The following is a 71589-nucleotide window of genomic DNA, read 5'->3' as shown; positions in this document are numbered from 1 at the left end:
GTTCGCGGGGCGGATCGAGGGACGTGAGGACGTTCCACTACATCAACCGCGTTCACTAACGCTTCTGCTGTACGATCTACAAGGGTACGTAGATCACACATCCCCTCTCGTAGATGGACATCACCATGATAGGTCTTCGCGCGCGTAGGAAATTTTTTGTTTCCCATGCGACGTTCCCCAACATACTGGGGACATCGGGGTTATCTCACCACTACTAGTATTGAAGCAATTACGAACATCCTTCGTTCTGAGATACTAAGAAATCTGAATGATAACGATGTGCTCAAGAATCCCCTGGAGCTCAACTCCCCTGAAACTCAAAGCAGATAGGAGGCACCAAGACAGAACTCCGTCACATCGACATCATATAGATTCCAAAAATATCCGCGTGATCCTAAAAAAAATTGAGTGAGAAGAGGAGTAGAATAAATTATTACGTCAAGATTCCTCACCAGAGCATAGAAGAGGAGAAAAAGAATCCTACTCTCCGATATATAACTAGACTCAAAGCAGTTTTTCACTAGACTCGACTCGGCCAAGTTCGATCAATCAAGGGGGCTCCTAGGTCGGTACTGCTCTAATACCAACTTGTCACGCCCAAGATGCGACCCTATCCTCAATTTGGCACGAAGGCCTCGTCAGGGATAGAAGCGCATCTCGTCGTGTCGCAAGAATGGATATCGATACAAGTACATGTACTGAAAAGAAGACATATATATATAGAATTGGCTTACACTCGCCACAAGCTACATCAGAGTCATAGCAGTACAGTACATAATCATCATGAAGAAGAGCAGGGTCCGACTACGAACGAAAACAAACGAGAAAAAAAGAACGACGTCCATCCTTGCTATCCCAGGCTGCCGGCCTGGGAACCATCCTAGATTGATGAAGAAGAAGAAGAAGCAACTCCAAATGAACAATCAACGCGCTCGCGTCAAGTAACCTTTACCTGTACATGCAAGTGGTGTTGTAGTAATCTGTGAGCCACAGGGGACTCACCAATCTCATTTCCAAAGGTATCAAGACTAGCAAAGCTTAATGGGTGAGGTATGGTTAAGTGGTGAGGTTGCAGCAGCGGCTAAGCATATATTTGGTGGCTATCCTTACGAGTACAAGAAATAAGAGGGGGGAAGATCTACGCATAGCGGACGTGACTACTGATGATCAAATGAATGATCCTGAACACCTACCTACGTCAGACATAACCCCACCGTGTCCTCGATCGGAGAAGTAACTCACGAAAGAGACAGTCACGGTTACGCACACAGTTGGCATATTTTAATTAAGTTACTTCAAGTTATCTAGAACCGGTGTTAAACAAAGTTTCCACGTTGCCACATAACCGCGGACCAGGCTTTCCGAAAAGATTTAACCCTGCAGGGGTGCTCCAACTAGTCCATCACAAATTACCAGAAGCCGCATAGAAATCCTCAATCACGAAGCCCGCGATCTCGTCGGATTCCCTAGTGGAAAACCTCAACTCTGAGATTACCCAAAGCATCACCGAAATCCCGATGCACAAGATATCTCGTCAAAGGTAAAACTAATCCAGCAAGGCCGCCCGGCATGTCGACGATCCCGAGAGGAGCCGCGTATCTCGTTCTCAGTACACGACGGATAAGCAAAGCGTACGGTGGCCTCATAGAAATCTCCCGAGTTGCCCCGGGTTGGCCCCGCAAATGGCTCTAGTTTTGGACCAGCACCAACAGCACTGGCCCCCCTGTATTATGTAGAATTACTCCTCGGGTAGCGCTAACTCCCTATGCATTTCAAATTAACAGAATTATTATGTTGGGCAAATAGTACCAATGTTGGGCCTTGCCAGACCAGCTTTAATCTAAAACGAATTATCAAGGGGGTCCCCATAACAACCCCGATCGTGTTAGGAGCGCTCAATTATGGAACGTAACACCGGTAGCCGAAACTAAGGGGGCAAAGGTGGAACAAAACACCAGGCTAGAAAGGCCGAGCCTTCCACCTTTTACCAAGTATATAGGTGCATTAAATTAAATAGCATTTAATATGGTGATATAACAGGAACCCATGTTATCACATGGAAGCAACTGCACCTGCAACTAGCAACGCTAACACAGGGTTAAGCAAGCGGTAACATAGCCAATCAATGGTTTGCTAGGTTGAACAGGTTGAAGGTTTTCATGGCATTGTTGAGAGGCTGATATTTAACATGTGGTAGGCAACGAGACATGATCGATAGAAACGGTAATGCTAGCATGGCAATGATAGTAATGGTATCTGGGGAAATGGTCATCTTGCCTGAGATCCCGCTTGGAAGAAGAATGACTCCGTGAAGCAGACGAACCGATGTAGTCGAACGGGTCCTCACAATCCGACACGCTTGCGGAACTCTAACGAGACGAAGCAAACCGGAAACAAGAATCAACACACGATATTCACCACACGATGCACAACACAAATGATGCATGAGCAGTTGAATACATGCAAGACACGGCATGAAAATTCACGTCAAACAAACTCTACACATTAAGTGAAGTTCAATATGCAACGAGTTGCATATTGACGAAACTCCACACGTAATTATTTAGTTCTATCCCGATTAGATACACGGCATTGTTAAATGTGATTAAACATGGCAAGAGGTGAAGCGCAATTGAACTATCTATCTAGGCATTTTAAGTGAGGTCGGAAATGTCATATAGCACCTCTGAAACGACCTCGCATGTTAATTTACAGTTCTGTCCATATCTGAACTAACACAGTTAATTAGTTGTTAAACAGCAAAACAAATAGGTTCACGTGATTCTGCGCGTCAAGACAAGCAATCTACACATAGAGAACATCTCCAACAGAGCTACGGATCAAAAGTTACAAGCACCGCAAGATATGATGGCATGAATGCAATATGTGTGCAACGACGGCTACGAGCACTTCAAAACATACAAACAGCAAGAGAAAATGAAACTACACGAGATTCTAAGCAAGTTTCAGGTAGGACAAACGATCAAAACGGAGCTACGGTTCAAAAACTACGAGCAAAACAAGAAAACACTACAATCTGCCAGAATCAGCCACATAGCATTTTCTACACCCCACAACTACGAGCTACACAACTCCGATAAACTCAAGCAAGGCATGACACGAAAGAGGGCAAGAAGCACTACCACAAACAACTAACAACAACTAGCATGGCAGCAAGGAACACTAGGAAAAGAAGTCACAAAATGGCTTCCCACACACTATTTCAGACTTAGTGAAAATAGCAGTTTTTTGAAGCTGCAGTTTTCGATCTGAAGCATATTGACAGCAGCAAAACCATAAGCTACAGGTCCCCAAATGGCATGAAAATTCACATCATGCTAGAGAAACACAAGGACTACAACTTACTCCATTGGACCAACCTCAAAAGAGCTACAGATCACAAGATACAAGCAAGACAAGACAGCAACAAAAATAACAGATTCCAGATTAGAAATATTTCAGCACCTCCAAATCAGCACTATTTCTAGCAACTTGAGAGCAAGCAAACCACACCTAAACATGCATTTCTATTGCAACTAAAAATACCAGGGGCTAGAGAAAACATCCAAGATCAACTCTCTAGTTGACAACTCCTTCAAACAAAGCACGGAATAAATCCTACGAATTAAACAAAAGGGCATCACGGCAAAATATCCCATGGATTTTTCTACCCCGAAAACATATAAAACATGTGGGGTTGCGCAACAAAAATATTGCCACACGTAAATGCGAGAAGATAACCTATACACGGGAAAATAAACTAGCGGCAATCCCTACACGCAAAAATACCAATGACCGCTCTAAAATACATGGAATAATGGTTCTTAAAACATGGGCATTTATACTACGGCATCCGAGCAATTCGAACACGCGCGGTAAATAAATGCGGGCACTATCCTATTAGAACAGCACGTTAATCTATGCATACGACACGTCAAACAACGTCAAATAAATATGCAAGTTGTGAAAGCACGTTCTATGCGCAAAACTACACGAAATCCATATACAATACGCCTCGTTCCGACTTAAGGTTTAAAAGATACGGTCGATCTAATATGTCTATTTTCTGGAATTTATATTAATTCCGAAATTACTAAATTACTAACGGGCCTAATCAGTGGCGCAACATAGCTATCGGGTGCTTGGGCGAGGAATAGGGAACAGGGGCAAGGGAGGCTCACCTTGGGCCAAAGGCCTCTTGGGTCGGCTCGATCTGGGAGGAGGGAATCGGCCCACGCACGGGGTTGGTGGCCTGCCTAGGGCGTCTCGTCCTCCTCGTGCCCCTCCAGGGCAGAGGCGAGGCGGCGGCGGCGGCTGGCAGAGGGCCTCGGTCCGGCCTGGACCGAGATGGCGGCGGTGGGGGCCGGCGGATCCGGGCGGCACCACCCAAATTCCGGTGTGGCGAGCTTTGCAATGGTACCACGACTTGGGGCGCTCGAATCCATGGTGCTCCTGCCAGTGCCATGAACGAGAGAGGGAGGTGAGACGAGGGAGATGGGGGAAAGGGCAGAGAGGAATGGGCGAGGGACGACCTGGCCGGCAGCGGGAGGCGCTCCGGCGAGAGGTGGGGCGCCGGCGAGCGGCAGGAGAAGCTGCTGCCTCGGGCAGGGGCTCCATGGGGAGGGACCTCGGGTCCTGGCGGCGGCTGCGGGGCGATTTGGGCTCGGTCGGGCCTAGGCGGGCCCCAATCTGGGCTGCTGTGGGCTGCGGGAGGTGGGAGACATGCACGACACGGTGGCGGCGGCTGGTTGGGGGAGCACGGAAATCGAGGCAGCTAGGGTTTGCTGTCTAAATAATAGGAGGATCTATATATAAACAAATGGGAGGCTAGGGTTATCCGAATCCGGCCCCGTTTTCGCCCACGCGATCGAAATCGTACGAACTCGAACGCGGGGTCGGCTAAGTGAACGTGTAGAGTAGGCTAGCAGGGGAAGAGAGGGAAACGGTGCGGTGCGGCAACGCGATTTTAAAACACCGAAAAACGTCCGACGATAGACCGAATTCGGTGCCGCTACGGTCGACCGTTCGGGTACCAGACGGTCTCCGATCGCGACGAAATTCGACAGGCGGCCTACCTATAACTAATCACGACCGCATGCCAAGTTTCACCTCGATCAGAGAAAGTTTTACGCACACTTTTTAAAACATGGATTCGACGGTGCCGCGGGCGCGTGCGTGTGCGGTCGGGCTCAGAACGGACAACGACGAGAAACGGCATCTAACATCGGATGCAAGTTTTGAAAACTGACGGCACGGAGATGCCGATGCAATGCAGATGATGCGCATGATGCGATGATGATGCAACAAATTAAAATAACCACACGACGAAAACGGAATAAAGGGGGAATCTTCTGGGGCGTCGGTCTCGGACTGTCACAAGGTCATAGAAGGATATGGAAGTGAATTGGCAGTCCACGACTTGCCATTAAAAAGGACGTGACAAGTTCACTGGGCACCTGTCATGCGGTTTCGGGGGTGGACGATGAAGTGCCGCATGCGCTTTCATCTGAACAAAAATTCGTCTCAAATTTACGTCAAATTTAGGTTGAGGTGGATACGGGACAAACAGTTTTTTGTCTTGCCATGCCATTTGTCCATTTTGACCTAAACACACATGGACGGACCAAATGGGGTCACGCGTTGGAGTTGGCCTTAAACGGGTTTGATTACTTGATTTTGTCAACATGAATTGATACTACCCAACAAGGTGAACGCGTCGACAAAAAAAACCTATGGCACATAATTATTTGGACCCTTATAAATGCCACACGTGTGACATAAATCAATTCCGCTCACATGTGTGGGCTAAAAGTGGTCGGGCTAAACGCCCTTCTAGCGACCCATTATGACACGTCAACATTTTTATTTCTCAAAAATGCATGTCAACTAGGACAGAAACACATGATGTCAGCGGGAATCTTTTAATTCTTAAAATCTTAAAATGTTTTATCTCTTAAATGAAAATTCAGATTTAAAAAACATTTTCACCATTAAATCCGCCGTCACGAGATCGTTGAAACTAGATCTCATATCGACATGTTTCTACGACTTTTTTGAGTTAAAAACTTGCCATGTCTATTGCGCATAAATTGCCATTATGATTATATTAAAGTTGCCATGATATATTTCAACTACGTTTTCTTTTATGTTTAAAGTAAATTTTAACATGTTATAAAAAAGAATTAAGAAACTAAACTTGCCATGATGAATTACTAAATTTTGCCATGATCCATGAATTAAATTTGTCATGGTTCATAAATAACAATAGATATGTCTCCGGTTACTTTAAAAATGCTTGATCAATGGCTAAAATTTGCCATGAACAATAAACTAGAATTGCCATGGTGAATTACTTAAATTTTTCATGATATGCACTCAAATTTGCCATGGTTCATAAAAAATATTTTCCATGTTCAACATAGTAGAATTGATATTACCAAATACTAAAATTGCCATGATCTATAAACTCAATTTGCCATGATGAATTACTAAAAATTGTCATGATCCATGAATTGAATTTGTCATGGTTAATTACTAAAATTTACCATGGTCAAATAATAAAAAATACCATAAAAAGTAATTGAAATATTGATAGCTTTAAACCTAAAATAAAAAAACAAGATGAAACATGTCGTGGCAACTTTATTTTAAACATTATAGTAATTTCAGTGTAAACATTATGACAACTTTTGATCCAAAAGAAATATCATCGAAACATATTAATATGAGATCTTGTTTTGAAGATCTCGTCGAAACGAATTTAATGATCAAAACGGTTTTTTAGTTAAATTTTTTATTTAAAAGATAAAACATTTTTAAGTTAAAAAAACTCATGTTGATGTCATACTCCCTCCATTTCGATTTATAGGGCTTAAATCTGAAATATCATCAACCAAGGTGAATTGTGAATGGATGACAATAGTTCTAACTAATCAATAAAATGTTTTTCACATATTCAATTTCCGAGGGCAATAAATGTAGCATCCTTTCTTCCATTGAACTTGTATGATGCATATAAAAAAGATACATGCATAGCCACTATTTTTTTTCTTCTTTATAAATTAAATATGCGTGAAACTCAAAACACTTTAACTCAACTAGACTCAAAATGAACCTAATATAATAAAAATCTAAAATTTTGAAGATGGGTCCGAGAAACCAAAAAGGAGGGAGTATATTAGATCTGGCAAGATAGATGATTTACCAAGACATGTGAACCATGTTACTCCTTCCGTCACGGTTTAGAAGGCGTGCATGAAAATTCTCTAGAATGTAGATGGTTATTGGCTGTGAAATGAATTAAAAAATAGTATTCACACTACGCATGCATACAAAAATTAATACAACGGAATACTAATTAGATGTTAGGAGTAAATGCAATGCGTCTTAAACCTTGTCTATTATAAAAATACATGTAAATTTAACCGTGTCTTTTAAACCGTGACGGACGTACTATTAGTTTGTGTCGCAACTCATTTAACCAAGCGAAGGAACAAAGAACCAGGACGTTCCACCTGTAGACTGTAGCGGAACAACTATTCACGCCAATTGTATTCTAGCACAATAAATGCCGGTATATTCCAGAGGGCTCCGCCACAACCATCATTAATTTCCAAAAGCAAAAAAACGGAGAAAAAGAGCTGGAGATGAGATGCGACCCGCCAAAGCCAAAGAGCGCAGCGGAGAATCACGGGCGCGGGGCCGAGAAAAGCGACGCCTCTTGCGTTCCAACGGCAAAGACAAACCAGCACGGCAGCACCGGCACTGCACTGCACTGCACAGTGCACACTGTCAGCGTGGAGCACACATCGGTGCGACAGCGAGGCGGCCATCCATCCCACCACTTCCCCCTCATCCTCCCCGCGGCTCAACCAAAACCTCAAACCCCAGCCAGCCGGTCGGCCTCCACAGAAAAGAAAGCAAAAAAGCAGCAGGGAGAGAGAGGAAAGGATGGAGGCCCTCGTCTCCACCGCCGCCGCCTACGCACCCTTATCCTCGGCCCGCGTCCACCGCCGGCCGCCCACCCGCTCCGTGGCCTTCAGCGCCCCGGCACGACGAGGCTGGCGCTGCCGCTCCGCCACGCCGACCAGGCCCGACCCGGTGCCGTCCGAGGAGCCGGCGTCGGGGTCCGCCGCCACCACCACCACCACCGTCGTCACGGACAAGCCCGACGCGCCAGCCGGGGAGGAGAAGGGCGGGGAGCCCTCCGGTGGAAGCGGCGGGTTTGTGGAGGTGACGGTGGAAGATGCGCCGGTGTCGCCGCCGGGGGAGCCTGAGGAGGGCGGCGGCGGCGTGGACGACGTACTGAGCAAGGTAGTGCCGCGCTGAAAGCTCACTCTTCTCTGCTCGTTCGCTGCTCTGCTTTCTACTACTAGCTTCCGAGGAGATCCTATCTGTTCAGAGAACACAAGACCAGGGAGTTATACCAGACCTTTAGGTGACCAAGATACACTGACTTACGCAGAATTCATATCTGTTAACCAGATCCTATCTGTTAACGATTGCAATTGGATGCCCGCCTTGAATGCCTTGAATACAACGGCAATTGCCTTAGATTGTCTAAAACTGAAACACTGTTCTCTTTTTTGCATCAAGCTGAATTAGTGTTAGTGCGCCTACTGATGCAGAAAAATAAATGATGCTTTTTTAGCAGGATAAATATTTACACGTTTTTTATGAGATGGATCATATGCCATACTTGAGTCGGAATGTCAATAGCAGTGACATGAAAGAGCCAATAGAGTATAACATAAAAAAAATGGCAAACCAACCAGTGAAGAATCCAATTTTCCTGACTCTTATGACAGCATCGCTGTTCAAGCTTATGGTAGATCTCAGTGTGGCTGTTGAAGTGAAATCAAGAACAGCAACAGTGTGACATGGCTGTGCAAAAAATGGTTCTGCCAACCAACTTGCAAATGCAAATGTGAGGATTGCTAGGCTGGGCGGTTAGGATCTACTGCAGGATATGCCAAGATCTAGAGCTCCATTTACACAAACGGCCATGAAGTTGCACTGTGTTAATCAGATGCCACACAAAATAACTTAATTATGTTGCTCAAATGAAGCCAGACTATGTATCAAACCCTAGAAAAGAGTATATGCATCACATTAACCTCAAATTTCTACTTTCCAGATTTTGAACTTATAAGGATATTATGTACCTCTGTTTGTTCCTGAATACATTTTGCAGTCTTGGACCAGTTGATTGCTATCTGTTGCTCACAGAGTCACACTCACTTTGGGCTTGCTCATTTCAGCTGGACATCGAAGTGACACCCACTTATGTCCTCCTCGGAGGTGGTGCTTTGATTGTTCTGTTGATTCTATCTAAAATCATATCTGCGATTGATTCTGTTCCCCTGGTATGTGGTTATGCCGTCACTGAATAGATCCGTGCGCACTTAAAAACCTACTGCTCCACGTATGATAAACCACACGAATCACTTGTTGCAGCTTCCGAATGTGCTGGAAATCATAGGAACTGGCTACTCAGTCTGGTTCGTCACACGGTATCTCCTCTTCAAGGTATGGTTTCCAACTATCATTACAGAGCAAGCATCATGCCTGGCGTGTGCGCTTAATGACCGGCCTTCACTATATGCAGGAAAGCAGAGACGAACTGTTTGCGAAATTTGAAGATCTGAAAGATATGATCATTTGAGCAGGGGAAGAAGGATGTTTTAGCATACGTTTAGGCTTTACAGCCAGCTTGTTATTTTAGGCCTTCCTTCTTTTTTCAACTGTTGCTGAAAGAAAGAAACAAGTTGTGTTGTAAGCTGTTTCCTCTCATCAACTGTAATGAGACATCTGAGTTTTACTAGTAGCGTGCTTGCTCAAGTCTTTCTGATTGTTCTTACTCGACCCAGTGTTCATAATCCTGACTACAAGCGCTAAATTTTGAAATTAAAATGCCAAAAGGTTTGATCGACTATCTAATTCACCACAGCAATTCCGTTTCTTCTAATTATATTGGCAAGATCAGAGTCATCTACAGTGTTAACCCTCCAAATCTGTTGGCAAAATTCCGATGTAAAAAATGAGGTATATTTCCACAAAGTTGACCAAATCATGCAAACAGCCTCTAGATTTCTGGAGGTGAATGGCCTACACAAGGTGCCTATATGTATGTGTGTTTAAAACGAGACCAAACACCTTACAAATTTCACCTGCTCCGTTGCTTAGCCATCTCCAAGTTGGTGCTTACATAGTTTATCAAACGGATTCACTCTTAACATGTGCTTATGCACAACAGTAGAAGTTAAATGTTAACCACTTCGTCAGCCATTGGTGCCTAATCAAGCACTCAAGCTTCAAAATGTAAGCACCAATGTCATCCTATAAGGTAAGAAAAAACTGGTCTATTTTGCTGAGCACCTCGCCAAGCACGAGATATTTAATAAGCTGCTTTGCGACCAATTGTCACTCCAATAAGACAAGCTAAAAGGAAAATACTGATGCTGAGGCCATAACCGTATTTATTGTGCCCTTGTGAAGGAAGATGAAGTTCTGGGTGAGTAAACAGTAAGCATTTTCTGACATCCAACGACACACAATGCTATGCGTAAAATGACAAGGCATTCATTAACACAGATGCTTTCATTTCATAGGATGGGGACAGTGTTTCAGGGGCAATGTGCAACATAGGGCATCTATGCCTCTTGCAACCTACAACAGACAATCAACAAATATAAATCATGTCTGTTGTAGGATGAAACTCTAAGGCCCCATCAGATGGTAGTACCGTGCTAAACTTTGTGAACTAGATGGGATTTTACAACTACACACATCATCCAAGACCGCACATAGACGCAGACCCTGGTACCCCTGAGAAAGCTCACCACACCGAGTACCTTACACCAAGGCCATTGCAAGTAAGTATTAAACCCTTGTGCCGGTTCAGATAATCCTGAAAGTAAAAAACAAATGCCATGAGAAGATATTGCGTGTGATCAGGTAGGTGTGTGGGAGGTGGGGAGGGGCACTGACCGCTGCATTCTGATCCTGAACGTACAGAACACCTTTCTTATCATACTCCTGCCGTTTTGCTGGATTGCTGAGAACTGACAAAAACAAAAGATGTCATGAATGAAAGCACCTGACGTATCATCAATTAATCATTGTTTGTCTCGGTTTCTAGATAGAAGGCTAAAGCAGATGAATCATGAAAGAACGTTCTTTAGACAAAAAAAAATGGGTTAATAAGAAACGTGTTTTGACAGTCGGTTCAAAACTGCAAAAAACTACATTACCCACTGCTCAACAAACGATGGCCAGCTATTCCTACTAATGCATGTGACCTAGACGTTCAAGGTGAGGTGTGCAACAAGTCTGGCTCAAATGTGATGAATAAATCATGCTTCCGCTAGTTTCTTAGTATGATTTAAGTGCATAGTTTCATGGCCTGTTTGCACGAGGCAATGAGTGACTTATCCCAAATGGATATACATGAGCTCCAAGAGGTTTGCTAACAAAACACCTTTCACCGATTTAACACAGGATGATGTGCCCCAAGCAAGTGTAAACACATTTATCGCAATTTGAAACCATGCTTGGAATCTTCTAACTCACGAAAGGTATTATTCTTAGTCTTGTGGTAGTCATGTTTTAAAACTCCGCCAGGTACCGCAAAATTCAGGGTAGTTCAGCAGCGTCTAAATTATACAGGGACCAGATGAACTGCCCATGTAGTCTAATGCAATGTTAAGGATTACTCTTAGATGAACTATTGCACATTAGTGCACTCTATCACATTTGCTATGTTCATAACAAATCTGGAATATTAGAAGCAAGCAAAGAGAAAAACTGAAGTGATTAGATGATATGCTGCTAGCACATCATGACAAAATGTTTAAAAACAAGATAAAAATATTATGTAGATTCTCAGAGTTAAACATGAGGATGCTGAATAACTTATCAACTAACAAAGCTCACCTTGGTACGCCTCATTAATGTCCTGAAATCTGGAGGTTGCCTTTTCTTCATCTTGTTTCTTGTCAGGGTGCCATTTCTACAGTAGAATATTGTAAACTGGTAACTAATACGAAAGCGTCAACGCAAAATACAAAGGTAATAAAATTTACTAATAGAAACCTACCAGCAGTTGCATGAGCAAAATAAATATGCAGTGTTTCTAGGTTACAGTTCCTTATTGAGATTGTGACTACCGGCATAGATACAGTTTCAGGTAACGATTTCAATCGCAGAATTCAGACTGCGCTTTAAGACGGGGAAAACAGGCAGATCAGTGTGCTGGGGAAAACACTGACCAGCGCGAGACGGATGTAGCTCGACCTGATTGTCTCCTCCGACGCGTCATAATCAACTTCCAGTATCTTGTAGTAATCCTGCACGCGCAAATTTCGCCGTAAGAAACTTTACCCAGCAGGAAAAAGGAAAGGGGCTCAATTGCCAGCAACAGCATTTCCATGAACACGATCCGCCCCCCTAATAAATCGTAAAATCCAACAACCCAAACGCGGGGATGGCCGGGGGTTTGCCTGGCCTGCCCTGGGGGGGGGGGGGGAGCAAGCCGGCGGACGAATCGAAGGGGGAGAGGCGGTCCTTCACCTTGGGCTTGGCGAAGAAGGAGAAGAAGTCGAAATCGACGGGGACCTCGTCGCCCGTCCGCGCCGCCTCGTCGCCGTCATCCCACTCCCACAACATTCCCTCGCCCGGCCTCTCCCCTCGCGGGGATTCCCTTCGCCGCGGCTGCTCGCGGGTGTGGATTCCCGGGCTCCTTCCTTCCTTCCTGCCGGGATGGCCGTGGCGGTCTGGCGGTCGTTGGATTTCGTGGGCTCGCCGCAGCCAGGGAAGGGAAGGTTCTAGATTTTCTTTTTTCTTTTCGTTGTCTCCTTGTGATTTTCGTTGGGAGAGACTGGAGCAGAATTTGACACGCCCGACGTGGCTCACCAGGAGTTAGTTGGGCCTTCGAGGGCCTACCATGGCATGTGGATACCAGTCATCACCCATGTGGATTGAGCCCATGTTCAAGGTAATCTGGTCGTTTTCACATCTCTACTAATAAAAGCACGAGAGGGAAGATTCAAATTACAATCTCAGCGTTCAATTACTTAATCAAGGGTCTAAATATGTTGTTAACGAAATAGACGTTTTCATTAGCGCTAATCAATCCCTCGCTAACGAAACCCCATCGCGAAACCTGACCCTCCTGACACCACCCCTCCCCTTCCACGTTATCGATTGGGAACCGCTCCCACGCACCCGTCGCTCGCTCCCACGCCCCCGCCGCTCGCCCTGTCCCCGTGGGCCGCCCTCGCGTCGCGCAGCCGCCGCTCGCCCCGTCCCCGACGATGTCGCCCCTCGCCGTCACCCGCATCGCCCGCTCGCCCCGCTCGGGCCGCTCTCGCGTCGCGCAGCCGCCGCTCGCCCTGTCCCCGTCGTTTTTAGCCTTCACGGAGCCGACAGGGAGCGACAGGGAGCATACAGGGTGGTAGCAGCGCCGCCAGGTTGGAGGTGCCAATAGGGAGGTGGCTCACGGGGAGCTTCAATCTAACAAGCCACTTCGTGCTCTTCCTGCAATATTTCCAGTAGTACATAAAGAATCTCAACTCGGTTCATGTTTAATTGGAGGTTGCAAATTGGGAAAGTACACACATCTAGTGAATGCAAAATTATTATGTACTGACCTAGCTTCTCATATGAATTCATATATTTTCTTTCTGTTCCCAGGTTGTGTTTATACGTGAAAAGTAGAGGGTTAATTTATGACCTTCATAGTGGTGCCTGTTTCAGATCCATAACGTCCTAAAAGCAGCATCAACCTGGATTGGATGTGCATCTCTCTAATTTACGAGGTATGATTGTCCGTTTCATAGATTTATTCACTCCACCCTTACATATCATAACCTACTCTGGACAACTGCGGTCGAGAAGCAGCTGCAAACTGCCACACCGTCCTAGCTTTACATGCATGTTGGTTATGCAAATCCCCATCTGCTTCCTCTGTTAAGAGTCACTGTTTTGGCGCCCTGAAGTATATAATACCTGACATTCCACCCCTCTTGAAATCACACTTGTCCCCAATTGTGTTCATCCTAAGAGAGTTTTATATGCAAAGGTTGACTTTAAGGAGGCATAAATGAGATGATCCAAATCATAGAGGACCATCACCTATCAAGTTGTTTGAGCTTCTGAATCTTCCTTTGTTTAACTAGAGCATAGAATTCACTGGATTGCATTGCTATGGAGAATAAGGATGTCAATGGTGGATCTTCTAGGTAAAATTGCTTGTACACCCATAGATGTGATACAGGTTGCTGCAACGTTGAAAATGCATGCTTTGTTTCCCAGAATAGTCCACACCGTGTAAGGTTGAAACATGTATTGTACGGACCTTTGACAGCAACATTAATGATCTCAAGCTCTTGTCTACAAACTGCAATGAGCTTAGATTCTTGTTGTGCTGGTTCAATAGAAGTGGAAGTTTTATTGGCCCGACAATTTGACATGAACTGAAATTTGTACTCCACAACTTCACCATTTAAATCCTGAAGAAATAATGAAAATTTGCAGCACAATTTATGGTAGGAATATCCTTTATCCGACTGCACCCATGGGTGTTTTGACAAATTCCCGGGTCCCATTGTAAGGATGGTTTCATCCAGTATAAGAATATGCATGGACCCCATTGCACTTGCGGATAAATAATTATACTAAAGCTCCATTCCAAAATTTTCTCAAGGAAAACTTGCTCTTGTCCAAGTAACTCAAATGCAACAATTCTCTCAGCTAACAAATTTGATGGTTGTGGTGCTTGACTTACAGCAGCGATCATTATCAAAATGACAGTTATTGTCTGCATTAGATTTGATCCGTAGGCCATCTGGGGAATACTCGGTGCTTCACATGGAAAAGATCTCCATGAGCTAGACAATATTGGTGTGAGAAAAGCGGTGCCCAACAGATCTATGAGGGATATGGGAATCGTCTCTTTAGTATCCTCGTGCTCCCCCACAGTTCCTTCCCTTTGTAAAAACTGCTCCATGCTCATGTTCTTTGTTATAGTACGCTTCCGTGAAAAATAACTAACAATAGTATGTGTAGTACAATTTGTACATACAATGGATTTTATGCTAGGGTCCCAAGGTAACACAAGAGCCATATTGATTCCTTTAGTCTGCACCCTCATGTATTGATGACTGATGATCGTTTGAACTGAAGAACTCACTCTCATATTGCTGCTCAGATATCTTGTACAGATGTTGACCATTGGACACAAGCAATGAACAGCCGAAGGCATTTTGCGAGATATCTAACTGCGGTAGCTTCTTGTGTGTGCTACACCAAGCCATTTCAGTGATCACTCTGCTGCTGAAATGTTCAAAGATAACATGTCCCACAGTTCCAACAAGTATCATGGCGGTGAATTGCATTGGTTTCTCACTTTCTCGTCTGGATAATGTTTCCTCTTTTTCCTGGCTGAACTGGTTAAGCCATTTTGTAAAACTATCATGGCACCAAGACACTTTTCTAGCAGAAAATAAATCCTTCACTAGACCAATTAAAGGATGACATTCCAGTTTCATGTATTCCTTCCACATCAGCGAATTTCTACACAACATTTTGCCCCATAAAGTGCAAGCAGCTTCAAAGGATAGATCAAGTATCATTGTTGGTTTGCTTGAATCTCGAACGCTCACATCGCCATCACCATTGCCATCGCGAACGCCATAGACTAGGAGACCAAGAAGAAGAATAGGGCATGAGCACTCGACAAAGCGGCCATGGCCGTTTGGATGAAGGCACCGAGTGACTGTAAGGTGACAATGTTAGAAACATTTTATGAGAATTGTTTGTAGATAGGAGTGAGCATAGTTGTGGTTTTGGAGTAATATTCACACTGGATCATGTAGCCATTGTGAAGTGTGATGATGTGTATTGTACCCATCAGGAATAAGGGAGAGACGCCATTCTGTCCCTGTGCATAAACAAGTGTGTCAGTTTGATCTCTCGCAAGCGCTGTTTTTTATCTTGTTCACAAGAATGCATGTGCAAACAGTCTTTAGGCTTGTGTCAAAACCAACCTTGTTCTTGGTTTACCATTGTGTGAAAACCACACTTATGCACTTAACAAGTGATGCCATGTTAGTTTTAATTACACATGTTCTTGGTGTTCCTTTTAAAATGATATATATCATATATCTTTGTAAGTCAACTCAATGTCAATCAAGTTAAAAAATATAGTACAAGGGAACAGAGAAAGCTAGCCAGAATCGAAGAAGACGTCGCCGAAGAGGTGTCAATGATGGAATACATAGTGCCCCGGATGCTTACAAAAATGGTGGAAAGACCAACGATTTGAGGTGAAGTGAGCGCTTGGGTTGATGAAGAACGACGACAGCCATGCAGGCGGCACTAGGTAGGGCCGGGGAGGATAACATAAAGGAGAGGGCTACAGACTGAAAAATAAACATGAATTCACCGTCATCACACGGACATGGCATGCGACGATAGGGGGCCATATTTGCACAAGATCTCCATCATTAACATCGAGGTAAACATTGTGAAGTAGAAGATGTTTGATCAGTTAATGTTTCTATGCTTGAGTTTGTTATCCCGTGGCAATGCACGGGCAATCAACTAGGTTTTTAGCCTTCAAATGAACATAGTGATGAGGAACTTGAGTATGCTGACACGAATTCTGTAGTTGAAGATAGTTCACGTAAGTCTGCGTACCCTAAAATTTATATTATTGTTCATACATACGTTTTCATTTCTTTTCTTATGATGATTTGATTAAATTTCTATTATTTTGTTCTTATGATGTGTTACTTACCAAACTCGCTTTCTGAAATCAGCGTTCAGATATAAACTCTTTTCTGCCCCACGAAAGTATTTGTGAATTTCTACAAATTGTAGACAACCATGACACTTATTTTTTTGAAGATCAACTATGAGTATGACACAAGTCGATCATCCTTAAATTATGGTTTGTCGCGGACAACATATTATTTATGTGTAACACGTTATAGTTCTAATTATCTTCTTGAGGCAGTATTTTATTTTGTGAAAAATAAAAATAAAATATACATATCAAGAATTCAAAAAGAGATACAATCACTTCTTTTTCATATGGAACATTGAACCAACTTTGCTTGTATAGAGTATGATATAGAGCATTTGCACACAATTTCGTACTGCTAAAACTATTGCTTTACATGATGCACAGAGATTATTCAATCAAGCTCTACATCATCCAGCAATCCGTCTACGTGCTGCTCTTCTATCACGACTCATTCATCTATGATTTTCTATGCTCTGACCCTGTCATGGGTTTCATGTTTTTCATCTTTCTCAATCTCATTTCTAGCTAGGCTTAGTATATTCTTTGGTGTGGACATACTATGTTGGGTAGTTCATGAGGTTTCATATATACATGCTGCTCACAGTGTAGATGTAAGTTTTATATGTTTTGTTGCTTCTGAGTGTCTAATGGCAATAATGTGCAAGTATCATTGTGTTATATGTTAGAATATTACCTTTGTATTTGTTTAAAGGTACATGATTACCTCAACCAAGAATGAGCTCATGCATGTGTCATCAAATGTGGTTCCAGATATCAATTGTTTTCATCTTATATTAACCCATTGACAACAATGAATGAAAAAAATATATTTAATTACACGTGCGTTGCACGTGCACTGTTACTAGTAGCAATTGGTTGACGAACACTGCTTCAAAAACCTACCAACGACCATTCGTCATCACTTGGTGTGTTCTTAATTGTTGTCACGTGTTCCATTATAAATGTTCTCTTCAAAAAGATCAAACGCATTTTTGATTTTTATAATGATTTTTCTGGGTCTTTTTGGTGTTCAGTCTTTTTCACTAGCGTTTCTTACATTTTAAAAAACGCAAGAAAAAATGTGTTTTCTTTAGAGGCGCCGCTATGCTTTCGCGCGAGACAATGTCATGCTTTTTGGAACAAAAAGATGTATTTTCTGTTTTATTTTTGCGAGACGCATGGTTTTGCTTCCGCGAAAGGCATGACCATATCTCTTTGAAAACGAAAAAAAAAGATATTTTCAGTTTTTTCTTTCACCAGAGGCATGGTTTTACCATCATGAGAGGAACAGTCGTGTCTCTCGAAAAAGAAAAAAGATCAATTTTCTATTATTTTTTCTATCGCGAGAGGCATTGTCGTGCCTCTCATAAACGAAAAAAATGTGTTTTATGTTTTCTCGTCACATGCACGATTTTTCCTTCGCTAGAGGTACGGTCGTGTCTTTCAGAAACAAAAAAAATGTTTTTCTATTTTTTCCAATTGCGAGAGGCACGTTTTTCTGTCCAGTTTATTCGTCCATTTTTTTCATAAAAAAAGGTTCGTCAAAATCCATTAACATGTGATCTCGTTTTGAAGATCTCAACACGAAAAAATCAATGGTAAAAAAGTTTCAAAGTTTGAACATACGGTTTAAAAGATAAAACATTTAAAAATTACGAATCTATGAAAAAAGGAAAAAAAAACTCTTAGGTTATTACAAGTGACACACATGCAATACGCCGCTTGTCGCAATCTACAAAGGTAAAAGTGATCTTTGAAAGAAGTACTTCTTCGTCGTTTCCATAGTTGCTGGCGGGGTTAGGCTCGACACCTCTATATCTCGTCTTCAGCGAGTCTGGCTTCGGACTCGCTGAAGGGCCGAGCGATCTGGGCCAGCCCACGACCGCAGGAGGCCACAACCTTTTTTACTTGATACTTTGAATATTTTGAATATATATACAATAAAAACACTTTTAAAAATATTTTTAAAAATTGGATAAATATTTGAAAAAAGTTAAACAAGTATTTGAAAAAAAAACCACGTACATATGACCTAGTATAAGGGTCTTTTTCTGCGATGAAACGTAGGGTTTTATTCCAAAGGTATAGAATTACAATCTTCATCAACTAATTTGGTAATGCATGGAGGTGGTTGGCCCAACCAACAAGATGTGTTATCACCACATCTACCATATATGCTAAATAATGAGCAACTCTATTTTGTTCCCGACTAATTTTAAGAGGAATAACAACCCTATCTCTGAGATGCCTCCTAATCTCTGAGACTAGATTACCGTAGGCCGATCTATCAAAGGACTCCTCCGCAATCATCTTGAGAGCCACAACCCACAACACAATCAGATTGCAGCACAATAGTGGTTTGAGAGTGAACCACCGACAACTCTAGCCCTTCTTTCATTGCTTGTACTTCTGCTTCAAGAGCCTCATTGCAATGGAACAATTTGCGATAGGATGCAAAGATAACAGTCCCTTTGTTGTCTCGAAGAATCATGCCAGAGCCCGCTGACCCATCCACAGGATCATAAGAACCATCAACAGAGCCACAACCTGCATTGCCGGAGCTGGCCATGGCTTACAAGGGTGTAATGTTGGCGTTACCATTGTATGTGCACATACCATGACCGGGGTTTTACCTTTCAAAATCTCCTCAACACTCAAGGATATATCTTTGTAGGAATTGTAGTAGCTTGACAGAAACGAGCATGAAATATCCAGCGGGGGTATAGTTTTGCCATGTATGACCTCATTCCTTAAGTGCCAAATCCTCCATAGCACCATGATGATCCTGCTCCTTATAATTTCTTGCGACTCCGCAAGCAGATGAAGTAACCACTCCGACCCTGTACATATGATATCCGTGCTGTTATGCAGTGGCCAGTGCCTTTGCATCGAATCCCATAACCGAACAGCGTTAGGACACACAATCAGTGCATGAAATGACGTCCCCTCGTCGCGATCACATAGGGCACAGGCAGCACATGTTCCTATATGTCTCCGGTTTTTCTCAGCCATTGTAGGGAGTGATCCTGAGATAACCTGCCAAGCAAAGTGCCGCATTTTTGGAGGAGCAGCGGCACTCCAGACCAGTTCCCACATCGGCCGATCCCCTGATGGGGCTGAAGTAGACGCACCTTGACTGATTTGATCCCACAAGGTTGACATTGCAACATGATAGGCACTCTTGACACACAAATTACCTGATCTATCCCATGGCCATGACACAAAGTCATCCATTTGGCACAGAGAGGTACAAATCTTCAGAATAGAGACAATATCAGCACGGGTAAAGAATTGTTGCAACAAATCAAGCTTCCAATTCCCATAAGCGTCGAGAAAATCATTTACTTTGTTAAGGCGACAATTGCGCTTTGGCAAAATATGGGTAAAAGGAGGACCCCTAGGAATCCGTGGGTCCCTCTAAAAACGTATGTTTGCACCATCGTCAACCCTCCAGATCATACCTTTTTTTCACCAATTCTGAACCATATTCAATTCCGTTCCACACCGCCGAGGAATTAGCAGGAAACACCGTATCAACCAGGTTGCCATTAGGGAAGTATTTTGCCCATAGCAGTTTTGCACAGAGCAAATCCGGAGCAGTGAGAAGCCTCCAGGCTTGTTTGGCTAACAGGGATTGGTTGTAAGCACGCATATCACGAAAGCCCAAACCGCCTTGAGACTTAGGGAGAGACATCCTTTCCCAAGCAACCCATGCCATCTTTCTCTTCCCATTTTCCACCCCCACCAGTACTGTCTAATCATTTTTGTCAATTCATCACACATGGAAAGAGGTAGCTTGAAGATACTCATGACATATACCGGAATGGCTTGAGCAACTGCCTTTATGAGCACCTCCTTATTAGCAAAAGATGAATATCGTTCACTCTAGTCTACCAAACACTTGCTCAACCTGGATTGCAATGACTCAAATCGCCCCTTATGCATACGTCCCTCTGGAACTGGGAGAGCTAGATATTTAGGTTTGAAAGCTTGTTGTGTTACCCCCAGAATCTGCTTCACTTCCTTTGCAACTTGAGTAGAACAAGTATCAACAAACATGATGGAACACTTAGAAGGGTTTATAAGTTGACCCGTCACTGAAGCATAAGTGTTCAACACATCCTTGACAATCGTCGCCGACTCAGCAGATGCATGAAAGAATAGCAAATAATCATCCGTAAATAGTAGGTGTGAAATAGTAGGGGCTCTCCTACAAATTTTGATAGCCTCTAAACCTCCTTGTTGGACTGCCACATGTAAAAGAGATGACAGAGAATCAGCCACAAAGAGAAACATGAAGGATGATAAAGGATCACCTTGTCGTATACCGCGGGTCGGTGAAAATTGCTCCAATAAAGCGGCCATTAAATTTAACTGAATATCTCACACACCTCACACATTCCATAACCAGAGCAGCCCACCGTGGTGCAAAACCCCATTTCAAAAGTGCCTGCTCCAAATAGTCCTAGTCAACTCGATCACAAGCCTTTGAAAGGTCAAGCTTATAAGCACAAAAATCAGTACTCCCAGTGGAGGACTGGATATGATGGATACACTCAAAAGCAATTATTGTATTATCCGAGATCAAGCGTCCTGGGATAAAAGCGCTTTGATTTTCAGAAATCAGCTCCGAAAGACAAGGTCGTAGCGCGTTAACCATGCACTTAGAAACAATCTTATATATGACATTGCAAAGAGAGATTGGGAGAAAGTCCTGCAGCGATGCCGGGTGTTGGACTTTTGGAATCAGAACAATGCACGTACCATTAACTTCCTCTAGTATATGACCGGTAACAAAAAACTGTCGGACCGCCTGGATGATCTCCTCCTTCATACAACCCCAATTCCGCTGGTAAAACCGAGACGGAAAGCCATCAGGACCAGGTGCTTTTAATGGTCCAATTTGGAATAAAGCATCAGATATCTCAGAATCAGAATAGTGCAAGCAGTCGATCATTTGTATGTGCCGAAACCTTCGGCACCAAAACATCCAGAACAGACACCGGAACTAAGGTTCGGTCTTTCGTATATACCTCCTGAAAATAAGACGCAACCATGCGCTCCATCTCCGAGGGGGATTTGCACCATGAGCCATCAACCTTCTGTAATATGCGGATGTTGTTCCTCCTTGCCTGCCAAACTGCTTGCCGTTGGAAAAAATTTGTATTGCGGTCGCCCTCCTTCAGCCAAACAACGCGACTACACTGCAACCACATCATCTCTTCACGGTAGAGGAGCTCATCTAAGATTTGCATCTTCTGACAAATGAGTAGCCGATCAACACCGCTTAGCTGTAGGTTTTCAAGCTCCTTGCGAAGCATCTCGGCCTGTTTCTCCACCTGATCGAAATTTTCTTTGCTCCACTTACGAAGATCAGCCATAACAAATTTCAGAGAAGCCGCCACATTACCTAAGTCGCCTACTAGTAGGGACCGTGCCCACGCTTTTGATATAATCTCCGGGAACTTTGAGTCACGTTCCCACATTATCTCATATTTCGACGACCCCTTACGGCGGCGATCATCCGATACATCCAGGAACAGCAAGATGGGGCAGTGGTCAGACCTCGGGGAAACAAGGTGTTGTACCCTCACATACGGAAATAACTCCCTCCATTCATCACATGCACATGCCCGGTCTAACCGTACTCGCACATTGCCTTGTCCATTATGACCATTATCGAAAGTATAAGGCACTCCAGGGAACCCTAAGTCCACCAATTCACACAGCATTAGGGTATCCCTGAATGCCTCCATTTGGCTTTCCCCTCTGCTAGTTCTGGATAAGTGCTCGTGTTGCCACAAAGCTTCGTTGAAATCACCACAAACCACCCACGGGAGGGTCGAGGTTCCCTTTAACCTTACTAGGTGATCCCACATACGTTGATGATGCTCAACCATTGGTTCTCCATACACAAAGGTAGACCTCCAGCTCTTCTCAGCTCCATTATCCACGACAACCACATCAATATATCTTTTACAAGACTCAAGTACTATCACAGTTAGTGATTCATCCCAGAATAATGCGAGTCCCCCCTCCACGGCCCTCGGAATCCACCCCACAAAAGCCTTTTAGTCCTAATTTCCACTTCAACTTTTCCACTTTAACACTTGGCTGTCTTGTTTCAGCAAGAAAAACCAAGCTTGGGGAATGGGCTTTTACAAGAGCCCGGACTTCATGAACTGTCCAGCGGTTCCCCACCCCCCGGCAGTTCCAGACTAGGTGACTCATTGGGACTGGCGGCACTCCTCTAAGGATCCCGTCGGAGTTTCATGAGAGTTTAAATTTTCACCTCCCACCTTTGCCCTTTTGGTACACACGGTATTACATGGTTCCTCGTGGGCATCAGCTCCTTGTCCACCAGTAAGCAACAAAACTTCCCCCCTCGGGGTAGAAGATCCATGTGCACCTGGTATAACAATACCCTCACTCCCATTCAGACGCTTACGAGAAGACTTATCCAAGTCCATATCGCTTGTCTGGGGGGGTTTAAGCGGGCTAGATGCCTTATGTTCCCCCTTCGCCACATGTACTTCTTTGCTCACCATCGGTTTGGACGCAAACGAGTTGGAATTTGCCTTCTTCCCAGACTGGTCCTCCCACTCCGATCTAGCACGTACCAGATGATCAACATATAGGTAGGCTCCAAACTTGAGATCCTTCTCCTCAAACACGCCATTACCACACTCTTTGTGTTCATGCCCTATGATACCGCAGGCACTACAAAACCTTGCTAGCTTCTCGTATCTTACTGCAAAGACGTTGCGGGTTTTGTCCTTGACAATGCTAATGAATTTGGTCAGAGGCTTCTGAATATCATGTTTCACTCTAACACGGATATAGTCGCCTCTGGGGTTCCCATTAATTCTGGTCTCAAGAACTTCCCATGCATAGCGAAGCAACTTAACGATAAGAGCATGTCTACAATACCCGTCTGGCAACTTGTGTATCTGCAACCAAATGTGCATATATACTATCGACACCTCTTCAGCTTTTGTGAATCCATCGTAAGGAGCGAGCAGAACAGCCATGTTACGGAAGAGCCATGGACCCTGTTGCATGATGCGGTCCCAATCACCCAGGCAGTACACTTGCACCACAAACAGATTCGGCCCTATAGGCCGGAAACAAACTTGCTGGGAGCAGTTCCATGCAGCTCGCATGTCCTTGTAAAACGGAGCTTTGCTAAAAGGTTTCGATGTGTGAACCCTAGCTAGGGCAACCCAACGAATCTCCTCAAGCAGTTCAAGGGCTTCCTCCTCAACCGCAACATCATCAGACTCATCATCATGGAGATCCAATTTGTCAAAGAAATCACCAAGGTCATCCTCTTTCCCTTGGGAATCACAGTTCGTCGAAGAAAACACATCTGACGCCGCCGCCATAGGTAGCACGTCTAGGGTTCCTTCAGCGCAAACAAGAGCAACCGAAGCAGGGAGGGATGGATGCAGTGAATGGAAGGGGTGGGTGCGGGGACGGGAAGTGCGCGCACGGTAGATCGATGGGGTCGCCGGCTCTGGTGGACTTACGGCGGGGAGTCCCCGTAAGGATGGAAAACCCTAGCCTACGCTAGGGGAGATTACACTACTAGATACAGTGACATGGCCTCTTTGATTTGCAGGATTCTCAAAAGGAATTATGGCTAACACAACATGATCCTTTATAAATATCTCCCTAATAATAAAGCAAATACAGTTCCTGGTCGTCCGTCGTGGCATTTTTGCGAAAACACCCTTTCGTTTCTTCTAAATCAACCCGCAGTCCTTTGTAGTCCTTTATTAAGTTGAAAAACATTTCACTTTTACAGAATCACCCCTCCCTGCACGATGGGCTCGAGCACGACGTACTCGCGTGAGCTTCGGGCGCAGGTCGTCGGCGGCTGGTGCCGGCGGTGTCGAGGCAGAAGGAAGCCGGTGCTCCGCCACCCCTCCTCCTCCTCCCTCCCTCCCCTCCCCATTCTCTTCCTCCCGGCCGCCCCTCCTCCTCCTCCTCCCCTCACTGATGCGAGAATGGGCATGCGCGCTGCCCCTCCCCCTCCTCCCCTCGTCGAGGATAGCGCGTCGGCTTCACTCCGGTCGCCCCTCCTCCTTCCCTCCCTGATGCAAGATTGCGCTGGCGCCTCCGTGCCACTCCCCTCTCACTCTAACCTTGCTGCAACACACGCCGCTCGGCGCCTTCCGCCCGTCGGCCTCCTCCTTCCTGGATCTCGGCTGGTCGATCCTACCCGTGGGCATGTGGCTGGACTGCCCGACACCTCAACTTCGGCGCCAACCGGCTCTGCTCCGGCTCTTCGGTGATCCTGCTCGCCTGCCAGGGACGCGCCCCCAATCAGTCCACTCTGAATCTCATCGCAGGTACAGACCCATCAATCCATCTCCGCCTAGCCGCTATTTCTTTCCTCGATCTACTGGCCTCCATTAGACACTGTAGTCCGTATGCCTGCCTGATCGCATCAGCACATGTGAGAGCAGTAATTTATCACTGATTTCTGTCCGGAATGGCTAAAGATGCAATCCTTTCAATCATTTTCTCATATACAATCCATCTCGTGAATCCAGTTAGTAAGAACACGTCAACTATTATGTAAAAAAGGACATAAAAATAACTTGGAAGTGGAATATCTTACAAGAATGCTTCAGAAGACGTGAACGTGCTAGATAATGTACATCAGTACATGCCTGACATCTCAAGTGTGTATTTTCTGGAAATCAGTTAGATTATATACTTTTAGCCATCGAATTATAGCAACATGGGGTTCAGATTTGCTGTTAATATAGTGCAGTAAAGAAGAATATAGGTTCAGAACTGATATAGGTTCAAATCTGTTTCAGAAATGTGTAATATTGTGCTGAAGTTTCAGAATTGATATATGTTCAAAATTCAGTGACAAAATTAGTGACTGTACTTTTTTATATACGTTCATAATTCAGTGGCTGAATTTACCGAAATTTTGTTCATAAACGAAACTTGATATATGGGTTTCCTGCAATGTTAAGCATGGGGTTCAGACTTACCGTTAATATAGTGCAATAGAGAAGAATATAGGTTCAGAATTGATATAGGTTCAAATCAGTTTCAGAAAACTGAAATATTGTACTGCACTTTCAGAATTGATATAGGTTCAGAATTGAGTGGAAGAAATCGGTGTACTGTATGTTTTGATATATGTTCATAATTTAGTGGCCAAATTTACTGAAATGTGGTACAAAAACAATGCTTGATATTTGATTAGGGACAGATATGGAAGCGTTGTTGCAAAACATATTCAGTAAACGATATGCATATTCATTAACAACAGTTGGCATTATCCATGACACGTAACAATTGCGTACTTCTACTTGCAGGAGAAAATTCCAATTTCTTTAGAGCGGTGTTTGAACACAATGGCATATTCTATGGGCTGGATGATAGAAGGAAATTTTGGGGAGGCACTCAAGAGGTGTATGACTATTGGGGTTGGTATTATCTTTTGTTTGGAGAAGATGGAGAAAAGAGAGATTCGCATAATAAAGCAAATACGTTTTTGGTCGTCCATCGTGGAATTTTTGCAAAAACACCCTTTCGTTTCTTCTAAATCAACCCACAGTCCTTTGCAGTCCTTTATTAAGTTGAAAAACGTTTCACTTTTACAGAGTCACCCCTCCCTACATGATGGGCTCGAGCACGGCGTACTCGCGGGAGCTTCGGGCGCAGGTCGTCGGCGGCCGGTGCCGGCGTGTCGAGGCAGAAGGAAGTCGGTGCTCCGCCGCTCTCCTCCTCCTCCTCCCTCCCTCTCCCCCTCCTCCTCCTCCCTCCCTCTCCCCCTCCTCCTCCTCCCGTCCGCCCCTCCTCCTGTTGGGGAACGTCGCATGGGAAACAAAAAATTTCCTACGCGCACGAAGACCTATCATGATGATGTCCGTCTACGAGAGGGGATGTGTGATCTACGTACCCTTGTAGACCGTATAGCAGAAGCGTTAGTGAACGCGGTTGATGTAGTGGAACGTCCTCACGTCCCTCGATCCGCCCCGCGAACCGTCCCGCGATCAGTCCCACGATCTAGTGCCGAACGGACGGCACCTCCGCGTTCAGCACACGTACAGCTCGACGATGATCTCGGCCTTCTTGATCCAGCAAGAGAGACGGAGAGGTAGAAGAGTTCTCCGGCAGCGTGACGGTGCTCCGGAGGTTGGTGATGATCTCGTCTCAGCAGGGCTCCGCCCGAGCTCCGCAGAAACGCGATCTAGAGGTAAAACCGTGGAGATATGTGGTCAGGCTGTCGTGGCAAAGTTGTGTCAAATCAGCCCTAAAACCTCTGTATATATAGGGGGAAGAGGGGGAGCCTTGCCTTGGGGTCCAAGGACCCCTAAGGGTTTCGGCCGAACCAAGGGGGGCAGCCCTCCCCTTCCAAACCGAGTCCAACTAGGTTTGGAAGGAGGAGTCCTTCCCCCTTTTCCCACCTCCTCTTTTTTTTCTCTTTGATTTTTCTTCCTATGGCGTAGGGCTTTTTTGGGCTGTCCCACCAGCCCACTAAGGGCTGGTGTGCCACCCCCAATGCCTATGGGCTTCCCCGGGGTGGGTTGCCCCCCCGGTGAACTCCCGGAACCCATTCGTCATTCCCGGTACATTCCCGGTAACTCCGAAAACCTTCCGGTAATCAAATGAGGTAATCCTATATATCAATCTTCATTTCTGGACCATTCCGGAAACCCTCGTGACGTCCGTGATCTCATCCGGGACTCCGAACAACATTCGGTAACCAACCATATAACTCAAATACGCATAAAACAACGTCGAACCTTAAGTGTGCAGACCCTACGGGTTCGAGAACTATGTAGACATGACCCGAGAGACTCCTCGGTCAATATCCAATAGCGGGACCTGGATGCCCATATTGGATCCTACATATTCTACGAAGATCTTATCGTTTGAACCTCAGTGCCAAGGATTCATATAATCCCGTATGTCATTCCCTTTGTCCTTCGGTATGTTACTTGCCCGAGATTCGATCGTCAGTATCCGTATACCTATTTCAATCTCGTTTACCGGCAAGTCTCTTTACTCGTCCCGTAATACAAGATCCCGCAACTTACACTAAGTCACATTGCTTGCAAGGCTTGTGTGTGATGTTGTATTACCGAGTGAGCCCCGAGATACCTCTCCGTCACACGGAGTGACAAATCCCAGTCTCGATCCATACTAACTCAACGAACACCTTCGGAGATACCTGTAGAGCAGCTTTATAGTCACCCAGTTATGTTGCGACGTTTGATACACACAAAGTATTCCTCCGGTGTTAGTGAGTTATATGATCTCATGGTCATAGGAACAAATACTTGACACGCAGAAAACAGTAGCAACAAAATGACACGATCAACATGCTACGTCCATTAGTTTGGGTCTAGTCCATCACGTGATTCTCCTAATGACGTGATCCAGTTATCAAGCAACAACACCTTGTTCATAATCAGAAGACACCGACTATCTTTGATCAACTGTCTAGCCAACTAGAGGCTTGCTAGGGACAGTGTTTTGTCTATGTATCTACACATGTAAATGAGTCTTCATTCAATACAATTATAGCATGGATAATAAACGAATATCTTGATACAGGAATTATAATAATAACTATATTTATTATTGCCTCTAGGGCATAATTCCAAGAGTCTCCCACTTGCACTAGAGTCAATAATCTAGCCCTCACATCATCATGCGAATTACATTGTAATAAATCTAACACCCATACAGTTCTGGTGTTGATCATGCTTTGCCCGTGGAAGAGGTTTAGTCAGAGGGTCTGCTACATTCAGTTCCGTGTGCACTTTGCATATATTTACGTCCTCCCCTTCAACGTAGTCGCGGATGAGGTTGAAGCGTCGTTTGATGTGTCTGGACTTCTTGTGAAACCGTGGTTCCTTTGCTAAGGCAATGGCACCCGTGTTGTCACAGAACAAGGTTATTGGATTCAGTGCGCTTGGCACCACTCCAAGATCCGTCATGAACTGCTTCATCCACACACCTTCCTTAGCCGCCTCCGAGGCATCCATGTACTCCGCTTCACATGTAGAATATGCTACGACGCTTTGCTTGGAACTGCACCAGCTTACCGCACCCCCATTAAGAATAAATACGTATCCGGTTTGCGACTTAGAGTCGTCCGGATCTGTGTCAAATCTTGCATCGACGTAACCTTTTACGGCGAGCTATTCGTCACCTCCATACACGAGAAACATCTCCTTAATCCTTTTCAGGTACTTCAGGATATTCTTGACCGCCGTCTAGTGATCCACTCCTGGATTACTCTGGAACCTACCTGCCATACTTATGGCCACGCTAACGTTCGGTCTAGTGCACAGCATTGCATATGCTCTCTATCCTCATCAGTTGCTGGGCACTGAGTCTTACTCAATCTCGTACCTTGTAAAACTTGCAAGAACCCTTTCTTGGACTGTTCCATTTTGAACCTCTTCAAAACTTTATCAAGGTATGTGCTTTGTGAAAGTCCTATCAGGCATTTTGATCTATCCCTGTAGATCTTAATGCCTAGAATGTAAGCAACTTATCCTAGGTCCTTCATAGAGAAACTTTTATTCAAGTAATCCTTTATGCTCTCCAAAAACTCTATGTTGTTTCCAATCAGCAATATGTCATCCACATATAATATTAGAAACGCCACAGAGCTCCCACTCACTTTCTTGTAAATACAAGATTCTCCAACCACTTGTATAAACCAAAATGCTTTGATCACCTCATCAAAGCATTTGTTCCAACTCCGAGATGCTTGCACCAGTCCATAAATGGATCGCTGGAGCTTGCACACCTTGTTAGCATTCTTAGGATCGACAAAAGCTTCGGGTTGCATCATATACAACTCTTCCTTGAGGAAACCGTTAAGGAACGCCGTTTTGACATCCATCTGCCAGATTTCATAATCGAAAAATGCAGCTGTTGCTAACATGATTCCGACGGACTTAAGCATCGCTACGGGTGAGAATGTCTCATCGTAGTCAACTCCTTTAACTTGTGAAAAACCCTTTGCCACAAGTCGAGCTTTATAAACGGTCACATTGCCGCCAGCGTCCGTCTTCCTCTTAAAGATCCATTTGTTCTGAATAGCCTTGCGGCCCTCAGGCAGTACTTCCAAAGTCCACACTTTGTTCTCATAATGGATCCTATCTCGGACTTCATGGCTTCTAGCCATTTGTTGGAATCTGGGCCCACCATTGCTTCTTCATAATTTGCAGGTTCATTGTTGTCCAACAACATGATTGATAAGACGGGATTACCATACCACTCTGGAGCAGCACGTGGTCTCGTCGACTTGCGTGGTTCGACAGAAACTTGAACCGGAGTTTCATGATCATCATCATTAACTTCCTCCTCAACCGGCGTCGCAACGACAGAGGTTTCCCCTTGCCCTGCGCCACCATTTAGAGGGATGAGAGGTTTGACAACCTCGTCAAGTTCTATCTTCCTCCCACTCAATTCTCTCAAGAGAAACTCCTTCTCAAGAAAGCTCCGTTTTTAGCAACAAACACTTTGCCCTCGGATTTGAGATAGAAGGTGTACCCAACTGTCTCTTTTGGGTAACCTATGAAGATGCACCTTTCCGCTTTGGGTTCCAGCTTTTCAGGCTGAAGCTTTTTGACATAAGCATCACATCCCCAAACTTTAAGAAATGACAACTTTGGCCTTTTGCCATACCACAGTTCGTATGGTGTCGTCTCAACGGATTTTGATGGTGCCCTATTTAAAGTGAATGCAGCTGTTTGTAATGCATAACCCCAAAATGATAATGGCAAATCGGTAAGAGACATCATAGATCACACCATCTCTAGTAAAGTACGATTACGATGTTCGGACACACCATTACGCTGTGGTGTTCCAGGCGGTGTCAATTGTGAAACAATTCCACATTGTCTTAAGTAAGCACCAAACTCGAAACTCAAATATTCACCTCCACGATCAGACCGTAGGAACTTGATCTTCTTGTTATGATGATTTTCAACTTCACTCTGAAATTGCTTGAACTTTTCAAATGTTTCAGACTTGTGCTTCATTAAGTAGACATAACCATATCTACTCAAATCGTCAGTGAAGGTGAGAAAATAATGATATCCGCCGCGTGCCTCTACGCTCATCGGACCACACACATCGGTATGTATGATTTCCAACAAGTCACTTGCACGCTCCATTGTTCCGGAGAACGGAGTTTTAGTCATCTTGCCCATGAGGCATGGTTCGCACGTGTCAAGTGACTCCAAAAGTCCATCGGCATGGAGTTTCTTCATGCGCTTTACACCAATATGACCTAAGCGGCAGTGCCACAAAAATATGGCGCTATCATTGTTAACTCTAACTCTTTTGGTCTCAATGTTATGTATGTGTGTATCGCTATCAAGATTCAATATGAACAATCCTCTCACATTGGGTGCATGACCATAAAAGATGTTACTCATAAAAATAGAACAACCATTATTCTCTGACTTAAAAGAGTAACCGTCTCGCAATAAACAAGATCCAGATATAATGTTCATGCTCAACGCAGGCACTAAATAACAATGATTCAAGTTCATAACTAATCCTGATGGTAACTGAAGTGAAACTGTGCCGACGGCGATTGCATCAACCTTGGAACCATTTCCTATGCGCATCGTCACTTCATCTTTCGCCAGCCTTCGTCTATTCCGCAGTTCTTGTTTCGAGTTGCAAATATGAGCAACAAAACCGGTATCGAATACCCAGGCACTCCTACGAGAGCCGGTTAAGTACACATCAATAACATGTATATCAAATATACCTGATTTTTCTTTGGCCGCCTTCTTATCAGCCAAATACTTGGGGCAATTGCACTTTCAGTGACCCATACCCTTGCAATAGTAACACTCTGTTTCAGGCTTAGGTCCAGCTTTGGGTTTCTTCGTCGGATTGGCAACAGGCTTGCCGCTCTTCTTTGAATTACCCTTCTTGCCTTTGCCGTTTCTCTTGAAACTAGTGGTCTTATTCACCATCAACACTTGATGCTCTTTACGGAGTTCAGACTCTGCGACTTTCCGCATCGCAAACAACTCGCCGGGAGACTTGTTCATCCCTTGCATGTTGTAGTTCAACACAAAGCCTTTATAGCTTGGCGGCAGTGATTGAAGGATTCTGTCAGTGATAGCTTCTTGCGGGAGTTCAATCCCCAGCTCAGCTAGATGGTTTGAGTACCCAGACATTTTGAGCACATGTTCACTGACACACGAGTTCTCCTCCATCTTGCAAGCATAGAATTTATCGGAGGTCTCATACCTCTCGATCCGGGTGTTCTTCTGAAAGATAAACTTCAACTCCTGGAACATCTCAAATTCTCCATGACGCTCAAAGCGACGTTGAAGTCCCGGTTCTAAGCCATACAAGACTGCACATTAAACTACTGAGTAGTCCTCCTTACGTGCTAACCAAGCGTTCTTAACATCCTGATCAGCCGTAGCGGGTGGTTCATCTCCTAGCGCAGCATTAAGGACATAATCCGTCTTCCCAGCTTGTAAGATTAGCTTAAGATTACGAGCCCAGTCTACAAAGTTGCTTCCATCATCTTTCAACTTAGCTTTCTCTAGGAACGTATTAAAATTCAGGGTGACTGTCGCGTGAGCCATGATCTACAACACAAATACATTCAAAGTGGACTTAGACTATGTTCAAGATAATTAGAGTTTAACTTAATCAAATTACTCGCTAAACTCCCACTCAAAAAGTACATCTCTCTAGTCATTTGAGTGGTTCATGATCCACTTACACTAGCTCAAGTCCGATCATCACGTGAGTTGAGCATAGTTTCAGTGGCAAGCATCCCCATGCTAATCATATCATCTATATGATTCATGATCGACCTTTCGGTCTCATGTGTTCCGAGGCCATGTCTGCACATGCTAGGCTCGTCAAGCTTAACCTGAGTGTTCCGCGTGCGCAACTGTTTTGCACCCGTTGTATGTGAACGTTGAGTCTATCACACCCGATCATCACGTGGTGTCTCGAAACGACGAACTGTAGCAACGGTGCACAGTCGGGGAGAACACAATTTCGTTTTGAAATTTTAGTGAGAGATCACCTCATAATGCTACCGTCATTCTAAGCAAAATAAGGTGCATAAAAGGATTAACATCACATGCAATTCATAAGTGACATGATATGGCCATCATCACGTGTTCCTTGATCTCCATCACCAAGCACCGGCACGACCTTCTTGTCACCGGCGCCACACCATGATCTCCATTAACGTGTCGCCATCGGGGTTGTCGTGCTACTCATGCTATTACTACTAAAGCTACATCCTAGAAAAATAGTAAACGCATCTGCAAGCACAAACATTAGTATAAAGACAACCCTATGGCTCCTGCCGGTTGCCGTACCATCGACGTGCAAGTCGATATTATCTATTACAACATGATCATCTCATACATCCAATATATCACATCACATCATTGGCCATACCACATCACAATCATTCCCTGCAAAAACAAGTTAGACGTCCTCTAATTTTGTTGTTGCATGTTTTACGTGGTGACCATGGGTATCTAGTAGGATCGCAATTTACTTACGCAAACACCACAACGGAGATATATGAGTTGTTATTTAACCTCATCCAAGGACCTCCTCGGTCAAATCCGATTCAACTAAAGTTGGAGAAACTGACACCCGCCAGTCATCTTTGAGCAACGGAGTTACTCGTAGCGATGAAACTAGTCTCTCGTAAGCGTACGAGTAATGTCGGTCCGAGCCGCTTCGATCCAACAATACCGCGGAATCAAGAAAAGACTAAGTAGGGCAGCAAAACGCACATCACCGCCCACAAAAACTTTTGTGTTCTACTCGAGAAGACATCTACGCATGAACCTAGCTCATGATGCCACTGTTGGGGAACATCGCATGGGAAACAAAAAATTTCCTACGCGCACGAAGACCTATCATGGTGATGTCCATCTACGAGAGGGGATGCGTGATCTACGTACCCTTGTAGACCGTACAACAGAAGCGTTAGTGAACGCGGTTGATGTAGTGGAACGTCCTCACGTCCCTCGATCCGCCCCGCGAACCGTCCCGCGATCTAGTGCCGAACGGACGGCACCTCCGCGTTCAACACACGTACAGCTCGACGATGATCTCGGCCTTCTTGATCCAGCAAGAGAGACGGAGAGGTAGAAGAGTTCTCCGGCAGCGTGACGGCGCTACGGAGGTTGGTGATGATCTCGTCTCAGCAGGGCTCCGCCCGAGCTCCGCAGAAACACGATCTAGAGGTAAAACCGTGGAGATATGTGGTCGGGCTGCCGTGGCAAAGTTGTGTCAAATCAGCCCTAAAACCTCCGTATATATAGGGGGAAGAGGGGGAGCCTTGCCTTGGGGTCCAAGGACCCCTAAGGGTTTCGGCCGAGCCAAGGGGGCAGCCCTCCCCTTCCAAACCGAGTCCAACTAGGTTTGGAAGGAGGAGTCCTTCCCCTTTTTCCCACCTCCTCTTTTTTTTCTCTTTGATTTTTCTTCCTATGGCGCATAGGGCTCTTTTGGGCTGTCCCACCAGCCCACTAAGGGCTGGCGTGCCACCCCCAATGCCTATGGGCTTCCCCGGGGTGGGTTGCCCCCCCGGTGAACTCCCGGAACCCATTCGTCATTCCCGGTACATTCCGGGTAACTCCGAAAACCTTCCGGTAATCAAATGAGGTTATCCTATATATCAATCTTCGTTTCCGGACCATTCCGGAAACCCTCGTGACGTCCGTGATCTCATCCGGGACTCCGAACAACATTTGGTAACCCACCATATAACTCAAATACGCATAAAATAACGTCGAACCTTAAGTGTGCAGACCCTGCGGGTTCGAGAACTATGTAGACATGACCCGAGAGACTCGTCGGTCAATATCCAGTAGCGGGACCTTGATGCCCATATTGGATCCTACATATTCTACGAAGATCTTATCGTTTGAACCTCAGTGCCAAGGATTCATATAATCCCGTATGTCATTCCCTTTGTCCTTCGGTATGTTACTTGCCCGAGATTCGATCGTGAGTATCCGTATACCTATTTCAATCTCGTTTACCGGCAAGTCTCTTTACTCGTTCCGTAATACAAGATCCCGCAACTTACACTAAGTCACATTGCTTGCAAGGCTTGTGTGTGATGTTGTATTACCGAGTGGGCCCCGAGATACCTCTCCGTCACACGGAGTGACAAATCCCAGTCTCGATCCATACTAACTCAACGAACACCTTCGGAGATACCTGTAGAGCAGCTTTATAGTCACCCAGTTACGTTGCGACGTTTGATACACACAAAGTATTCCTCCGGTGTTAGTGAGTTATATGATCTCATGGTCATAGGAACAAATACTTGACACTCAGAAAATAGTAGCAACAAAATGACACGATCAACATGCTACGTCCATTAATTTGGGTCTAGTCCATCACGTGATTCTCCTAATGACGTGATCCAGTTATCAAGCAACAACACCTTGTTCATAATCAGAAGACACTCACTATCTTTGATCAACTGGCTAGCCAACTAGAGGCTTGCTAGGGACAGTTTTTGTCTATGTATCCACACATGTAAACGAGTCTTGATTCAATACAATTATAGCATGGATAATAAACGATTATCTTGATAAATGAATTATAATAATAACTATATTTATTATTGCCTCTAGGGCATAATTCCAACACCTCCTCCTCCTCCTCCCCTCGCTGATGCGAGAATGGGCATGCGCGTCGCCCCTCCCCCTCCTCCCCTCGCCAAGGATAGCGCGGCGGCTTCACTCTGGCCGCCTCTCCTCCTTCCCTCCCTGATGCGATAATGGGTCAGGGACAGTGCATCACCAACGCGGATGAACCAGTCATGGCTATGGCGCTGGGCAGACACATGTACAGGCCACCCTCGGGGAAGAGGAATGGAGCCTCGTGGGAGGTAAGATACATGGAGGTGAGGGGGATATCCAGAGGGAGTTAGTGTGAAGGGAATGAGTTGCAGGGGTGAGCCGACGATGGCAACGTTCGCCGGACGGGAGGTGAGGGTCTGTAGGCGTCTGTCTCGAGGGGGAGGTGCGGGAGGCGACATACGAGCGACAGAGTTGTTGCAGTGCGGCTGGCTCTGTATGGGCTCCTAGCTGGCGGCGAGCCTGCGCGCGCGAGTGCTGGCTGGGCATGTGGCGGAGGCGCGGGAGGAGGTCTGGTGGTGCTGGTCGGCTGTCGGTGGCGTACAAGGATGGTGGATGGAGAACTGCCACTGTGTGGTCGGTGGAGAAGATAAGAACTGAGCGGTGGAAAAATAATTCTTGGTGGGATTGAGTGCATGTTGCACTGTTTTCTCTGCTGCTAGATGTCTTTTTTTTGGTAGAGCTAGATGTCGATCTCTGCTAGCATACACTCAATGTTTAAGCCTACAATATTTTAATCTTAATTATGAATACATTAATAGTTATATTACTTAAAAGACGTGTGCCTTAGAATATTAGAAAGATTTGTTTAAAAAATATTGAAAATGAATACTATTTATTTATGGAAATATATTTGGGTCTCACCTCTCGACTAACTAATCATCAATATATTCCTCGAGTCTGGATGTTTTCATGCCGCTGATGAGAGAAAGGATGAAGCGTTGAGAGAATACGACAACAATGCATCCTGCTCGAAATGGGTTTTGAGGAGTGGTTGCTTCATATTTTGCCATGCATGCTAGCTAGAGAGAGAGAGAAGCATGTGGTCATGCCTATGCCGACCATGTCCTCGGTACTTCCGTGCACCACCTCCATTCCCGTGGCTACTCGCCTTCGTCATACCATCTCACGCGCAACCTCACATGTCCTAATCCTTATCATGTTCGACCTTTAATGATAGCGTGAAGGGAAGTAGCCGGGTTGGCGTAGTTGGTGTGCTCCTACTGTTGGTGGTAGTACAATAACAAAAAAATACCAAGCATTGTAAATTTATTACTATCTAATGGGTCATTTTATCTTTGAAGTGGTCAAGTAATAAATACGAATTCATGATAAGACGAGGAAGAATATAACAGATTGAGAAATAAAGCTCACTATTTCACCATGATAGATAAACTGTCGAATATCATGTAAACCCTGATTTTTTTCCATACATATTGCAACGCACGGGTTCTTTTGCTAAAATGTTAACTTTTATTAAAAAGATAATGAAATTCCCATGTTTAATCGTCTTATCAATGTTTGCTAAAATGAATATTAAAAACTGATGCACAATGGGACATGAAGTAGGTTATGTCCATTTTTTTGTCCGGTGCATCTCACGGGCATTTGTACTAGTTAAGTAAAAAAGAGAATCCACGTATCCAATACCCCACGAGAGAGATTATCCAAAAGGGGCAGCACCAAAGTTATTCGCTCGACAGCGGGAATAATCACGATCACATCACACAAACCGGAGCCCCGGTTCAAATCAAGTTTCAAATATTCAGCTCCGCCTCCATGCACTTCGGCGTGCGCCAGCACCGCTCTAGTGCGCGCCAGTAAGAACGCAAGCGTACCAAAAGCCGCCACCGTTACGCTCGATCGGACACCGGCTTTGCCGACCCACGCAAAGGGTCGCGTAGTCCATCCACCCATTCTCATTTGAAAAAAGTCTATTCTAAACCTGAACTGGTAGCGCTCCGGCTAAATGGACCCTGATGTCCAAATCCCTGTCGATTGCACCCTAAACTTACAAATCCCGGTCTAAATCGAACCTTGCAGTGGTTTGAGGCTCATGTGGCGAAAGTCAACCGGTATTCTGACTTGTGGGGCCGTTGCGCTGACCGTTCTCTCGTCTTTTAACAGACCCAGGCAAATCGAGCAGAGCAATTGGGGAACGAAATTAGGGTTCATCCCGCCGGTGAGAAAAGCAGAGCAGGGCGGCGGTGGCTGGCGCCGGCGGCAGAGAGGGAGATGTCGTGGTCGTCGAGTACTTCTGTCGCGCCCGGCTTCCGTCGAGCTTCAGGAAGTAGTGGGGCGGATGTGCGCTCGATCTGCCTGCGTGTGTTAAAAGACGAGAGAACGGTCAGCGCAACAGCCCCACGAGTCAGAATACCGGTTGACTTTCGCCACATCAGCCTCAAACCACTGCAAGATTCGATTTAGACCGGGATTTGTAAGTTTAGGGTGCAATCGACAGGGATTTGGACATCAAGGTCCATTTCGCTGGAGCGCTACCAGTTCAGGGTTTAGAATAGATTTTTTCCTTCTCATTTTCAAGCAAAGATCAAATTGCCGCGTCGGGTTGCAGCCTCGAGGGGAGGTTCAGGTCCCATGTTACACGGACCTTTGCTCCTCGTCTGCATCCCAGCTGCGCCCGGCCCACTTGCTGTTAAAAGAAAGCCCAAAACGGCAATGCCGCCGGAACCTGGAACCTCCGGTCGCCCGGGGCCTCACTGACATTCCTTACCACCGAAGCAAGCAGCATCTCGCGAGGAAGGTGCTTCCGCTCCACGTGCCACGTTCACACCGCGCGGTAAACGACGACGCGAGCTGTGCAGGAAGTTCCACGCGAGCTTGGACCGGAAGGTCAAGGGAGCGTCAGAGTATTACTAACGGAGTACTAATACTAACGAGGAAATTAAGGCAATTAACCGGCAGTTATGTGCAGTGGATTACCCGGACGGACGCAACCTTTCCATGGGTCCAGCTCGCGCTCGCAACACGTTCCATGTGAAGCGTCGGTCCAGAGAGCAGGCCGGGCTGCATGGCGCGACGGGCGATCCACCCACCAAATCCTGCGGCATTTCTCTCGTCGACCGACCGAGCTGCCCCCTTTTTTCCGCGAGGGTCAAGGGAAAAAGATGGCAGCACCAACGCGCGTGACTGGGAAGGAGATGCCGTGGATGATGATGGGAAACAGAACACCTACTGCATCACTTCACGAGACCGGCGTCCTCGTCTCCCAATAACGTCGACAAACCTTAACGCTGAGGTAGTGTTGATCGCGATGGCCGGCGGCGGGCCTAGGAGCGATGGAGAAGGGAGCCGTGGCCTGGCACGGTGGCGATGCGGCCTCCTCCTTGAGGGAGCCGCGGCGGCATCCCGACGAGGAGCCAGCCTCGCGGTCGTGGGGTGTCCTTGCGGCCGTAGTTCCACAGACCCATAGCTGCGGTGGCCGACGAGCTCGAGGGGGAGACTAGGGTTTGACGAGGGGGCTGTCGGGTTTCGAGGAGGCCGCGGGGGTGGCGATGAAAACTCTGGACAACCGGTCCACGACTTCCCCATCTTAAAAGGACCGCGACCGTCCCCTGGGCGGATGACAGGCGGGCCCGACCGCTCGTGCACATTCATGCGGGTGGGTGGGAGGTTGGTGGCCGCCTTCCACACGTCCCCGACGCGGACGAGCACGTGTCCGTTTGGTGTCCGCCGCGATCCAAATCCCGCGCAAGTTTGCGTTTAAAATGGGCTGTGCCGGACACAAAACGGACATGATGGATCCGGACCGTCTCGCGCCGGACCGATCTGTTTGTTCTTTTTACCCCAAACGAACGGGACCGGATAGAATGGGGTCGTGCGGTGGAGTTGGCATGAAAGTAATCAACCCGGGATAAGGAAATCGATCGAAAATCCAGCTCGTGCAGCTAAATGGACAAGAAACGGAGTCTAGAGCCTAGTTTAATTATTATTACACTCAACCGTTGAGAGCGAAAAAATATTACTACGACCACTGCAAAGTGCCAATAGCTGGAGCGGGGCGTGATGGGCACTTTGGACACATGCTCCGCCGCGGCTCATCACCCCGTCGTCCCCACCCGTCACAATCACATTCGCCTTCAAAAAAGGGTAACGCCGAAAGCTCGTAGTGTCTCACTCCATCAGTGGCAATTCCTTCGCCGCACCGCCGTAATTTCTCCGAAGGAGCGAGGGTAAACCCGTCCGTCCGTCCACGACGTACGCTACCAGGAAATTCCCATGCACGCACCACGCCGTTCGAAAAAGAAGCCCGCCACGCGGGCCCCGCGCTCATGTTGCCCCCACCCCATGACCCCCCCCCCCCCCCACCCACGCTCACGCGCGCCGCCCAAACACCCGACACCAAAACCAACGTCCCGGATTCCACCGAGCGGCAACGGACCGCTCGCGCGCGCCGCGCCGCGTTCACACGCGTCCACTCCACTCCACACCACAGTAGTACTACAGCAGCGCCAGCCGGTCGTGGTCGCGCCCGTCCACTTCCCACCATCAACCCCACGTCGTTCGACCGTTACGCTCCCCCCCCCCCCCCCCCCCGACTGACGCCGTCAACGCCGGCCGCCGCGCACGCGCCCTCCCGTTGGGGCCGGCCGACGCACGCACGCACGCGCCCGTCCCGCACAAAAGAAACGGAGGCCGGGGACGACGACGATCTCTTCCCCGTTCTCGCCGATAAGCCCCTCCCTTCCCTAAAAATCGCAAAGCACACCACGCGAGAGGCAGCACGCGTTCCAATACCGTAACGGAAAAGATACTCCAGTACAGTACTTAGGAGGAAAATCAGCAAGAGGAGATACGAGAGGATAGTGTGATCCGTTCCAACCCCGGCGAAGTATATGGTTTCCATGTTTGCGCGATACAGTTCCGTCGGGAGCACGTGCGAGGAGATCAGATCACCTGCCTCTATGACTTTCCTAAAACGGGGGCACGGCCCAGGGGCCTAACTGCAAACCCCGCCGCCGCCGTCGTCGTCGTCGTCTCCGTCACGTTATTAATTCGAAATTAAAAAAAAAAACACGGGAGGAAGCAGCGCTGGTAGTACTAGTTTTTTTTTTCTTTCTCCTCCCTCGCCACTAAATTAAAACTCGTCTTGTCCCTTTGCTTTGCTGCTCCCCTCCTATAGACCTTTCTTCGCCCTTTTCTTTCTCCCCCCACCACCCGGCGCTGCCGCTCCACGCTCCCATCGCTGTCGCGCTCCTCTCGCATTCGCGCTCTCGCAGCAGGAACTGGAAGCTGTTGCCTTCCGAAGAATTCAAACCCCGGGCGCGGGGCGGGGCGGGAGGAGCGGCGGCCGCCGGACCCGCGCAGGCGATTCGGCGTGCCGGGTAAGCTGCTGGCGGTTTCCGTTCCGGCTCCCGGATCCGCGTGCGGGAGGCGGCATTTTGGGGAGGTTTTTTTTTTCTTTTCGTAAGCCGGGATTTACGGGCGCCGCATTTGGGTGGGAGCCTCGCTGATTTGGTGTGTGGATTTGTTGGTGGCGCGGCAGGGCGGCTGGGGATTTGCATGCCGGCGATGATGTTCACGGAGGGGCTGGATCGGGACGCGCTCAAGTGGGTGCGGGAGGTGAGTGCTCTCCTCCTTGGTCTCCTCGTCCTCGCCGCCGCGGCGGTTTCTCTGAACTGAACTGAACTGAACCCTAGCTGGGGGTTGGGTGAGCTCTGACGCGCGGTGGTTGCGAATGTGGCAGGGCCAGGGCGCGGGCGCGGGGGCGGGGGCGCTGCACAGCCACGGCCGCATGGACGCGCTCCGGGCCGCGCGCGCGGGCGGCGCCGGCCTCGGCATGCCGCCGCCGGAGAAGTACAGGAGCGGCCACCTGCCGCGCGCCTCCGTGCCGCTGCGCGCCGCCGACGGGAGCGCCTCCACGGCCTCCGACATGGACGAGTCCTCCGACGCCGAGGAGGTCGAGGTCTGCAGCGGCGGCGGCAGGTACTCCGTCGACTCCTCGCCCCGCCACCGCGACGACGCCCCGCGCCGCACCGCCGTGCCCCTGTACCGCTACGCCAACATGCCCGGGCAGCAGAGCTACTACTCCAGCGACGGCTACTCGGATCTGAGCTCGTCGAGGGACACGGCGCTCCCGAGGGGGAAGCCGCAGCAGGCGCGCCGGCCACAGCCGCGCGCTGCCGCGTACGCCGAGGAGGAGGAGTACTCCGACTCTGCCGGCAGCTCCGAGTTCTCAAGCCAGGTATCGGGGCGGAACAATGGCGTGGCCTCCAAGGGTGGGTATGCATCTGAGTACTCGCATACCGGTCCAGTCCGGAGAGAAGCCAACAATGCCGTTCCTAAGGCGGCTCGTACGGCAGCTCAGCCTTCAAACTCGAGAGCCTACCAGCCGGAACACTACTCTGCCCATGTCCCTGCTCGAGGCGATGTCAAATCTTCTCCTAAAATGGTTAGTTTTCTGTGCTAATTGATGAACTCTTCTCGTTTTCTTTAGTCCTGCTTCATCCTCTGCCATATCAAATGGGCCAATAGCACTAGTTCCACTCCTCGGCTGCATATGAAAGTTCTGACATCTTTTCTGAGAGACACAATCATTCTGGTACAATAATATTGCCAAATAGATAATCTTTACACTTGCACTAGGCAATGTGTTGTAATTGCTCGATGTAGAGATATTGCAACCAATATTCTGCTCATTGAACAAACCTTCTCCTGATACTACTGTTAACACAAGCTGTTTGTTGGTATCTTCTTAAGGATGATATGCTTCTGCATTTGGTCCACTTGGATAATGATGCATTGTAATTGCTCCATGTAGAGATATTGCTACAAATATTCTGCTCATTGAACAAACCTTCTCCTGATACTACTGTTAACACAAGCTGTTTGTTGTTATCTTATTAAGGATGATATGCTTCCGCATTTGGTCCACTTGGATAATGATCTGGCCAATCTTTTTTTTTTCTAATCAATTATTAGGAGCAACTCCATTTTGCTTACCATTATGATCTGGATATTTGCTCTTCCTTGGAAAATACAAGAATAATTCAGTTCCGCAACTGCATTTTAATTGTATTTGTTACTGGTTCTAATCCATGATGTAACCTAGGACCCAAAGTTGCTGCCCAAAATTGTTTCCTTTTTCTGGGTCATTTGGGCCCATAAGTTGCAAGGGTCATCTGTTGCCATGCTTTCTAAAATACATGTGGAGTTATGATACCGTTCTTACATAGTTAAGTAGATTTGGGCATTTTGCTGAATAATCGAATGGGTTGTGTGCAGGATGGTTTATCTGATGTGCCCAGTGCACCACCAATCCATGATTATAGTCAGGAAACTTCACCAGCTCCTCACAGCGACACCAGAACTTGTGCAAATGCAAGTGCATTGGATAGTTCAACTGTCAAAAAGGAGGACCATGGTGATGGTATTGTGGGAGCTGATTTGCCTGAAAAAACTGATAGGTAGCTTTTGTAATACTGAATGGTCGATCAAACCATTATTCAAGAATTAATTGTATTTCTTCTGCTGGCATGTCGTTCTGACTATTTGTTCTACCATTTAGGAGCACTTTAAATGGAAGGCACACCAGCAGACCATCTAGTTCAATTCCTCTCCGACTCCCCACGTTTCATGCCAGGTATGTAGAGCACACATTTAAATTATAACTTGTTTACTGTTCCATATTTCTCTACTAACCTGTTTAATAAAAAACAGTTTGCAAGGTCCCTGGTATTCTGTGCTTGCATATGATGCTTGTGTTCGCCTGTGTCTTCATGCATGGGCTAGAGGTTGTATGGAAGCTCCAGTTTTTCTGGAAAATGAATGCACATTATTGAGAGACACATTTAGGTGAGTTATGGTTTGAATTATTTCATGCTCGTAACAATCAACTGTAAAGATGTCATGAAATATTCTAGCTGCACCTTTCTTACCGATTTTAGTTATCATGAGCAATTGTGGATGTGTGTATAGTTATTATGCGCAGTAGTTATTGGTCAAGTATAAAATTGAACTGGATACACAAAGCTGATAGATGACGTTTGAATCCAACCTGTTCTGAACTTTAGCCCAATCCATCTGGCCTTCATGGGGGCTCCTTCTCTTTGCTACTGTGCCTCTGGGGATCTTGTTTGATCCTAGCATGTCTCATCAGTCTATTGCAGCCATTGTCACCCGTTCTTCTCATGATGAAATACATGCTTGAACTTAAGTCAATTTGTTCCATTGAAAGCTCAGTGCCCCTCTGTTGATGCAAATTGTAAATATTAAGAGACATCGAATCAGCCAAAATAGCTTCTTTCTCTGTAAACACCAATCATTCAATGTTTCATGTGTTCTAATCTAAGATACTGCGAATTTTCCAAGAATAACATAGCTCATCATTGTCTTACTGCTGAGTATTATCACACAAAAAAGAACTGTCGCAAACTCACAATGCCATTAAGTAACACACCAGCGTCTCCCCCCTGAACGGTTCAAAACCTCTCGACCTATTCTAAGGTGGAGTGCGGAAGCAAGTACCTATCTGTATTGTGCAAGCATATCATTCATTTGTTTGAATTAGTGTACAGTGCAAGTTACTTGTTCATGCTGGTCAATGTACTATCTTTTTACATGTTGCAGTGAAAACGTAATGCACCAAATATGAGCATAATCCGTCAATAATTATACACCTAGGTAAGTTGATATTTTTGCATGTTTCATTCAGCTTGCAAGATGTGCTGCTGCGATCGGAAGAGGAACTCATGACAAAACAGGCATCAGAACGAGTTACGGAAGGAGCTGCATCAAAACCCAAGAAAACAATTGGAAAAATGAAGGTTCAAGGTATGCACCTCCCAAATGCATGCCAAATCTTTCCCTTTTTCCACTTGCTGTTTGCGAGGACTTCTAATAGAATGTTAGATCATTCTAGCTGTTAGGAGGTCTCTTTACATGCTCTGCAAATTACTCTCAGAAATGCCAAGATGTTAAACGGTAACATTTATGTAATTTCAATTGCAGTTCGCAAAGTTCGCATGTCTGTAGACATGCCTTCTGGTTGCAATTTTTCATCACTGCCAGTGGTGAAATTCGATTCAGTTCGGCACCGTTTGTCCAACGTACAATCATCAATCACTTCTGGGTGGGAGTCAGTTAGGAGAGTTCAAGTAGCAACACATCTACCTCCTAATAGTTCCTTCTCGAAGCATAGTCTAGCATACATGCAAGCAAGTGCTCAATATATAAAGCAGGTATCTGGTCTGCTAAAAGTTGGTGTAACTACCCTGCGCAGCAGTTCAGCCGATGAAATACAACAAGGTAAATATGCTTTATTTCTTCCACGACCTGCAGCCTCTTGAATTGACCTCACCATATTCTTGCCTCAGAGACATACTCATGCAAACTGAGGCTTAAAAGTTCACCTGAAGACGATGTGGTACCAATGCAGCCAGGATCTGGTGAAACACATGTCTTGTACGTAAAGAGAAATTTCTATAGCATGTTATTTGATAGCATATATGCCACTGTTAATTCTTTGTATCTGATGATGTAGCGACCCATATATATATGTTGAGAAGTTTTTGTTGTGAGGACAAAGTATATATATTATGAAATTGGTGTCAAGCTGAATATCTTTCTGTTGACATTTCAGCTTTCCAGATAGCCTTGGAGATGATTTAATCATTGATGTATCTGATACCACCGGAAAACCCTGTGGGCGTGTTGTTGCTCAAGTTGCTACAATGGCAGATGAACCTGTAAGATTTTCCTTACCATGTTGTTATTTGCTTGAAAGTTCTTTAAGGAAAAAGGTTCTTGTAGTTTTCCATAACTTGGTGTTTCTTGATATACCACGTACGGGTTTTGCCTTTTTGTGCAATTGATGATGTTTCCCAGGAAACTTCTGAATTTTCTTGTGTAGGCTGACAAACTTCGTTGGTGGTCAATATACCGGGAGCCAGAGCATGAACTCGTGGGCCGCATACATTTATATGTCCAATATACAACTGCTGCAGATGAAAACAACACAAAGGTACTGATGCATGGCTATAGTGATGACTATTGTTTTTGTTAGTTACAACACTAGTTTTAGGTTTTGTGCATTAAGATTATCTCTCTCAGCGAAGTAAAATGTTCTCTGGAATGTCCTCATACTGAGGAATACCATCGATTTCAATACAAGTAACCAGGGCATCCTATTTATCATGATGTTAACCATTAAGAACTATTGAATATATATGATGATAAAGTGAATTTGATGCGTCATGCTTTTAACATGCTGACCAATTTCTTACCATCCCTTTCTTTGTTCTTGTATAGTATGGCTCCGTTGCAGAGACTGTGGCGTATGACATTGTTTTGGAAGTTGCAATGAAGGCACAACACATTCAGCAGAGGAATCTTGTCTTGCAAGGTTCTTGGAAATGGTTGCTGACAGAATTTGCGTCATACTATGGGGTTTCAGATGCTTACACTAAGTTGAGGTACTTGGCTACACAGTAGTCTCAACTCTTTCTAACTTCTTTAGTCTTTATTATCACTTGTATTCACCGTTTTAGACTTTTTGCATGATTTTTGTTTTCTGTGTGATTTAGCTTGCCTTAAATACTCATATCTGTCTGCTACATCATGGTAGATAGTTGATTCAGCCCCTATATTTGGTGTAGCTTTTTGTGATACTTGCTCATGATTGTTGGGTTTGCATCGAATGCTTGTCTCTTCTATTCTATCAAATTACTCTTGCCCCTCCTCGTACTCCATTCAGTGAGCTGCTCTTTATCATTCTTCCTAAAGGTACCTCTCATATATTGTGGATGTTGCAACCCCTACCGCTGATTGGCTGAATCTGGTTCACGAGCTCTTGCTGCCAGTACTGATGAAGAGCCATGGTACTGCAGCACTGAGCCATCAAGAGGTACTCGCTCCTTTTTCCATCAAAAGATGTTTTTTTTCTGCTTGAACGGTATTTTTTTCTCACAAGATAGGTAGCATCCTATTGTTTCTCTGATGTTACAAGAAAATTAACCTAGTTAGCTGAAATCAGTAAAATCCATCCCCGCTCTTTAGCCTCTTCATTACCTGCTCGTTACATCTTAACATGATCATGTGACTGATTGCTTCATTAGAATCGAATACTGGGGGAAGTGGAGGAGCAAATCGAGCAAACTCTAGCAATGGTATTTGAGAATTACAAGTGTCTCGATGAGTCGCTGGTCTCTGGACTGGCGGAAGATTTTAGGCCTCCAACTGGATTGGCTGCGTCAGCCCTAGAGCCGGCTATAAAGTTGTACAGTCTTCTACATGATGTGCTATCTCCAGAGGCCCAACTGAGACTGTGTGGTTACTTCCAGGTCATTCTTCAACTGTTCTGTATATGTATGTTACATTTGCCTCTAGATGCTGATACTTAAAAAAAAGTTTTCATTTATGTCCAGACTGCTGCCAGGAAGCGATCACGGAGGCACATGCTTGAAACAGATGAATTCGTGGCAGGAAATTCTGAAGGCATAAAGATGGACATGGTGACCTTCACAACTGCTTACCAGAAGATGAAATCATTGTGCCATAACATACGCAATGAAATATTTACAGACATTGAAATTCATAACCATCACATACTTCCCAGGTACTTTGTTGTTTCCGGGCCTGCTGTTCATCTTTTAGAAACAGTTCTCTGTGTACAATTTATGAGAAGCATTCACTATAAAATGATTCTGTTGCCTTGCTTTAATCTCTGTTTATTCTTCTGTTTCCACAGTTTTGTCGACCTCCCCAATTTGACAGCCGCCATCTATAGTGTGGAGCTCTCAAATAGGCTACGCTCGTTCCTTGTTGCATGCCCTCCTACTGGCCCTTCTTCTCCGGTTGCAGATTTGGTGATCGCCACTGCAGATTTTCAGAAGGATCTTGCCAGCTGGAACATTTGGTAAGTATCCTTGTTAACTTGGCTCTGTTCTTGCACTTGTGTCTTGTGTATGCAAGGCTAACATACTTTTTAATCCTCAGTTCTATTAAAGCTGGTGTTGATGCAAAAGAGTTGTTCCATTTGTACATTGTATTATGGATTGAAGATAAAAGAAGAGCACTGCTGGAAAATTGCAGACTGGATAAGGTAAATGCTTCTCTTTTGTTTGCTTTTGGTTAAATCATATGATAAAAGGTTGGCACATATTTGATGTATAATAAATGATTAAAAAATGATTAACGTCCAATGTTACGTTGGTGGTGGCCAACTGCGAGTCATCCATTTCATTCTCTTCCATTTTGAATTTGTTGGGTCCTGAATGACATTGGCTTGGTTGTTAGTGGAACCACTGATAGTTCATAACTTAAACAACTCGAGCATTCAGAAGGTTATGTGCGTAGACACTTCTCCAGTAGTGATTCGATTCAATACCGAAAACCACTTATAGATTATAACTAGTAATATTGGAAGTTTTGTTAGCACCTATGCATGCACACACACAAATACAGGCCTTGTCTGGAGATGAATGCGCTTGCCATACAGTTAGTTTCGGAGTTTGTAATTTTGATGCCCCATTCTCATAAGTTATTATTTACTGTGCTTATTACTGTACAATATGGGCGCACCCAATTTTTCAGTATTTGATATATTGAGGTCTCATCCTGCAATATCTTTGCCGATTATCAGGTTAAATGGTCAGGGGTTAGGACCCAGCATATGACAACACCTTTTGTGGACGAGATGTATGATTTACTGAAGAATACATTGACAGAGTATGAGGTTATCATTTGCCGATGGCCAGAATACATATTTGTTCTTGAGAATGTATGTGTGGATTCACTTGTGAAACCTTTAATTGACTTCTTTGCATCAGAATGGAATCTGACTTACTTTGCACTATTGTGAATGTTGTCAAAAAAGGCTATTGCAGATATCGAGAAAGCGGTAATCGACTCTCTCGAAAAGCAGTATGTGGATATTCTGGCCCCACTTAAGGACTGTATCGCCCCCAAAAAATTTGGCCTCAAATATGTTCAAAAGCTAGCAAAGCGCAATTCAACGTGCCCTTATGTCGTAGCTGAAGATGTAAGTTTTGCTACGCATTCACATTTGTTAGAATTTCAGATTTTGATGTCTGACCCCTTTCTGCTCACAGCTAGGGATCCTCTTGAACACAATGAAAAGACTATTGGATGTTCTGCGGCCGCGGATCGAGAGCCATCTGAGGTCCTGGAGTTCCTGTATACCTCATGGAGGAAATTCAGCTGCCATCGGCGAAAGGCTTAGTGAGGTTACAGTAACATTGAGGGCGAAATTCAGAAACTACATGCAAGCAGTTGTTGAGAAGTTATCTGAGAATGTGAGGGTTTTTGCCAAACTTGAAACCACGCTTCCATTGTTTACATCTTGATGTTATCATCATATATTGCAAACGTTAATTGGCATGTCATGCTGTGTTGCTACATAGATTTGGCGATTGCGTTGATGAATACTTTTGGTGAATTAGGCTTTCATAATAGCAGGTTCCAGTAGCCTTTTTACACTGTTTGCAACTGCAACAATTTGGTTATATCTAGCCCTAGACTCAGACTGACAGTTGCTTTGTGGCTAGTTTTACTGTCACTATACTTGGATAATGGGCGCTCACTTTGGTTACAATATTTTGTTATTCGATGTGCAGACCCGCATGCAGAACACAACTAAGCTCAAGAAGATCATCCAAGACTCAAAAGGATTGGTCCTGGAGTCAGATATCCGCAGCAGGATGCAGGAGTTAAATGATCAGCTAATTGGGGCAATAAATCATGTGCACAAGGTCTCAGAAGTTCATGTGTTTGTTGCCATATGCCGAGGCTTTTGGGATCGTATGGGGCAGGTATCTGAAAGATCAATAGAACCATTGTTTCTCTTCTTATCATATGATTTACTAACTAGGGGCAGGTATCTGAAAGATCAATAGAACCATTGTTTCTCTTCTTATCGTATGATTTACTAACTAACCTTTGGTTTAGGATGTCTTGAGTTTTCTGGAAAACCGCAAAGAGAACAAGGCCTGGTACAAAGGCGCGAGAGTTGCAGTATCGGTAAGTTCATTTTCTTATAGCCCCGTTTTAATGCTCACAAGCCATTTCTTGAGCTTCTTCCCGGTGGTGGTTGCTTCTCTTCGCTGATATGGTCATATAATAAACTTGTAATACTGCAGGTGCTCGATGATACATTTGCATCCCAGATGCAGCAGTTGCTTGGCAACACACTCCAGCCAAAGGAGCTGGAGCCGCCTAGGTCCATCATGGAAGTGAGGTCGATTCTCTGCAAAGACGCTCCCCGACAGAAAAATTCAGGCTTCTACTATTGATCATTTTGTTGTGTACATATGGGATGCACATTAGAGTGTGCAGCTTAGAAATGGTGAAAAGGCCGAAGCGATGATGTGGAGATCTTTGTAAAGAAGAAGACAATAGAATAGCAAGAAATAGAACATAGGGCTACCGGTGAAAAACATGAGCTGAGAAGCCGCAAAATAGTGCTTTGCTGGTCAAACCAGGTTGAAATATGTTCCCATTGCCTGTGGGATGGGTCTGAATGCGGAGACTGGGTTTGTACTTTATAGGGTGTAGTAGTGTTAAGTTTCACTGGTAGCACCTAGCTAGCTGAGATTTCACAGTTGCTAATATTGATTGTTGAACATTTTGACTGGATTGTATTAATTTTGTATCTTGCTAACATGCTAAGGGTATGAACTCCTTGGTATTGGTGGATGTGAAGCGCTTTGCACTTTCAAAGCACCTCGTGCATGTAGATTGTCATTGTGGTTGGAGAGGTACTGTGATTAATTGTGGAACCGGATAAGCCTGGTGCATGTAGATTGTCACTGTGTGTTGAGTTCTCATGTATCGTACTGTGATTAATTGTGGACCTTTGTGGTTCGAGAGGAGTCTGGAACCGGATAAGCCTGCCTGCGGGCTTGTCCGTGGAACGGCAAGGGCAACGCGTAAGGCTTCGTTTGGTTAAGGGGGATTGGGGAGGTTTTGAAAGGGAGGGATTTTAAGGGATTGGGTGAATCCCTTTGTTTCACATAATTTTCTCAAATCTCTGGGGCTTTGCTTCCACTAGTACCCCGAGGAGGATTTTAAAACACATGGATAGAAAGGGATTGAAGGGGAACGGAGGGGATTGTGCTAAGCAAACCCCTCCTACCAAATGGGCGCCCGAGGATCTGTGGGGTTTCTGGCCCTCCCGGGGATTTTCCTCACAAAATCTCCCCAATCCCCCTTAACCAAACGATGCCTAAGGGAGGGTCACCAAGAAGGCAGTGTCCGCGTTTTTTTTGCGGGTCACAAGGAAGTTAGGAGTTAGATCGAGCCAGATTTCGGTCACATTCAAGGTGAGGGTCACGAAGAAGGCAGTGGCCGCGGTTGTTCTTTTCTTTTTTGCGGGTAACTTGGAGAGCTTTGTTTCATACGAAAGTCATCCTAGGATCGTCCGTCAAGAGACTGGTCACAAGGAAGTTAGGAGTTACATTGAGCCAACTTTCGGTTACATTCAAGGTGCAAGCATGTTTTGCACAAAGATGAACCGGGATGTTAGTTGACCTATTAACATGAATAAACTAAATGAAGAGAAAATGTTACCGTTCGCTCCTATTCTGTACTAATAAAAGCACGAGAGGGCAGATCCAACTCACAATCTCAGTCGTTTAATCACTTAATCAAAGGTCTAAAAACGTTGTTAACGAAACTAAACAGTTTTCGTTAGCCCTAATTGCCCATCCCACGTCTCGCGTCTCGCGTCTCGCGGTCGTTAACGAAACTAGACAATCCCTCGCTCGCACGCTCGCCCGCCCTCCTCCTGGTCGGCCCGCTCGGCGCGCCGCGCCGCACCGCTGGCCTGCTCGCGCCGCTCGCCCCAGCTCCCCCCGCGCCCCCGCCGCCCCGCTCGCCCCGCTCGCCGTGCCGCGACTCCCCCGCTCGTCCTCGGTTTGGAGGGATCTGCGCTTCCAGAGGTGAGTGTGAGCGACTGCACGACGGGTCGATGGATGGATGGATGGATCGCGGTGCTGTCGGTCGGGGCTCGCTTTCCTTCCTTCCTTTCGTTCTCTCTTTGTTTTCCTCTGCGGCAGCGGCAGTGGCATCGCCCGTCTCTCACCCCAAAATTCTCTCTTTCTTTCTTCCTCTTGTGCCTTTCTCAGCCAGCTAGCTCTGCTCTGATGGTGGTGGCGGCCGCGGTGGCGGTGGGAAAGCTTCCGGTGCTGCTGGTGGTGGTGGTGGGGGTTAACGGTGGGGGTGCTGCCTAATTCTGCTGGGATCATTTGCTTTGCTGTTCTCTGTTGTGCCGGGTGGTGCGGTGCGGTGAGTGGAGGAGGGCGGGAGAGGAGGAGGAGGGGATGATTACGTTCGTGGACTCGGCGACGGGGGAGCGGGAGCGAGGGGACTCGGCGGCGCGGTGAAGTATGGCGTGCTCCCTCTTCCCTATCCCTTCCTCTTTCCCTCCCTCCCTTCCTTTCTCTTCTTCTCTCGGCCGACGGGTTAATGGCGAGCGGCGGAGGTTCACCCACCCTCTCCTTGGGACGACAGCGACGGCGGGCAGCAAGCGGCTGGCTGCAGCTCACTTTTCTCTCCGATCCGTTCTCTCTCACCGGATGTCTTCGTAAACTGAATCTTATTTCTCTCAATTTTGGCCAAACTGCAGCGAGAAGGAGGCAACCAGGAGACCGACGCCAAGCCGACGACCAGGGCGGACACCAGCTCAATCTCCGGTCATTTCTTCCTCTGGTATGAACGCACGATCTCCACCTATACAAAATTAGTTAGCCTTGACCAAGGAAGTAAGATTAAGATAACAGTTAACTTTGACCAAGGAAGGACCTGACCTGATATTTTTCGGCTCTCACAAGTTTGATATGATTAGCACTGGACAAAAACAAATAGATATCACCAATATGAAAATTCAGAGTATGAGTATCTCTATAGACAGGGAATTCAGTACTCGTATATAACATAGCACTGCCAACAATCTAACAAAGGTAAGGAAACCTTACCACACAAGACAAGCCATCTTTGACATACATCCTAATTAAGGTGGAATAGTTTCATTCTCTGGTTGAATGCTCATGAGCTTATTCGTTAGTACATAGAAGCTAATTTCCCTTAAATATCAGCGCAATATCATGTTTGAGCTAATTTCTCCAAGAATAATGGAAGAACTCACTTTAGCAATGAGAAGGATTCTAGGTAGTAGTTATCCACTATCTTTTGAACTTCTTCAGGAATACATTTGCGCAATTGTCTGGCCGAGTGGAAAGGCTTAAGATGATTACTAACCCAAAATTTGCTGCCAAACAAAAACAATGAAAAAAGTTTAGATAAGGGACAGTGAACTGTTCCAATATAATCAGGGCTCACATTGCAAAGTGAGACTGAATTGCCAACCAACATGTATGTCTTCCGTGAATATGAAACAAACCGATGTTCTTCATCAATCATAAAAGAAACTAAAAATAAGTCATGCGATCTACCTCCAATGAATTACTATGACATTCTAATTTTTTGTCTTCTATGCTTGTTTGACTACTAAATACACTATACAAAATTATTTGTAAACCTAATAGTGAATGATTCTTATATGAAGCAAGGGAATGCTGATATGAAAGGAATACTAATTTGTGAGCATAACCTATGTTTGTGAACAGTCTTATCAATCTCGTCACATAGGATGACCTCTCACCAAATGCTTGGCTGGTAAGATATTCACTGAAGGATGGTTTTCTTCACTCTCCGGTGCACACAACTGAAAAAAATAGAACAGTATAACAAATTGCATCAACTTGAACAAAGGAAATTAAATATGATCATGAGCTGCAACATAAGCGACATGGTGGCTCTGGAGTTTGGACATCTTCTTGTCGAATTTAGCATGCCATACCATCCAGGGTATAGGATACCATTTTACCATATATATGGAGCAGGTTGTTGGGTTCAGTAGCTGCTCAAATGAATTCCAACATTTTTGTAATCATCTTAGCTACCTGCCGGTGTTTATTTTTGCATCAATTATAACCTACTTAATTGAAAACTGTTTCTTCAGCACAACTTGATCCAAGTTCATATATAGGCGATTCTGTAACTTTCTAGACTCAAATGTCTAGACAAGAAGCATCTAACACATATAGTTGTTTCACATCTTACAGGCTTTGAACAACCTTGCGAGTGTTTATGTGGATTGCGGGAATCTAGACTTGGCAGCTGAATGCTACATTAATGCGCAGCTTGCAGCTTGCTCGCGAGCATGCAACAAGCCAGCATGAATGACTTGTTTATGAAGGATGGATACTGTATGATACTGGCCACTGCGAGGAAGGATTGCAGAAAGCGGAAGCATTCATTGCCATACAGAGATCATTTGAGGCGTTCTTTCTAAAAGCTTATGCTTTAGCTGATTCGAGCCTCGAGCCGTCAACCTCAGCAACAGTCGTATCGCTTCTTGAAGATGCATTACGGTGCCCCTCAGATAGACTTAGGAAGGGCCAGGTAAGACTTTTGTACACCTGTTTCTCAGTTCCAATTAGCTAAACATTCCATGCATGATCGTCGTCTTGTTTCTTCCGTGGACATGTTGCGATATAGAGATTCAGAGATCTTATACCGTAAATACGTATGTAGCAAACAAGGGTTTTGTCTTGGGCTCACAAATTACGGAATGGCAATTTGTTGACTTTCTTACCTATTGCTTTTGTGTAGTATTATGCATGTGCATTTATTCATCATTTGTTAAATGTATTGGTGACTCTTTGTGATTCAGATCAGGTGTTGCTATACATAGCCCTTGTTAGGATGTCATATTCATTGTTGCATTGAGTAATGGTAATGGTGCTCTTATACCATTAAAAAAGTGTTGTCCTGGTGCTCCTAACATGGCAACTCATTAACTGGTCTCTTGAGGGCACTCAAAAAGTGATTTGATTTCTTGTCAAGTGGATATCTTCTTGTCGAAGTTAGCATGCCATACCATCCAGGGTATAGGATGCCATTTTACCATATATATGGAGCAGGTTGTTGGGTTCAGTAGCTGCTCAAATGAATTCCAACATTTTTGTAATCATCTTAGCTACCTGCCGGTGTTTATTTCTGCATCAATTATAACCTACTTAATTGAAAACTGTTTCTTCAGCACAACTTGATCCAAGTTTATATAAATGCTGAAATGAGTGCTCTGGAGCAATCGATTCACAAGTATGGAGAGGACACACAGTAGTGGCATCGACCCAGATCCGGAGTCAAGCAGGTGAGCACACACAGTGAAGGTGTTGTTCCATCTCTCTGATGGCTCCTGGACATATTGTCGGCGGCCTAGCAGATCGGAGCTCATCGGCAACGAAGCTCCGCCCAGAAGTGTGCTTCTCGCAGCAGCCCCCCTACGGCGATACGGTAGTCTCTCTGCCTCGACTATCCATGCATTCTTTCCAACCAACCATTTCTAGGTGGTGCGAACTTACAAGTCGTCACCACGGTGGTTCGTCCTTCTGTATCATTTCCTGCCATTGGTAATCATACAAAAATTGTAGTCGTTAACTGTGCAGAGATGAATTGCTTAATATTAATGAGTGTTATCTGCTATTATAAATGTGCGCCTAATTTGCATCTTCTAACTTGGATTGAGCCAATGTACCCCCAAGTTCATAGAGGGTGCCTAGGCACCCGGGTGCTGAAAATCCACTCTCTATCTACAGTCTCTTGTTATGGTACGTTGTGCTCAATATCTTATGTGATGGATTTTGTATTATTTATAAGGAGTGGGAAGGTCGAATGCACGTGGGGATGTCAAATTCGGTAGCGACTGCAATCAGGGACATCATAAGGGATACATCAATTGGCAAAATAAGGAACCATGAGAAGGCTGATCGTGCTACGGTGGAACAGGTCTTTACATGCTCCCTGCTAAGTGATATTTATTCTGTCCTATGCCTTTTGGAGCCGAACATGTCTGCTTGCACTTGCAATCTTGCATAATCCTAATGTACCATTCCATTCCCTTTCAACTAAGCTGGCATTTGTTTCAAGAGTCTGTTTGGTTAGAAAGTATCTTCATGTACTGGATACACAAGAAGTCAAATTAAGTCATTAAGAATTTGCTTTACTTCTATATTCAACATTAATCCACTTCCTGTGCAGGCAAATGTCTATCATGCAACAAAAATAGATGGCCAGGAGCTAGCAATCAAAGTCTATAAAACCTCTGTCCTTGTCTTTAAGTAAGATTCGATTCTTTACACTTGTTTGTTGCTCCCTATAGATTCTTGTTGAAACATATTGCAGTACTGTGTCATGTGATATGCTCTTTCCTTTTCGCACTTGTTAAAATAATTGTTCTAAAATGGTTTGAATGACATTTGTTTATTGCAGGGATAGAGACATATATGTTCAAGGAGATTATCATTTTAGATATGGTTACTGCAAGCATAATCCCCGCAAAATGGTTATAACCTGGGCTGAAAAGGAAATGAGAAATCTTAAACGGTGGGATATATTTTTCATACGTTATTCATAATTTCATATTGCTGTTACTAAAATATCTATGATTAATTTCAGGCATTTGTAGAATCATTAGGAATGAGTTTTCTTGCGAATTATGCTAAGGAATCCATCAATGTGGAGAGAACGTTCTTCCCAGTCATCAGAAATCAAGAAAAAAGTAACCTGGAACTTCACACTTTTAGAGGCCATTTTTCTTCCCAGTTTCTCTGAAGTGGCGGCGGGGAAGCGGCCCTCGATCGGGGCCATGGTCCTCTCTCGACGGGCAAGGAATAACGGCGGCCAGGGACTTGCCCAACTCCCGCACAGGAATACATATGTCAGTATCAATAATCACTGACAAATATATTACTCTTGGATCATCTCAAATTTTAGTGGCCCTATGTCTTTTCACACTCATGCTATTTTTTGGGTATATTTGCATATTTATCTGGCTGCTTTCTTAGTGCCTTACATCTATTAGTGTTGTCTCAGCTCTCTTGTCCTTTTTCTTGCTGTAAAATATAACTGGCAAATTGGTAAGATGGCTCTAACATCCTTTCAATAAAATATAACTGAAAAATTGGTAAGATGGCTCGAACATCCTTTCAATTGTTTCTAAATCTTCAATGACTATTAGTCTTTGTTGGGTTTCCTTATGCAATATTTATCATTTTTTGATTCCTTGTATGAATCCTTTATTTATTTTTTGTACGGTTGGGTCAATCCATTTTTAGAATGAATGTGCATATCATGGTTGTGAATTTGTTTGACTGGAAGGATAATATGATATTAAAATGTATATTTAACAAGAGGTTATGGAGTGTGAGAGGATGTATAGCTCAGACTTAGCATGGCTTCTTGTTTAACGAAGTCTTGATTTGTTTGCTTTATTTTGCCACTACAAAAAATTGTCTTCCTACCGGCCACAGCAAGAAGGTTCAACAAAGCCTCACTACAATTCTGTGCTTGGAAAATGATTTTAAACTTCCAATTTTCCAGAACAGTGAGAAGGGCAATAAGGCTGCACTTTATTCATATGTTGTAAATGAAACATATATAGAGGATGTTTGATATGGATTCAAGAGGCATGTTGATTCATGAAGATTGGTAATTCCAATTACTTGTAAGAGTAATGAATTAGCTGTTATCCATTACATGTAAAATTTGAAACTTTTAATAAATTTATCATATACTTTGTTAGGATTTCTGATGTTTGACATATCGTTTGTTATTTTAGACGTGCGTTGCACGTGCACCATTACTAGTTCTAGAAGGATAGGAGCCACAATTGAGCGAGAACTGTGGCGAGTGTTCTAGAGTTTAACCAACTCTAGGCAATCCACTTCCATGGACATGTGAGAGAAACCCCTAAGAGCAGCAAAATGGACACCATCCCGCAGCGCGAAGGTTTCAGTGATCAAGGGATCCGAGACCCCCCAAGTAAGGCTTGCACCAAGATCCCAGCAGGCTTGTCGATGAACGGGCGACGCCTCCTGCACCGCCCCTTGCTTCAACGAAATTGAGCGCACCATCTGTGTTAATCTTCACAAACCCCTCGTCAGGTGGCCGCCAACCAAAACCTGGCAGAATAGCGGCAGCGTCCCGAGGGAGGTTCAGCAAAGCAATTGCCTCCCTAGTGGCTCGCATGGTTGACACCGGATCCCGGGCATCCTCCACGTGCTTAACACGGTCCCGAGAGTGCCAGATTGACCACATAATGGTTGTGATCTTTGTACGTTCATTGTCAGTGAACCGAGGGTCGCAAGTAATGTCCCTTGCCCAAGAACTCTGATGGAGGTTGGGTAGCCTGAGATCGAACCACGCGTAGGCCTCTTCCCAGAAACCCCGAGCATGTGGGCAATGTATAAGAGCATGCTTCAGGTCCTCGTCCATGTTGGAGAAAACTCTGTAACGTTCAGAATCTGCAATGTGTTGATGCTTCAGTGTACTTTCAGCAAGTAGAATGCCCCAAAGCACTCTCCACCAAAAAAACCGGACTTTCAGAATGACTTCTAATTTCCATAAGGCCTTCCATAACTGTTGATCGGTCTGTGTGGTTCCGGTAGCCGCCCCTTCCTCCTAAGCGCGAAGCTCTTCCCGAGTCACGAGAGCACGGTACGCCTTCTTGAGAGTATAGTTGCCTGTTTTCATCAAAAGCCCAAGCAAGGAAATCCTGCCCCCACCCTGTCGAATTGGAATGTTCAATATAGCAGGAACGTCAAAAGGAGAAAAAATGTCCCTAACAACATCCTCTCGCCATGACCAAGTGTCAGTATTAATTAGTTCAGAAACTTTCTCAATACTTGTCACCGATGGCTGCACTTGTGGGATCATTGAAATGGTTCCTGGAATCCATTTATCTATCCACATAGAGATTGATGTGTCGTCCCCCACTCGTGAGATCAGGCCCAAACTGAGAGCTTCCCTTCCCGCTATGATCGCCTTCCAAGTGGATGATGCTGATTTTGGGACAGTAGCTTGCATGAAGTCCGAATCTGGGAAGTAGCGCCCTTTTAAAACTCTTGCGCATAGGGAGTTCGGGTTGGTGATAAGACGCCATCCGTGTTTCCCTAACATTGCTAGGTTGAACTTGTGTGGGTCCCGGAAGCCCATGCCACCATTGCACTTGGGTGTAGATAATTCCTTCCAAGACACCCAGTGCATGAATTTTTTATCAAGAGAACTCCTCCAAAAGTACTGAGCCATAGGAGAAGTCATGCTCTTGCAAATCTTTTTTGAAAATAGAAAAGTGCTCATCGGATAGGTCGGCATTGCTTGGATGACTGATCACAAGTGTTTCCTGTCCAGCACATGCTAACAGATTCTCCGACCAGCCTTGAATTTTTGCATGAGCTCGATCCCCAAGATATTGAAAGGTACCGCTCGTAATTCGTCCCACGGTTATCGGCAGTCCATGGTATCTTTCATTGAATGCCTCCACCTGGATATTTAGTGTTGCTTTCATGTTTTGCGTCACAGAGTCAGGATTGTTAGAGCTAAAGTAAATGGAACTTTTATCATGGTTAATGCGCTGACCTGAAGCATCACCATAAATCCCAAGATTTCATTGAGTCTGAGAGCACTCTGGTTTTGTGCGTTGATGAAGATCAGGCTATCATCAGCGAACAGAAGATGGGATACCTATGGAGCTCTGTAGCTGACTTGCAAGCCTGTGTCGATTGTTCCCCCATTGTAAAACTTCAAAAGCGAGGATAAACCTTCTGCACAGAGCAAGAACAAATAAGGTGACACTGGTTCACCTTGTCGGAACCCCCTGGAAGGGGTAAAGAGAGGCAGCAACTCTCGGTTCACTCAGACAGTGAATCTGACAGAGGAGACACATTTTGAAATCAGCCTAATAAAGACCAAGCTGAAACCCAGTTTTGATAGGATTGCCTCAAGATAGTGCCACTCGACGAGATCATAGGCTTTCATCATGTCAAGCTTGACCGCACAAGAATAATTCTTCCCTTTTTTACTCCTCTTCATAGTGTGCACACTTTCATATGCAACAAGAACGTTATCAGTAATGAGTCGGCCAGGGATAAACACGCTTTGTTCTTCATTAATAATCTCATTCATGAAGGGTCTCATACTGTTGGTGATAGCTTTAGCAGCTATCTTGTAGAGAACAGAGCATAGAGCGATAGACCGGTACTGAGCTATGGAATGGGGATGACTAACCTTTGGGATGAGCGTGATCGAAGTGTCGTTCAAACCCGTAGGTAGTTCCCCTCCATTGAGAAATTCCAAGACTGCATTGGTCACTTCTTTGCCTAAAAGCAACCAGTGGCGTTGATGGAAACCAACAGTATAATCGTCGATGCCGGGAGCCTTCGAGGGCGCCATCTGAAACAACACATCCTTAACTTCCGCATCAGTGTAGGGCTTCGTGAGCATAGCATTCATAATTGGTGTTACTTTCACCGGAACATGGTCGAGTAAAACGCTAGCATCCACAAAGCCCTCTGACTGATAGAGGTGTTCATAGAAATTCTGCACCTCAGCCTTGTCCTCATTGTCATATGCAAAAAATGACCCATCAGCTCTCCGGAGTCTCTGAATTTTATTAACACATTTGCGCTGTCGGGCTTGTGCCTGGAAGTAGGAGGTATTACGGTCTCCTTCCCGAAGCCATGGCACCCGAGAACGTTGCCGGAACCAAATCTCTTCCTGGTAAAGTGCTTCCTTTAGCTTTTGTACTATACATTTTTCCTCATCAAAAGGACTGTGCCCAACTGATTGAGAGCGGAGAAGATCAAGCTTCTTCTCAAGCTTTCGAACTAATCACGAGAGACTTCTATGCCCTAGAGGCAATAATAAAATGGTTATTATTATATTTCTTTGTTCATGATAATTGTCTATTGTTCATGCTATAATTGTATTAACCAGAAACCGTAATACATGTGTGAATACATAGACCACAACATGTCCCTAGTGAGCCTCTAGTTGGCTATCTCGTTGATCAGTAGATGGTCATGGTTTCCTGGCCATGGACATTGAATGTCATTGATAACAGGATCACATCATTAGGAGAATGATGTGACGGACAAGACCCAATCCTAAGCATAGCATAAGATCATGTAGTTCGTCTGCTAAAGATTTTATAACGTCAAGTATCATTTCCTTAGACCATGAGATTGTGCAACTCCCGGATACCGTAGGAGTCCTTTGGGTGTATCAAACGTCACAACGTAACTGGGTGATTATAAAGGTGCACCACACGTATCTCTGAAAGTGTCTGTTGGGTTGGTACGAATCGAGACTGGGATTTGTCGCTCCGTGTGACGGAGAGGTATCTCTGGGCCCGCTCGGTAATTCATCATCATAATGAGCTCAATGTGACCAAGGAGTTAGCCACGGGATCATGTGTTACAGAACGAGTAAAGAGACTTGCTGGTAACGAGATTGAACAAGGTATAGGGATACCGACGATCGAATCTCGGGCAAGTAACATACCGGTAGACAAAGGGAATTGCATACGGGATTGAGTGAATCCTCGACATCGTGGTTCATCCGATGAGATCATCGTGGAACGTGTGGGAGCCAGCATGGGTATCTAGATCCCGCTGTTGGTTATTGACCGGAGAGATGTCTCGGTCATGTGTGCATGATTCCCGAACCCGTAGGGTCTACACACTTAAGGTTCGGTGACGCTAGAGTTGTAATGGGATTGTATGTGTGGTTACCGAAGATTGTTCGAAGTCCCGGATGATATCTCGAACGTCACGAGGAGTTCCGGAATGGTCCTGAGATAAAGATTTATATATGGGAAGTCCAGTTTCGATCACCGGAAAGGTTTCGGGGTTTATCGGTATTATACCGGGACCATCGAAAGGGTACCGGCGTCCACTGGGAGGGTCCACCTGTCCCGGAGGGCTGCATGGGCCGAAAGTGGAAGGGAACTAGCCCCAGGTGTGCTGGTGCGAGCCAAGAGAGGAGGGTCCAAGGCGCCTAGGGCTAAACCCTAGGGCGTGGGGTTGCCACCCACCACCTTGGGTGGTAAGCCACCCCTAGGGCGCCGCCGCCCCCTCCTCCTAGGGCTGCCGCCGCCCCTCCTAGGGGAACCCTAGGGTGGCCGCCCCCTCTCCCTCCCTCCTATAAATAGAGAGATTTTTGGGAGGGCTACACACACCTTGATCACCACCCCTTGGCGCAGCCCTACCTTTCCACCTCTCCTCCTCCGCGGTGCTTGGCCAAGCCCTGTCGGGAACCACGAGCTCCATCGACACCATGCTGTTGTGCTGCCGGAGCTCTCCCTCAACTTCTCCTTCACTCTTGCTGGATCAAGAAGGAGGAGACGTCCCCGGGCTGTAGGTGTGTTGAACGCGGAGACACCGAACGCTCAATGTTTGGATTGGATCGCTACGAGTACGACTCCATCAACCGCGTTCATAGTAAGGCTTTCGCTTTGCAATCTTCAATGGTATGAAGATGTTCTACCTTTCTCGTTGCTGGTTTCTCCTAGTTTTATCTTGGTGTGACGTAGGATTTTTTTTTGAATTATTACTGCGTTCCCCAACAGTGGTATCTGAGCTAGGTCTATGCGTAGATTCTATGCACGAGTAGAACACAAGTAGTTGTGGGCGATGATTTGGTCAATTTGCTTACTGTTACTAGTCTTATCCTGATTCGGCGGCATCGTGGGATGAAGCGGTCTGGACCGACTTTACACATACTCTTATGTGAGACTGGTTACACCGCCCGACATGCACTTGTTGCATAAGGTGGCTAGCGGGTGTATGTCTCTCCCACTTTATTCGGATCCGATTCGATGAAGAGAGTCCTTATGAAGGGTAAATAGCAATTTTCATATCACCATTGTGGCTGTGACGTAGGTAAGAAACGTTCTTGTGAGAAACCCATAGCAGCCACATAAAATTTGCAACAACAATTAGAGGACGTCTAACTTGTTTTTGCAGGGTATGCTATGTGATGTGATATGGCCAAAAGGATGTGATGATATATATGTGATGTATGAGATTGATCATGTTCTTGTAATAGGATTCACGACTTGCATGTCGATGAGTACGACAACCGGCAGGAGCCATAGGAGTTGTCTTAATTTATTGTATGAGATGCAACGCCATGTGATTACTTTACTTCATTGCTAACCGTTAGTCATAGTAGTAGAAGTAATAGTTGGCGAGACGACTTCATGAAGACACAATGATGGAGATCATGGTGTCATGCGGGTGACAATGATGATCATGCCGCGCCCCGAAGATGGAGATCAAAGGCGCAAGATGATAATGACCATATTATGTCACTATATGATTTGCATGTGATGTTTATCATGTTTCTGTATCTTATTTGCTTAGAACGACGGTAGTAAACAAGATGATCCCTCACTCAAATTTCAAGAAATGTGTTCCCCCTAAGTGTGCACCGTTGCAAAGGATCGTTGTTTTGAAGCACCACATGATGATCGGCTGTGATAGATTCTAACGTTCGCACACAACGGGTGTAAGCCAGATTTACACACGCAAAACACTTAGGTTGATTTGACGAGCCTAGCATGTACAGACATGGCCTCGGAACACGAGAGACCGAAAGGTCGAACATGAGTCGTATGGTTGATACGATCAACATGGAGATGTTCACCATTGATGACTAGTTCGTCTCACGTGATGATCAGACACCGCCTAGTCAATATGGACCATGTATCACTTAGATGACTCGAGGGATGTCTATCTGAGTGGGAGTTCATTAAATAATTGGATTAGATGAACTTAATTATCATGAACTTAGTCTAAAATAGCCTTTACAATCTATATTGTAGATCCAATGACCCACACACATGTCCCATTGAACTTCAACGTGTTCCTAGAGAAAACCAAGCTGAAAGACGATGTAAGCAACTATGCGGACTGGGTCCGTAACTTGAGGCTCATCCTCATAGCTTACAAGAAAATGTATGTCCTTGATGCACCGCTAGGTGAAGCACCCGTTTTCCCGGTGGCTCAAGATGTTATGAACGCATGGCAGCCGCGTAGTAATGATTACTCCCTGGTTCAGTGTGGCATGCTTTACAGTTTAGAACCGGGGCTTCAAAAGCGTTTTGAGCAACATGGAGCATATGAGATGTTCCAAGAGCTGAAACTAGTTTTCCAAGATCATGCCCGGGTCGAGAGATATGAAGTCTCCGACAAGTTCTTTAGTTGTAAGATGGAGGAGATTGGGTCTGTTTGCGAGCACATACTCAGAATGTCTGGGTTGCACAACCGCTTGTCTCAGCTGGGAGTTAACCTTCCGACTGACTTGGTCATTGACAGAATCGTCCAGACGCTTCCACCTAGCTATAAGAGCTTTGTGATGAACTACAACATGCAAGGGATGGAGAAGACCATTCCCGAGTTGTATTCAATGCTGAAATCAGCGGAGGTGGAAATCAAGAAAGAACATCAAGTGTTGATGGTGAATAAGACCACCAGTTTCAAGAAAGGCAAGGGTAAGAAGAACTTCAAGAAGGACGGCAAAGCAGTTGCCGCACCCGGTAAACCAGTTGCCGGAAGAAGCCAACGAATGGACCCAAGCCTCAGACTGACTACTATTATTGCAAGGGAAACAGTCACTGGAAGCGGAACTGCCCCAAGTACTTAGCGGATAAGAAGGCCGACAACGTCAAAGGTATATATGATATACATGTTATTGATGTGTACCTTACCAGCGGTCGTCGTAGCTCGTGGGTATTTGATACCGGTGCAGTTGCTCATATTAGTAACTCAGAATAGGAGCCGCGGAATAAGCGGAGGCTGGCGAAGGACGAGGTGACGATGTGCGTCGGGAATGGTTCTAAGGTCGAGGTGATTGCTGTCGGCACACTGCCTCTACATCTACCTTCGGGATTAGTTTTAAACCTTAATAATTGTTATCTAGTACCAACTTTGAGCATGAACATTGTATCGGTATCTCGTTTGATGCGAGATGGCTACTCATTTAAATATGAGAATAATGGTTGTTCTATTTATATGAGATATATGTTTTATGGTCACGCCCCGCTGGTCAATGATTTATTCTTGATGAATCTCGAACGTGATGTTACACATATTCATAGTGTGAGTACCAAAATATGTAAGGTTGATAATAATAGTCCACACACTTGTGGCACCGTCGCCTTGGTCATATCGGTGTCAAATGCATGAAGAAACTCCATACAGATGGACTTTTGGAGTCTATTGATTTTGAATCATTTGACACATGCGAACCGTGCCTCATGGGCAAGATGACCAAGACTCCGTTCTCCGAAACAATGGAGCGAGCAACCAACTTGTTGGAAATAATACATACTGTGTTATGCGGTCCAATGAGCGTTGAGTCTCACGGTGGCTATCGTTATGTTCTCACGCTCATTGATGACTTAAGCAGATATGGGTATGTCTACTTAATGAAACACAAGTCCAAAACCTTGTTGGGAAATGTTGCATGGGAAACACAAATTTTCGTACGCACACGAAGACCTATCATGGTGATGTTCATCTACGAGGGGAGATTAGATCCACATACCCTTGTAGATCGCTAAGCGGGAAGCGTTAAGAAACGCGGTTGATGTAGTGGTATAGCTTCGTGATTCAAACCATCGTCGTCCCACGATCCGTTCCGATCTAGCGCCGAACGGACGGCACCTTCGCGTTTAGCACACGTACAACTCGATGACGATTTCGGCCTTCTTGATCCAGCAAGAGAGATGGAGAAGTAGATGAGTTCTCCGGCAGCGTGAGGCGCGCCGATGGTGGTGATGATCTACTCATGTAGGGCTCCGCCCGAGCTCCGCAGAAATCCAATCTAGAGGAAGAACTACGTGGTATAGGTTTGAGTTGCACGTGTCAAAGTTATGTCTCAAAAGCCCTAAAACCACCAATATATATAGGAGGGGGGGGGGAGGGGCTAGCCTTGGGGCTCAAGGGATCCCCAAGGGCGCCGGCCGATTGGGAGGAGGTGGACTCCCACCCCAATTCGGTTTGGGGGAAGGAGTCCACTCCTTCCTTCCCACCTCCCTCTTTCCTTGTTTTTTTTCCTTTCCTTTGTTTTTTCCACTTGTGGCACCATAGCCCTCTTGGGCTGGCCTCACCAGCCCACTAAGGGCTGGTGCGCCACCCTAGGGTTACTGGGCTCACTCCCGGGTGAGTGGGCCCCTCCCGGTGAATACCCGGAACCCATTCGTCACTCCCGGTACACTGCCGGTAATGCCCGAAAACTTTGCGGTAACCAAATGAAACCATACTATATATCAATCTTCATTTCCGGACCATTCCGGAAACCCTTGTGACGTCTGTGATCTCATTCGAGACTCCGAACAACCTTCGGTCACCAACACATATAACTCAACTATACTAAAACGTCACCGAACCTTAAGTATGCAGACCCTGCGGGTTTGAGAACTATGTAGACATGACCCGAGACACTCCTCGGTCAATATCCAATAGCGAGACCTGGATGTCCATATTGGATCCTACATATTCTACGAAGATCTTATCGGTTGAACCTCTGTGCCAAGGATTCATATAATCCCGTATATCATTCCCTTTGTCCTTGAGTATGTTACTTTCCCGAGATTTGATCATCGGTATCCCTATACCTATTTCAATCTCGTTACCGGCAAGTCTCTTTACTCATTCCGTAATACAAGATCCCCTGACTTACACTTGAGTCACATTGCTTGCAAGGCTTGTATGTGATGTTGTATCACCGAGTGGGCCCCGAGATACCTCTCCGTCACACGGAGTGACAAATCCCAATCTTGATCCATGCTAACTCAACGAACACCTTCAGAGATACCTGTAGAGCACCTTTATAGTCACCCAATAACGTTGTGACATTTGATACACACAAGGTATTCCTACGGTGTCAGTGAGTTACATGATCTCATGGTAATAGGAATGAATACTTGACACGCAAAAAACAGTAGCAACAAAATGACACGATCACATGCTAGATTCTTAGTTTGGGTCTAGTCCATTACATGATTCTCCTAATGATGTGATCCAGTTATCAAGTGACAACACTTGCATATGGCCAAAAAACCTTAACCATCCTTGATCAACTGGCTAGCCAACTAGAGGCTTGCTAGGGACATTGTTTTGTCTATATATCCACACATGTATCTATGCTTTCATTCAATACAATTTTAGCATGGACAATAAATGATTATCTTGAAACAGGAAATATAATAATAACTATTTTATCATTGCCTCTAGGGCATATTTCCAACAGTCTCCCACTTGCACTAGAGTCAATAATCCAGTCTCACATCGCTATGTGATTTACATTGGAATGAATACAACACCCATACAGTTCTGGTGTTGATCATGCTTCGCTCGTGGAAGAGGTTTAGTCAGCGGGTCTGCTACATTCAGATCCGTGTGCACTTTGCAAATATTTATGTCCTCTCCTTCGACGTAGTCGCGGATGAGGTTGAAGCATCGTTTGATGTGTGTGGTCTTCTTGTGAAACCTTGGTTCCTTTGCTAAAGCAATGGCACCGGTGTTGTCACAAAACAGAGTTATTGGATTTAGTGCGCTAGGCACAACTCCAAGATCCGCCGTGAACTGCTTCATCCACACACCCTCCTTAGCTGCTTCCGAGGCAGCCATGTACTCCGCTTCACATGTAGAATCTGCTACGACGCTTTGCTTGGAACTACACTAGCTTACCGCACCCCCATTAAGAATAAATACGTATCCGGTTTGAGACTTAGAGTCATCCAGATCAGTGTTAAAGCTTGCATCGACGCAACCCTTTACGACGAGCTTTTCGTCACCTCCATAAATGAGAAACATTTCCTTAGTCCTTTTCAGGTACTTCAAAATATTCTTGACCGCCGTCCAGTGATCCACTCCTGGATTACTTTGAAACCTTCCTGCCATACTTATGGCCAGGCTGACGTCCGGCCTAGTGCACAACATTGCATACATGATAGACCCTATGGCTGAAGCATAGGGGACGGTACTCATCTTTTCTCTATCTTCCACAGTTACTGGACACTGAGTCTTACTCAACTTTATACCTTGTAATACTGGCAAGAACTCCTTCTTGGACTGCTCCATTTTGAACTTCTTCAAAACTTTATCAAGGTATGTGCTTTGTGAAAGTCCTATCAGGCGCCTCGATCTATCCCTATAGATCTTAATGCCTAATATGTAAGCAGCTTCTCCTAGGTCCTTGATTGGCACTCTCTAGCAATAGCTAGACGAATGCTGATTCTGTGACAACAGACCTTCCCCTGCAACGACACCAGAAGAATGCTGCTAGCACTCCCCGGTAATGAAACTAGAAGAATGTTGTTGACGGCCCACCAACGCGTGGATTCGCAGCAGTTTTCCAGGGTAGAGTATTCGACCCAAATTTGTTGATCGCCAAACAGGAGGTGAGAGAATACTCTCGAGCATTAGCAGCCGAATGTGTCAGATTCAACCACACTTGAAAGATTAGTATCTGCAAGCAAAGTAGTAACAACAAAGTAACGAGTAACGACAATGGCAAGGAACAACAGTAGTGACAGTAGTAGCAAGTAGCAACAGAGCAAGCGACAGTAGTAATAGCAGTAGCAGCAGAGCAAGACAAGTAACAGCAGCAGAGCAAGACAAGTAACAGCAGCAGAGCAAGACAAGTAACAACAGCAGTAGGACAAACTCGTAGGCAATGGGCCGGTGATTTGTTTGGATGATATTCATCATGCAACAGTTATAACACGGAGAGATATGTGGCTAGTTCCCGTTCGTCAATGTGATGTAGGCATGCATTCCGTGTGTAGTCATACGTGCTTAGGGAAAAGAACTTGCATGACATCTATTGTCCATCCCTCCGGTGGCAGCGGGGTCCAAAAGGAAACTACGAGATATTAAGGTTCTCCTTTTAATAAAGAACCGGACCAACGCATTAGCACTTGGTGAACACATGAACTCCTCAAACTATGGTCATCACCGGGAGTGGTTCCGGTTATTGTCACTCCGGGGTTGCCGGATCATAACACATAGTAGCTAACTACAACTTGCAAGATCGGATCTAAAACACACATATATTGGTGACAACATAATAATTTCAGATCTGAAATCATGGCACTCGGGCCCTAGTGACAAGCATTAAGCATGGCAAAGTAGTAGCAACATCAATCTCAAAACATAGTGGATACTAGGGATCAATCCCCATCAAAACTAACTCGATTACATGATAGATCTCATCCTACTCATCATCGCCCAGCGAGCCTATGAATAGATTACTCACGAACGACAAAGAGCTTCATGGAATTGGAGAGGGAAGAAGGTTGATGATGACGACGGCGATGATTTCCCCTCTCCGGAGCCCAAAACAGACTCTAGATCTGCCCTCCAGATGAAGAACAGGTTGTGGCGGCGCCTCCGTATCGCAAACGCGATGAAATCTTCTCTTTTTATTTTTTCTGGGACGAAAGTGAACTTATAGAGCTGAGATTGGGGGCCGCAGAGCCACGTGGGCCCCACAAGCTTGCCCACCGCCACTAGGGGGTGGCGGTGGCAGGGCTTGTGGACCACTGGCCCACCCCCTCAGGTGGATCTTTGCGCAGGTATTTTTCATATTTTCCAAAAATGTTCCCCGTAAATTTTCAGGACGTTCTGAGAACTTCGATTTTTGCACAAAAATAACACCAAGGCAATTCTGCTGAAAACAGCGTCAGTCCAGGTTAGTTCCATTCAAATCATACAAATTAGAATCCAAAACAAGGGCAAAAGAGTTTGGAAAAGTAGATACGATGGAGACGTATCAACTCCCCCAAGCTTAAAACCTTGCTTGTCCTCAAGCAACTCAGTTGACAAACTGAGAGAGAAAGAAAACTTTGACAAACTCTGTTTGATCTTGTTGTTGCAACTATGTCTAACTCATAACCAGAATTTCAGCAAGATCACAAGTTAACCACATAAGCAAGTGACACAAAGGTCTCACGGTAAACTAATATCAATGGCATAATCAGCTAACGAGCAAATAATAATGAGTTTCAAATACCAACACTTCAATCAAAACAAGCATGAAGCAATATGAATAGGTGGTATCTCGCTAGCTCTTTGTGAGACCGCAAAACATAAATGCAGAGCACTTTCAAAGATCAAGGGCTGACTAAACATTGTAAGTCATAGCAACGAAGATCCAGTCATAGTCATACTCAATATTAATCAAAAAGCAAAGCATAAAAATGACAGAGGTGCTCTCTAATTGGTGCTTATAAAAGAAGAGGATGACTCAACAGGAAAATAAATAGACATGCCCTTCGCAGGGGGAAGCATTGATTTGCACAGGTGCCAGAGCTCAAGCTTTGAAAACAAAGATAATAATTTTGGGTGGCATGCTTTCATTGTCAACGCAATGACTAAGAGTTCTCAATATATTCCATGCTACTCATGCTATAGGCGGTTCCCAAACAGAAAAGTAAAGTTTTAACTCCCCCACCACCAATCAATCACACTCCACGACTAGCCGAATCCTCGGGTACCGTCCATACTAACATCAATCCCGGGGGAGTCTTGTTTTACAGTTATGTTTTTGATTTAAGCGTAGAACTGGGCATTCCAATTACCGACCCCTTTCTCGTGAATGACAGTGAATAAACACATGTCGAGGATAACACTCCTAGCATGGAAGATACCAATAGCCCCTTGTCACCACATGAGCGGTTCGGGCATGCAAAACAGATTATTTCTTGAAGGTTTAGAGAGTGGCACATGCAAATTTACTTAGAACGGCAGGTAGATACCGCAAATAGGTAGGTATGGTGGACTCTCATGGAAAAACTTTTGGGTTTATGGAAATGGATGCACAAGCAGTATTCCGCTTAGTACAAGTGAAGGCTAGAGAGCAACTAGAGAGCGACAACAGTCATCAAGATGCAATGAGTTTGACTAACATTGAATGCAAGCATGAACAGGATATAAATCACCATGAACACGAACATCATAGAGGCTATGTTGATTTTGTTTCAACTACATGCATGAACATGCGCCAAGTCAAGCCACTTGAATCATTCAAAGGAGAGTACCATCCTATCATACTACATCATAGTCATCTCAAAATCTATGTTGGCATTCAAGACAAACCATTATAAACTCTTAGCTAAATAAGCATGGCATCAGAAACTATGATCTCTAAGTTGTCATTGCAAACATGGTTCTCTCACAACAAAGCTGAATCTGGGTCGACAAGCTAGTCATATTTACAAAAAGAAATAGACATAGTTCATACCAGCTTTTCAGTCTCAGTCACTTCATCATATATCATCATTATTTCCTTTCATTTGCACGATCGAACGATGTGAACAATAATAAGGGCATTGGACTAAGCTGAATCTGCAGGCAAACACAAAGGTGAAGACAAAGTAATATGGCTCTTTGAAAGCTAAATAGGTATGCATTCAAGAACCACTAAACATTGTAACCAATATCTTCTACCTTGACCCAAAGAAAAAGAAAACTATTTACACGGGAAAGCTCCCAACAAGCAAAAGAAGAAAGAAAAAATATTTTTGGGTTTTCTCAAAAGGACACAAAACAAGAAAACAAGAAAACAAAAATAAACTAGCATGGATAATACAGTGGCAAAGTGTAAACACCGGCTAACAAAGTGAAAGCATAAGCATGAATGTAAAGTCGGTGAGAACACTTACTCCCCCAAGCTTAGGCTTTTGGCCTAGCTTGGTCTACTCCCATGGTGGGAAATCACCAGCTCCGGGATACTCCGGAGCAGACTGTGGATGCCACTGCTGTGTGAGATCCTCTGGCTCCCACTGATAAACTGGCGTCTGGTACTCGACTGGCGGCTCGGGCACGGGCGCCTGTGGTTGGGCCAAGCCCCAATATGCGTAGATGTCCGAGGGCATAATAGTGTACCTGCCTGCATGAAGATCGAACAAAGAAGGAGCACGCAAAGTAGTAGTCTCTCGAGTACCCTGACTAAATACCAGGTTATAAATCATCCGTCTACTAGCATCTCTATCCAGAAAATCATGGTGAACCATGCTGTCGTAATCCAGATATTTCTCGGGGAGAAGCATCTCTCCTTCCTCTCCTAGTCTAATGGGTATCTCAAAGTGTCTGGCCAGACGGGTAGCATAGATACCTCCATAGACGACACCCTTGGAACGGTTGGTGTTCAACCGCTGGGCCACTATAGCACCTAGGCTATAAGCCTTATCGTTATAAAGGCCTTCGTGCAAAACCGCAAGGTCTGGAGAAC

The 71589-nt window shown here is 45.2% G+C and overlaps 4 protein-coding genes across 4 annotated transcripts; 3 read left to right on the top strand and 1 right to left on the bottom strand.

Annotated features, from left to right (window-relative positions):
• The first annotated feature begins 7768 nt into the window (after nt 1-7768).
• On the top strand, nt 7769-9840 carry LOC123402411. Its single transcript, XM_045096335.1, has 4 exons — nt 7769-8313; nt 9261-9365; nt 9457-9528; nt 9608-9840. Exons 1-4 carry the CDS (start codon nt 7951-7953, stop codon nt 9662-9664), a joined length of 597 nt encoding a protein of 198 aa, XP_044952270.1. The 5' UTR covers nt 7769-7950; the 3' UTR covers nt 9665-9840.
• Nucleotides 9841-10580: 740 nt separating this feature from the next.
• On the bottom strand, nt 10581-12820 carry LOC123402412 (dnaJ homolog subfamily B member 3). Its single transcript, XM_045096336.1, has 5 exons — nt 12571-12820; nt 12270-12347; nt 11935-12010; nt 10990-11063; nt 10581-10909 (listed from the first exon to the last, which is right to left on the bottom strand). The coding sequence occupies exons 1-5, from the start codon at nt 12664-12666 to the stop codon at nt 10838-10840; spliced, it is 396 nt and encodes a 131-aa protein (XP_044952271.1). The 5' UTR covers nt 12667-12820; the 3' UTR covers nt 10581-10837.
• A 28166-nt stretch (nt 12821-40986) lies between these two features.
• LOC123400958 lies at nt 40987-50139 on the top strand. Its single transcript, XM_045094672.1, has 22 exons — nt 40987-41049; nt 41174-41878; nt 42712-42893; nt 42995-43069; nt 43147-43281; nt 44141-44259; nt 44437-44733; nt 44802-44889; nt 45068-45173; nt 45338-45448; nt 45736-45899; nt 46210-46330; nt 46542-46766; nt 46851-47041; nt 47174-47341; nt 47422-47527; nt 48068-48205; nt 48302-48466; nt 48537-48740; nt 49062-49256; nt 49393-49464; nt 49584-50139. Exons 1-22 carry the CDS (start codon nt 40990-40992, stop codon nt 49734-49736), a joined length of 3780 nt encoding a protein of 1259 aa, XP_044950607.1. The 5' UTR covers nt 40987-40989; the 3' UTR covers nt 49737-50139.
• Nucleotides 50140-51709: 1570 nt separating this feature from the next.
• Nucleotides 51710-56477, top strand: LOC123403796 (serine/threonine-protein kinase RIO1-like). Its single transcript, XM_045097713.1, has 8 exons — nt 51710-51828; nt 52070-52152; nt 53568-53907; nt 54548-54804; nt 55168-55296; nt 55549-55628; nt 55780-55893; nt 55966-56477. The coding sequence occupies exons 4-8, from the start codon at nt 54700-54702 to the stop codon at nt 55973-55975; spliced, it is 438 nt and encodes a 145-aa protein (XP_044953648.1). The 5' UTR covers nt 51710-51828; nt 52070-52152; nt 53568-53907; nt 54548-54699; the 3' UTR covers nt 55976-56477.
• Nucleotides 56478-71589: the final 15112 nt, after the last annotated feature.

The sequence above is a fragment of the Hordeum vulgare genome, chromosome 6H (genome assembly GCF_904849725.1).
Source record: "Hordeum vulgare subsp. vulgare chromosome 6H, MorexV3_pseudomolecules_assembly, whole genome shotgun sequence".
In the NCBI taxonomy this organism is placed as follows: domain Eukaryota; kingdom Viridiplantae; phylum Streptophyta; class Magnoliopsida; order Poales; family Poaceae; genus Hordeum; species Hordeum vulgare.
Note: the sequence above shows the minus strand (reverse complement) of the source record. Positions and strands in the feature narration are given on the sequence as shown.

Coding starts and splice junctions, on each gene's coding strand:
- LOC123403796 (XM_045097713.1), top strand. CDS start 54,700: ATGGCTCCTGGACATATTGTCGGCGGCCTAGCAGATCGGAGCTCATCG. Junction 55,297..55,548: donor ATCGTGCTACGGTGGAACAG/GTCTTTACATGC, acceptor CTTCCTGTGCAG/GCAAATGTCTATCATGCAAC. Junction 55,629..55,779: donor ACCTCTGTCCTTGTCTTTAA/GTAAGATTCGAT, acceptor TGTTTATTGCAG/GGATAGAGACATATATGTTC.
- LOC123402411 (XM_045096335.1), top strand. CDS start 7,951: ATGGAGGCCCTCGTCTCCACCGCCGCCGCCTACGCACCCTTATCCTCG. Junction 9,366..9,456: donor CGATTGATTCTGTTCCCCTG/GTATGTGGTTAT, acceptor CACTTGTTGCAG/CTTCCGAATGTGCTGGAAAT. Junction 9,529..9,607: donor CACGGTATCTCCTCTTCAAG/GTATGGTTTCCA, acceptor CACTATATGCAG/GAAAGCAGAGACGAACTGTT.
- LOC123400958 (XM_045094672.1), top strand. CDS start 40,990: ATGCCGGCGATGATGTTCACGGAGGGGCTGGATCGGGACGCGCTCAAG. Junction 41,879..42,711: donor TCAAATCTTCTCCTAAAATG/GTTAGTTTTCTG, acceptor GGTTGTGTGCAG/GATGGTTTATCTGATGTGCC. Junction 47,342..47,421: donor CTTGCCAGCTGGAACATTTG/GTAAGTATCCTT, acceptor TTTAATCCTCAG/TTCTATTAAAGCTGGTGTTG.
- LOC123402412 (XM_045096336.1), bottom strand. CDS start 12,666: ATGTTGTGGGAGTGGGATGACGGCGACGAGGCGGCGCGGACGGGCGAC. Junction 12,011..12,269: donor GCTACATCCGTCTCGCGCTG/GTCAGTGTTTTC, acceptor ATTCTACTGTAG/AAATGGCACCCTGACAAGAA. Junction 11,064..11,934: donor CATTAATGAGGCGTACCAAG/GTGAGCTTTGTT, acceptor TGTTTTTGTCAG/TTCTCAGCAATCCAGCAAAA.